The 72,089-nt window shown below is 48.4% G+C and overlaps 1 protein-coding gene across 1 annotated transcript; it reads left to right on the forward strand.

Moving 5' to 3' along the window:
- Positions 1-13,065: 13,065 nt before the first annotated feature.
- Positions 13,066-53,869, forward strand: LOC149344127 (uncharacterized). The gene is made up of 10 exons (XM_089546157.1): positions 13,066-13,186; positions 15,768-15,941; positions 17,770-17,896; positions 27,063-27,202; positions 28,351-28,459; positions 30,546-30,718; positions 34,596-34,755; positions 38,011-38,150; positions 41,036-41,156; positions 53,503-53,869. The coding sequence occupies exons 2-10, from the start codon at positions 15,875-15,877 to the stop codon at positions 53,864-53,866; spliced, it is 1,401 nt and encodes a 466-aa protein (XP_089402283.1). The 5' UTR covers positions 13,066-13,186; positions 15,768-15,874; the 3' UTR covers positions 53,867-53,869.
- The last annotated feature ends 18,220 nt before the right edge of the window (positions 53,870-72,089 follow it).

Below are 72,089 nucleotides of genomic sequence, written 5' to 3' on the forward strand. Positions count from 1 at the left end.
AGCTGGTGAACCGTTTTTTGTTTTTTCGCGACGTCACAGACCCGTTCTTACGCACCGTGTGCCAAGTGAAGCTGCGGCGATTGCTGCCGGAGTTTGTGGTATCCACAGAAGAGCTCTCTGGTTGAACTTTTGGTTACTACAAAGAGATTGTAGCAAGCGTTCGGTTTCTTTCGGCACGTTTTTCCACCGATTATCTGTGGAAAAGTAAAAGGAAAAAGTTGTAGAATGATCTTTGTGATATTGTTTTCCCAGAGCCCATGTACAGGGCCTTGTACAGTGGAGGCCCGGGAGGGGATGTTCTAAAAAGGGTGAAGAAAATGCAGGAGCCACCAGGAGTAAAGACTTTCTTTTTTAAGTTACACACCGGGACGTTACCAGTTAAAAAGTTTCTAGAGGGAAATGATTTCTTTTTACCGTGGGGATCGAACAGCTTAATTTGTAAACAGCCTGAAGCAATAGACCATGTTTTTTTTGCATTGCTGGGAGGGGATTTATTTTTGGGACGTGTTACAAATGACCATAAAGGAAGAGCTACCACTTGACGCGCACGGAATACGCTATTTAAGCACTGATAATGATAATGCGGCACCTTTTGATCTCATAATGCTCTTGGGCCTCCATTGTATATGGCGCTCCAGAATGGCAGGCTACCATTGTGACAAAGACGCACGACCGGCCCGAATTTATTTTCGGGAAAGCATGGACTGGTTTCTTGCAATCCAAAAAGCAGCTGCGGAGCCTCCCGAGTGGCTCTCAAGACTAGAGCCGTTGTGTATGTTGCGGGAATTTTAAGCTGACGAAGCCAGTCTCGTGCTGGCTGACCACGACAGTGTCGTATGTATATAGCGTTACGTGTATTTTTGTTGTGCAATGTCATGAGCCAAAGCCAGGCAATAAAGAAAAAAAACTTGCATGGCGGAGTGGTAGCGTGCTCGTCTCGCACTCCGGAGACCGGGGTTCGATTCTCGAGCTCGGCCAATTTCCTTCTCTGTTTTATTTATTTATCTGGGCTGACTAGAAAGGTTAATTAGGCTAATTGGTTAAGTAAGCAATTAACTGAACTCAGTCCCACTTATTTGAAGCATCACTATACGGTCCCTTTAATTGGTTGCATGATTAGTAGCCAAAGTAGAATTGGCCCCGTTTGAAATTCGCGCACACTGACGTCACGACCATTTTGACCAATTGAAAAGCGTGACATTTCTGTCGACAACTGCTCCTTACAACGATGAGGCATTAAAGGCTTTCGCTTTAATACAGACACACTTTCCTGGTTTTGACATTTATCGCAAAGATCGTAAAGAAACACGAGGTGGGGGGGTTTAATAGCAGCAAGCCAGCAGTTGTCATGTACGCCAATCAACCTTGCCTCAGATGTGGAAATTATTTAGCTTCTCATTCGAGCCTCTCCCTAAACAGTATTGCTGGGCGTCTGCTACCGCCCTCCAAACAGTAATCCTGATTTCTGCACAAAATTAAATAAAATTCTTTGTAACGTTGCTACATCAGACCCTAATGCATATATTCCATTATTCGGTGACTTTAACTTCCCAAATATTGATTGGCGTACCCAAACGGCTGCTAACACTTAATCAAATTATTTTCTTGACGTATGTCTTAATTCTAACCTTACGCAACTCATTACGGCGCCGACACGTGTAGCAGAAAACTCCGCCTCTATTCTATACCTGATACTAACAAAGCATCCGGAAAACCTAATGTCTATTTGTTTCATACCAGAGATCAGTGATCACAAGGTAATCCATGCCACATTTTCCTTTGCTCCAACACCACGTGTCACTCACAAAAATACTATCGCCCTGTACGATAAAGGGAACTATGAGGCCATAAATAATGAACTAACTGCCTTCCTTCCATCCTTTGAAGCATCATTTCATAACAGATCTCCTGAAGACAACTGGATTATAATTAAAACTAAGGTACACGAACTAACAAACAAATTCATTCCGAAAACCACTTTTCATGAAAATCGCCACGAACCATGGTTCACAAGGTCCATAAAACGAATAGAAAATAAGAAAAAAAAAGACTTTTCCCCGCAGCCAAACTTAGACCGAGCACTTCAGCATGGAATAAATACTACGCAGCCGGAAAAGATTATCTAGCGGCTATCCGCGACGCAAAGCACTCTTTTTTCCGAAATGATTTGCCTAACATTTTACGTCACAGCCCAGAAAAATTTTGCAAAAAAATAAACCCCCAACAGCCCCGTGAAGTTATTCTCACTAACGAATGTGATGAAATAATCGCAGATGCTGACAGTGCAGACATGTTTAATCACGCATTTTCATCTGTATTTACCAAGGATACCGGCCTACTTTCCGCGTCTACCCTTCCCAGAAACACAACGAATAACATGCCGGCCACAACGTTCTCTGTTGATGGTGTCGCTTCCCAAATTAAGAATATTAAACTCTCATCATCAGCCGGCGTCGATGAAATCGACTCGAAAGTGTTAAAGAATACCCAACATACCTCTGCAAAATTTTTGTGCCTCATATTTTCGCAGTCATTGTCTAAAGGTAATAAAAATTCCCCTTTGAATTATCGTCCCATCTCACTAACCAGCGTGCCGTGCAAGATCATGGAACATGTCATATACTCGCAAATCATGAACTTCTTAGATACAAGCAACTTCTTTCACTCTTCACAACATGAATTTAGGAAAGGATTTTCATGTGATATACAGTTGGCACTTTTCCTACATGACCTGCATGCAAATCTTGACTGTAACATCCAGACTGACGCTGTATCTTTAGATTACGCTAAAGCATTCGATAAAGTATCCCACCGACGCTTCCTGCTAAAACTTTCCCTCTTAAAGGGAAACTGCATAGGTTTTAGAAATCAACGAGCTTAAGAGGGTCCAATGTGTAAAACCTGCAGGTAAAGCATGCGAAGTCTTTTTGGGCTAGCACTTGAAATAGTGAAGCAATCGCCGATTAAAATCCGGACGCCATTCCAGCTTCTCCGCAGCGCACAACGCCAAGTGGGGGGCGCATGATGACGTCATCGAAGGTATGGGTACATTTCCAACGCACAAACGCGCGCTTTGAAGGAAAAAAACCAACGCCACCGAAGGCGAACCCTGCCGAGAGTTGTTTGGCAGCGTCTAACGCGTCAGGGCAGGGTGTGGCTGACGACAGCGGTAATTTGAAATCATACCTTCCATGACGTCACGCTGAGTTTCCCTGCACTTCTCCGGTGCATTGAGGAGAAGCGCAAAATTCAATCGTCGATTACGTCACTATTTTAAATGCTAGTGAAAAAACACTTGGCATGCTTTACCTACAGCCTATAAAGATCTGCATCCTTGAATGTCGCGAAATTCTCAAAAAAGTGCTGCAGTTGCCCTTTAAGATGGTTAGAACAGTTTCTTACTAATCGTACTCAATCTGTGCTCATAAACAGCCAGTCGTCTAGCCCCCTACACGTAACCTCAGGCGTCCCACAAGGGTCCGTACTTGGTCCTCTTCTTTTCTTAATATACATTAACGATTTACCCTTGCATGTGTCTTCCTCAATCCGCTTATTTGCTGACGACTGCGTTATTTATCGTACAGTAACTAACATCTCAGACAAAAACGCTCTTCAGACTCACCTTAACAGTGTACAAGAATGGTGCGACCAGTGGTTAATGACTCTTCACCCTAACCAATGTAAGCTCATGTCATTCACCCGGAGTCTTAGACCTTTTCGTTCTGCTTAGACAATAGACAACCTAACAATAGAATCTGTGCAAACATTTAGGTACCTAGGCATCACTCTATCAACTATCCTATCCTGGAATGCGCACATTGTGAACATCATTTCCTCGGCCAACAAAAAACTAGGTTTCCTCAAACGCCACATAAGCCATGCACCAAAATGCTTAAAATTACTAGCATATCAGTCACTGCTCAGACCTAAACGTAATACGCATCAGCCATCTGGGATCCCCATCAAAACTATCTGAAGGCTAACTTCGAACAAGTTCAAAATCACGCTGTTAGATTCATTCATTCAGCATACTCATACGACATCAGTGTTTCGTCTTTAAAAGCTGAAATTAACGTGTCACTTCTTTCCCATCACCGGCGCATTGCTAGCCTCTGCCTTTTCCGTAAATTCTTCAACAGTTCATTGCACGAAGCACCCTACATCGTACGCCGCATGCACATATCCCAGCGCACTGGTCATCCACTTCAAGTTGTTCGTCCACGCTCCCGTACCACTGTATTCTCGGCCTCGTTTTTTGCCCGACCAGCATCCGACTGGAACGGCCTTTCCCACCAAGTCGCATCCATTACCTGTCCATCAAGATTACACCAAGAGTTAACGCAGCTGATGTTAGATTAAACCAAACCTCATGTTATATCTGTAGCCCCATCCCTTATGTAGTACCACTGAATAGGGGTCTTTAAGGAAATAAACTGAACTGAACTGAACTGAAAGCCAGCCTTTAATGCCTCATACTGTCGTTAGCAGACGCGTCGGCAGCCGTGTCGACGCTGTTCGACGACCGTTTCTGTTCGACGACCGCCGAGCACGCTAGTTGCTACGTCCGAGCTCGTCCAGACCAAGCGAAGTTTTTTTTTTCTGCGCTGGCTTCGTGAGAAGTTTCGACAAGTGCAGGCGGGCCCCGGATCCACTGCGACCCGGAGGATCCGCAACCAGCCTCCCAGCCCAGGCGCCGTGCCTTTGCCGGTGCTCGGGCAACTTCCTGACCTTCAAGCAGCAGCCCAGTCGGCCGCCCGTGACGTCATGGGAGTCCCGGGACCTGCTGCCCCTCCGGTGTTCCGTGCGCCGCCCCCAAAGACGCACTGTTTTACGTTCACAGTTACTTCCGACGCGACAGCTGACGACATCGTCGACGGCATCGAGTCGGTTGTCGGCCCGAAAGGGTTAGATAGCCTCCAGCACCATGGAGGCATGAAGTTCTGCGTCGCCATGGCCTCGGCTGCGGCGGCAGAGAAGATGCTAGTGGAAGGCGCCTTCAACGTGAACGGCACTTCCGTCCCAGTAGCCTGCGTGGGTCCTGCCGTGGTCCACGTGGCGGCTTTTTGTGTGCCGCTGTTCGTGGGAGACGCGGCGCTGGCGGCAGCACTGAGCTCCTACGGCAAGGTGCTTGACATCACCCATCCCGTCCTCAAGGGCCATCGTCACGTCGGCAACGGTACGCGCGTGGTCCGGATCGAGATGAAGCAGGCGGTGCCGAACTTCCTGACCGTCCAGGGCCACCGCGTCATGTTTGACTACCGAGGCGTCCGGAAGGTGTGTTCCCGCTGTGGGCAGGACGGCCACATCGGCGCGGCGGCGCGCTCGCTGCGAGGTGTTCGGCCACGACACGGCCGGATGCGGAGCGGCTTGCAGGCGCTGCGGTGGAAGCCACGCCACAGCGGACTGCCTGCGGCCACGGTCCTATGCGGCGGCCGCCGCCGCGAGGAATGCCCCGAGTAAGGACAACGCGGCCGCAGAAACACGGAGCACACCAGCCGTCCGGACGTCGGTTGCCGACGAGCACCCAACGACCAGCCGCCCGAGGGAGCCCGAAACCGCCCCCGCGACGGTGGTGCCTGGGAACAAGCAGCACCACGAGGGGTCACCTTCAAACTATGTGGAGCCGTTCGCTGCAGTTTTCGCCGAGCCCTTGGCGCCGCTTCCCGGCACCGACGCCTACGACACCGTGAGCAGCAGCGACGAGTCGAGCCTGGCGTCGGGCGACCTGGAGGAGGTACCGGAAAAAGTCATGCCGCTTCGCCTGACAGGCGACTTGACGTGCGGGCAGGTGTCAGGGCCGACGGCTCCTCGAGGTGCGGACGACGCGCGCTTCCCGTCACCAGCCAGCCACAACCTCCCATCGGCGACCCTGGCGTCGGCATCGGCTTCAGCTGCGAGCGTCGCAAAGATCACTCAGCAACCGGTGAGTGAGGCCACAAGCGCCGACGACCCCGAAAATATGGACTTCTCAAGACCCGACTACAAACGTGCCCACCCCCCATCATCGGAGTCCAAAAAGACTGTTAACGAACGTTCTGGCAAAAAAGTGCCGCGCGCGTCAAGCGCCGCCCATGGCAGCGCTCTTTAGGTTGTATGCTATGCCGTCGGTGCTCTTGGCAGTCATGGCGGTTGTGCATCTCCTCTCCCTGAACGTTCGGGGATTTCAATCCGTAGATAGACAGAGAGAAGTGATGCACTTTGCCAGGGCTAGGGGCGTCGACATCCTGTTTTTACAGGAATGCAACTTCCGTACTTCACTTGATGTACTGAATTTCACCACCCGGTTTTCTGTTTTTGCTTACTTTTCGTTGACTGATTCTCATATGTGCGGTGTTGGTGTCATTTTTGTAAACCCCTCCCTGCGCGCGGGTGCTCATTGCACTTTTGGGCTGGACGGCCGCACTCTTGCGGTCGACTTCAAACTAAACCAGCGGCGGGTACGTGCGTTGGTTGTATACGCGCCAGCACGGCAGACTAGTAGTTCGGATTTTTTTTAGCGCCTCGACTCCTTCCTCCTTGATCCTTACCCCACTTTCATCGTCGGTGACTTCAATTGTGTACTTAACATCGACCGTGACGTCCGCGGACAGGGTCATGGTCGCCGTTATTCCGGTGCCCCCGCACTCCGCGATCTCGTGACTTAGTTCCGCTTGTCTGACGCGTGGGTGCAGCTTCACTTGGATGCCTTTGGAGCGACGTGGGAGAGCGCGCAGTCAGCCAGTCGGATAGACAAATTCTATTTTCCACCAGAGCTCGCTTCTTTTGTCGTCAGCTGCGAGGTTCTCCCGTTCCCTGCAGGCATGCCGGTGATTTCCGGTCACCACCCCTTGTCAGTCAGGCTCGACTTTGGTGAGGACACCCCACGTACTGTTACGTGGCGCATGGACACGAGCCTAATGGCAGACCCGGAAAGCGTGGCGTCGCTGCGTACGGCGTTGGCCGCATCGTGCAAAAGCTTCGTTGCGACTGATTCATGGGAAACACTCAAGACTCGTTGGCAGGCAGCTCTGGTGGCGGCCGCTCAAGACCGCAGACGCCAGGTAACTCATGCACTGAATGACACCCTCAGGCGCATCCGTATAGTGCAAAGGGGAGCACCCCTAACGTTCGCCATGAGCGATTACCTGAGCCTACTTAAAGCACGTTACCACGTGTTGCTCTGCCAGTCATCACGGGCAGCTAGTCGCGCACACCAACTCGGGCGGCCTATATCACACCCGTCTGTGCTACGACACGTACGCGCAGGCACGGCAGAGGAATTCGCTCCCGCTACTGTGCCTTTCGTGACACTCCCAGACGGCACCCAAAGCAAAACCACGTCCCATATCTGCACGATTTTTGCAAGTCACTTCTCGAACCTGTTCGCTACGGACAGTTGGCTAAATCTTCAAGATGGTTATGACGGGCTTCTACAAAGGTTTTTTGGAAACTTGCCACGAGTAGCTGAAGAGCTGCATGAAAACCTTTGCGCACCAGCCACAAGCCAAGAGCTGCACGCCATCCTGCAGAGTATGAATGCAGCCTCTGCCCCCGGTCCAGACGGCATTCCAACAAGTTTTTATTCAAATGTTTTTTACCAGAACCAAGGAGCACTGCTGAAAATGGTCAACGGCTTTCTCGCGGATGGGTTACGTCCGAACTCTTTCCGCGAATGTCGCATCATACTCATTCCGAAAGCGGGCGGTGACCACTCCGACCCGCAAGCATGGCGGCCCATAAGCCTCTTAAACACAGACTACAAAATAGTCGCATCTTTACTAAACAGAAGAATGCGGACGATCCTGCCTCACCTAATCCACCGGGCTCAAACCAGCAGCGTGCCTGACCGCTCTGTGTTTGCTGCATTGGCGCTCACAAGAGACCTGTTCACATTTGCCAGCAGGACGGGCTTCACCGGGTGTTTTGTTTCGCTCGATCAGGCGAAAGCATTCGATCGGGTGGAACACTCGTATTTGTTCGGAGTCCTCGAAGCCTTCGGATTCCCGCCGCAAATTGTCAGCAGGCTGCGCTTATTTTACGCAGACCTGAACGCTCATCTCTCCGTAAACAGCCACCAGAGCGCTCCCTTCTCAGTCACCCGGGGCATAAGGCAAGCATGCCCTCTCTCCCCAACATTCTTCGTGTTATGCCTGGATCCACTCATCCGGCGCATTAACGACAGTCCATCCATACGCGGCTTCCCTCTGCCTGGCCAGGGCCAAATCAAAGTTTCGGCCTACGCCGACGACGTGTCGCTATTCCTCAAGGACGAGGATAGCTACGCCGCTTTTTCGCGGCTGTTTCTCGAGTACAGCGAGATATCGGGGGCCCTATTGAACAGGAGAAAAAGCAAGGCACTAAGGTTTGGCACCTTCAATCCGAACCTTGCCGGCGAGGTGGAGTGGGTGCAGGGAGTGAAAGTCCTGGGAGTAGTATTCCTCGCCAGCAGAGAAGTAGCCCGCGAAACCTGGACTAACCTCCGCACGAACGCTGAGAAACGCCTCTCGGTGGCGTCAACCTTCCGCCTTTCAATGGCAGAGCGCTGCTATATAGTTAAGTCCACAATCGTAGCCGCATGTTTTTTGTCGGCCGCGTCGCAAACCCATCGCGCACGTTTGCTCGCAAGCTAACCTCGGCCTGTGGCTCTTTCGTTTGGGCGGGCAAAACCGAACTTGTGTCACGAATGTTCATCCGCCTTCCATCGTATATGGGTGGGTTTGGTATACCTTGTATCCGCACCATGTGCAAAGTGCTCGCCTTGCGAGGAGTACGAGATCTTGTACGCAACCCAGACTATCCCGGGAGAACACTCCTCACATACTTTTTGGGTACAGCGCGTAACGTGTTTTTTGCACAACCCGTGGTTGGTCCTACAGCCGAGCAGCCGCCGAAATTTTTCGTTAACGTGCGTCGCACACTGGCGTCGTTGTCTGCCAGCTTGCCCGATCTGGATGTTGATGAAACCCCGCCCTCCAGGATGTGTGAAGCACTAACGGTAGCTGAGCTGACACGCGAACAACTCCAGAAAACTAGACGGGCACGCTGGGGCCAACGGACCTCAGCTGCGCTTCCTGCAGATGTCAGGGACTTCGGCTGGTTGCGAGGCTGGCGGATCCTGCCCACAAGAGACCGCCTTGCGGCGTGGGGCGTGGCGCCCTCCGCCCGATGCCCACAATGCGGTCTCTTAGAAACATTGCGGCACACAATGTTCGACTGTGTAGTGGCGCGCACCTTTTGGGTACTAGTGTCACGAATGTTCGTAACCCGCCTCGAAGCGTGCACTAGTTCACGCGAACTGCTTACAAATAAGCTCTTGTGTGTCGGCATGTTCGTTTTGTGGCGGCAGCGTGGAGCGGCTTCCTTAAATGGGCGTCCGCAAAGAGCAATGTTTCCAATGTTGCAGCGCCTCCGCACGCGCCTCTTTGAGCAAGCATGAGTGGACGCACTGAAAATGAGTGAGGCTGAGTTCTTGCGCAAATGGTCGACATACTTCATCGTCCTGCGCGGCGGTCGAGTGTCGGCTTTCTTACTCTCTTACTGACGTGCTCGGTGCTGCGTCACTGCGCATGTGCTTGACTGATCAGAGCATTGAGTTCAGCAGTTTAGCTTTGTATTTTTGTTGACATTAGTTGAAAATAAACTTCTCTTTCTAAGCCGTGTCGGCAGATTTGTCCTCCTTTCGGCGTCACTGCTTAAAAAGAAACCGCTCTGAGGGTGGGAATCGAGCCAGGGCCTTTGGCATTTGAAGCGGAGACGCTACCCCTCCGCCACGAAGGCTCAAAGGTTCGAGCATGAATAAAGGCGGATCTAGTGAATGCATGGGTTTCATAAATAAAATAAAAGGAATAAAGTCAAGAAAAGAAAAAAATAAGGAAATAAACAAAAATAAGAACAAAATAAAAATAAAATATGGAAATAAAAATAAGAAAAGGAGTAAAAAATATATAAAGAAACAAAATATGAAAAATAAAATGTAAATAAAAACTAACAGTGCGCCAGGAAACGCTTCTGCCTTGCAGCACTTTAGAGAGCCAATTGCCCCCTGAATTTTTTTCTCTCTTTTCTGTCACCGATTCCTCTGCCGAACGTCAACTTCCTGTGCTGATGAAGCGCGACCAAAGGACGTGGTGTTGCAGCGTCCTTTCACTGGACAATTTGCAAAACGAATGAGCGGCGCGCCGGTTGCGTCTGCCGCGTGTGTGCTTGAGGTCGCTCTGCCAACAACGTAGACTGTGGGCATCTGTGGGCATGTGCTTATCAACAGAGAAATCACTGCAACCTGCCAGTAACGCCGAGGAAGTCTGCAGTCGTACCACGGGGAGAACGTAAGCCAGCCCCTATATGCGCGATTACAGGTCAGCATACGCACGGCGCACTGCTCTATGACTGCTTAGAAAGGCTGCTCGCTTCATGTACATAACCCTCCACGTCTGTATCGGTAAGAGCTAACAACCACGCATAATCAGCGCTCATCAGCCCGCACATTACCCCCCAACCATACCCTTTTTCCTCTTTTTCGAAACGCAAGAAAAGTAATTACGGAACCATTTAACCGCTGTGCCAACCGAACAGAACTCGCGTTTCACTTTATCTTTATTTTTACGCAAGAAAAAGACGTTTGGAATAGATAGTTGTTTGCGCACGTATGGGCTAAATGGTAATTATACAGCTGATCTGTTGGCAGTCGTAGGCTTCAAATCGGTTTGTGGAGACATTTCCACGTTCAGACGACGAAAAGGATATCATAGACGGAAAATTACGACAGCGTAATACTATATGTCCTGTGGTACACATCCCCTTTGTTGCTGTTTAGACACAGCAACTATCGCCATTTATGCGTACACATGGGCAGTAAAGTGCTTCGTGTGCACTAATAGAAGGTCCTGCAGCACAGAAAACATCATATTCGAAACATTTAGGGACTTGTAACTTTCATTTCATTTGAGACTTAATATGACCAGTGTGAAAGTTACGATAAACATGACATGAAGATCACTGTCTGCAAGTCAGCCGAGCATGCTCGCTGCTCCAGCCGATAGGCGGGCCAACGAACTTTCCAGCAAGTGCGCTGTAGGAGGTCTCTTGTCGGAAGCGCCTGCATTTTCAGCCGTAAGACAACATACTGAGCTGTATGGAACGCATACCAGTGGCCAAAACAAGCAGCGTTATATGCAGCTGCGTAATATCAGAGGTTAGACTATTTATGGCCAGAGCCGTATCTACCGAAAGTTCTCTTCCCAGAGATAGTCACTTTGAAGCTGAAGACAGCAGAAGATGATACCGAGATTGCACGGGTATAAGTTATTAAGTCTTTTAAAAGCAGCGCCCTAGCTTCTACACTGACGCATCGGCACCAAACGGAAACTTTATTTTTTTTATATATTTATATTATTCCCTACCGTCAGCCGCCTTTTGGAAGCCAAAGCAAAAGTGGAACAACCATACATTGTTTTACATCTCTTTACAACAAACCAACAAAACACAGGCGGCAGCACAAAATGAGCAAGAATAAACACACTATGCTTCCAAAGAAAAGAAAACTATGCGACATATGCGCTTGTAAAACTTGTCAATGAGATTGAAAAAAAAAAACAGAAGACAAGAGATAAGAAACAACTTCCGTTTCGTTAAGCGGACTTCGTCCCGCGGAAGCCAGTTTCGTTCGGATACTGTCTTAGGGAAAAAATAAAATTGTCAAGCATTCGTTCGACACTAGTGCACAATGACTGCCGCGTTACGTTTGCTGCGTGTTCGGCGTGATGCAGTATACCGGGTGTTTAATTTGAGAAGTTCTGCGTTTGAAAAAATTATTTTTTTTACTCAGAAGAGCGTTTTTCTTTGGCATAGCATTTTCAGCCGTGTAGGACACCAGAATACAACATGGGCTAACTACTAAGGTGGTTAACTAATAATTTGTAGTTAACTTTTGGACTATTACGATTTGTCTTCTTGTTTATTAAGAGGCGTGTAGCCCGCGCAAAGTACTATCCATGTCAGTTTCTAGAACTAAGAAAAAGCTGCTGCACTCGGCGCTGTGGCGCCACAAATTCTGGTTTGGTTTGGTTTCGTGGGGTTTAACGTCGCAAAGCGACTAAGGCTATGAGAGACGCCGTAGTGAAGGGCTCCGGAAATTTCGACCACCTGGGGTTCTTTAACGTGCACTGACATCGCACAGTACACGGGCCTCTAGAATTTCTCCTCCAAAGAAATTCCAGCCGCCGCGACCGGGATCGAACCCGCGTCTTTTGGGTCAGCAGCCGAGCACCATAGCCACTGAGCCACCGCGGCGGCGCCACAAATTCTGGCTACACCTCGCCAAAATACATTAGCATTACAGAAACTTGCAGCGTAAGAAACTTTTGCAGAGCATGTAACTCGTCGAAATAGGGCTATTCCACACCAAACGTCCAGAGGTTGCGATCGGCTATCTCTGATTTGGTCAAAATAAAAATCATGTAAACTTATCGGAACGTGCGCAATCTAAGCCTAAAATATTTTTCTTAAAGTTATTGATTGATGTGGTGAGCTCAGTTTCAACGTATCGAAAAGGCTTGGAATCCGGCACTGCCCAATAATCAATAAAATATCCAAATTGTTATTAAAAACTCCACAAATTTCTTAATGACATTGGCACAGATTCTGACTTTCGATACGGTTCAGGTTTTTTCGTCTCTTTGCGCCTCTCCACCGCACGGCATAGCGCCGCTGTCACTGTGACCAGAATAAATGTACAGCTCTGGGTCCTAAGTTTCCACTGCAGGCAAGGATCAGAACAATGTGCAGGCGAAGAGATATTCATAAAAAAATATTTTAACGCTGCGGGGCGGCCCAAGCATTACAGAGGTTGTTGTTCAGTGCCTTCATGCCGCACTCAGTCATGGCAGATGTGTAGATGAGGCGAGGGGGATGCTATGCTGCGGGCTGACACGGTTGCGGTATGTTCGGTGGCACGAGAGTGAGGCAATTCATCGCCATAGGACCTCGCTCACCGCCAGCGTGTCTCGCGTTACCCGAAGCCATGGTGAGGACTTCGCTCCCTCGCGTGCGCTCCGAGGCACGCGCTCTGCGCGATGTTATTTGGACATAAATAAAGGACTGGTGTTACGGCTGCTGTGCCGACTGGTCGTGTTCATTCCTGGTCGTCCACGCGAGACAGCACATTGGATTCCCTTGGTTTTCTGCTCTTGGCTGCCTGGCGCCGTAGCGGGTACGTTGGAATTTCGAACTCAGAAAGCGAAAAGGATGTCGATTATCGCCACCCACCCGCCCAATGTCATGCCTCATTTGCCTTAGCTCCAGCACGAAACATGCAAGACTGTTAGCGAGGACAAACTGTAATGGTTATCCGGCCACAAATGTGTCATGCAAGGTGCAGTGGTCTACCTAGAGAGGGGTTAAGAGACGATCCAGCCTGCTGCGCGAAAGCTGAACTAAATTTTTTTTTTGCTCCCTTTAAACAAATGGAAACAACGAAAGGCAATGAACTGTTCGACGAAACCCGCCATACTTTGTGTTTTTACTTGGACCACCTCAGGATAAAAGCAACGAGTGTCTGTGGTTCAAAACGCACTTTTCTGCAAGTTCAGTATTTTATTTAACTGTCACGTATTAGTTTAGTCAGCTGTAACATTTTTTATGCATGTTAAACACATCTAACGAAGCAAGATTGCCATTTTTTTATTTCCGAGAGGAACCTAACGTTTCACTAAAAAAAATGTCAAGACAGTACAACTTTTGCATTTTATTTGACTTGTGAAAACTTATAGCGTCCAAAATTATGTGATCTTAATCATATTGAAAGCCACAATCTGTGCAAATGCCAAAAAATATTTGTGGGGTGTTTGCAAAAAATTTTAAAATTTTTATCGATTTCAGAGCGGTGCCTGGTTTTCCGCTGTTTTTAAAGGTTTAAATCGAGCTCCCCTCACAATAAATTTATTACACAAAAATATTTAAGTTTAGATTATGTGCGTAGCGATAAGTTTCCATTAATATTTCGAACAAAGTAACGATGGTTGAGAGCAGCGAATGGGACGCCTGACGCGGATTGACCAATAGCCTTAATTTATTGTGCCACGGCGCCGATGGCAAGTGCCTTTTGAAAATTATAAACATGATATGGATATCACTTTTGGGTATCTGCACGTCTCTCAATAAATGCAGAGAATAACAGTTATAGTTAAAAAGTTCGCTAGTCAGTATTTGTCAACCAGCCAACAAGTTAGCACGCTTTGTTGTATTGTAACGCCTAACTCAAGCCGCCTATTTCTGAAAACTGAAAATCATGATAGCTAAAACACGTAGTATAGCGTGCAGGCCTCAAAATTTATTGTTTTTTTATTACTGACGGCAATATGCAACATTTTTATGGGAGCCAAACTTGGAACCTGATCCGGAACTAATCTTTAATGTTGTCCCTGTGATTAATCTCATTGTCACAGCGGGAGAACTGCCGCAGGACGAGCAGAACGCACCTTTGTGCTTCCACCTTACGTTCCATATCGGGCATGTAAAAATCAGCAGGACGACAGTTTGTTTGCCAACAGCCCTTCCGCGAGGTATCTGTGGTGGCCAAAGCTTTTAATACCAGAACACACATTTCCATCTGTTGATGGGCTGAACGTTCTTCGTAATCCGTTGCTGCTATAGGGTCTTTGAATGCTGTAAACATGCTTAAAGTTGGGTGTGACTCTTAATCGCATGTCCGGCCCTTTTTTAGAGCAGTTTAGCTTGAATTAAAATTTTAGCACAATGTATTTGTTCATTCATGTCAGTGTTAACGAAGACCGTGAATCCGTTTGAATCAGCGCCCACCTAATTAAATGCTAAGGATATACGAGCATGAACTTTCTAGGCAAAGGCAAGTTTCAGACAAGTTTCTAACTGTTACACGAAGGGCAATTTATTACTCAAAAACCTAACACGGAGGAATGGAACGAAATTTGTGCGACTTTTTTGTTCTCAGTGTATGTCTAACTGTTCATGGAGTATTGTTTGGCGCATATCGTATATTTAAATGAACAATTAAATTGCTGAGCCAGTGAACTTGTCGCGAGTGTGAACCTTACTGCTTGAAAGTAACAGTCCCTGCGGCCACGCAGTTTAAACATCACGTCGTCGGCAGACTTTTGTTAGGGACAGACCACTTGCAGCTACGTTCGATTTGTTTCCAATAAGCTTTAATAAGCTCTTAGATGTTTTAAAGGAAGTGTTGTTGACCTGTCGGCAACCGCGATGTATGAATGAGCGTACGTATGTACGGATTACTCTTGGTTCTCTTTCTTTTTTCTGTACTCCCCGTACAATAATGCCCGTTGGGTGCTTTAGCTAGGTACTGTAAATCAATCAATCAATCAATCAATCAATCAATCAATCAATCAATCAATCAATCAATCAATCAATCAATCAATCAATCAATCAATCAATCAATCAATCAATCAATCCATAAATAAATAAATAAAAGCTAGCATACTCAGGACCTACCAGTTAAAGCACGTGCGCTGAAAGCGTAGCAGTAGAGTTCGTGTTTATTTGATTCAATCGTGCCCTCGCTTGAATACGAATGCCGCGATTAGACTGAGCGATAGCTTATCAAGCTCGTCAAAAACAAGACACGAAAGCACCGATATGCTTGCCTTTACGCACCAGTGCGTTTTTCCCATCATTTGCCACTTCCTGTTCGGAAAGATAATGACGGAATCTGCTGCCCTATCTGGGAGCTCTGTGCGTTATCAGCTAGCTGTTCGTTCTAAACGGCTCCTCTTTGTGTTTCTTTTTTTTTCTCGCAGGCGCTATCTGACACGTTGTGCGTGCGCAGCGTAAAGCGCTGTTTTTTCATCGGTGGCGTCGCCGCCTCGCATACGGCCGCCGTGCACTCGCTGTCAGCGGATAACCGATGAACATGGAAAATGTGCACCTCCTGCTGCTTCCGCTGTTCCTGCTGTTCGCCGCACCGCACGACGGTAAGACAATTTTTGCTCGGCGTGGTACTGTGGAGTATTTCTCGTACGTAGCTTTGGGCGTTTTCAAACGCAGCGAACGACGCGTCATTGGAACACGTGCTACGTGCGTGTGTCTTCCTTGCACGAACATAGATGGCGTCTGAGATACTTCCCTGAGTTTACTCCTCATACCACGTGTGAAAATGTTGCTTGTTTTTATGTTCCTGGCGGCGTGCCATTAATGACAAGTTACTCTGGATTATCACTCAATAAATTCTATCCTGTATTTGCCAAATTACGATTATAGGGTAATAAATAAAGCCAGCCGAAATTAATCACCTCTGAGCCCGAGTACAAATTCATGTAGAGTAAAAACAACTCGCCGACAAGGATGCTTACGTACAAATTAAGACAGAACTTGTCAGTTACTCAAGCAAGTCATGTGCTGAGAAAAAAGATATCCAGAAACTAATACGCACTCCATATTGTTCGCGCGAAATTCCACAGAAACAAAATTACTTTCGATTATCATTTTTAGCCACATAATTGTTTTTTGTGGAACAAATATGATAGGTCCAGTGTTTCGCTGTGTTTCTGTGAAGCTCAGCGCTCATTGGACGGATGATCAACTCTCGTACCTAGCCTCATATTAGCTCGAATCTATAACCGTTTAATTACTGCGCTAAACGACACTACCGCAATGTACGCTGTGAGTGTGGATCAGTGGATGAGACGCCTGGGCCGCTTACTCGAGGGAAAGCATCCTGTGTAATATTTCTTGTTTGACAGCTTTCGCTCTTTGAATTTTTTAATGTTAATTCCGCGTATTCTCGTTTGAGCAGCTCCTTTTCTGTTCAAGATAATGAACTGCGTACCCCTTTTTTTTCTATTACGCCAAGAAGGCACAACTTCCATAAATGCAAAACTCAATGTCCCGCTCACGTCGCATCATATAAACGCGATGGTGCTGTGGTTACCTCGTTAACTAGAAACAGCAGCTGCAGCAATGAAGGCGAAAATGTTGTTCTTTATCACTTTTGCGTCCTCTCCTCGCAAGTTCTCGCAAAAATGATATTTTAAAGCAGATTTTTGTGGTGGAAACAGACATCGAATTGATGCTTTAGCAGTGTCATGCCATTCATGCTGCTGTTCACGTGGTGGTCACAGCTGAATGCGCTGCAGCAAAATAAGCTACCTTTGGTAAGAATTGTGCAGTGGAATACACGAGTTTTTATAGCCTCCAAGTGATCGCAGTGAGCAAGTGTCATTTTTACGTGTCAATGTATAGTGCATGAGGGCTCACGCTTCCACTATTAATGGTTCTCAGCAATTCGCAAGTGTAGTATTGGAAGAAAAAACAGTATGTTCGCAATAAACGTGACTTTCGACTAAGCGGCATCGTGTACTGGCAACAGACGCTGCGCCTTGTGGAGACAACTTCCGTCAGTCACTCTCCTGCCATCAACACTCTCGTACAAAGCAGTATCACAACGAATATTTTTCATCTGTATCATGATGCTGCATGTCGATTTGCGGTATGCACTGTTGTTAAAGAAGAGCTGAACATGCCAACAACTTTCGTTTTACCTTTATTGCGCAAGTGGCAGGTTTAACGTTGCTGGCGGATTGCAATCTGCTGAACACAAATGCAAATGACTGCAAAAAGTAATATTCCAAAACTTCACTTCATAAGTGGTTCTCATCACGGAGAAGAAATTCTCTGGATTAGGGACGGTGCTTTCGCTTTCTGAGTAAACCCGTACGTGTGAATGAAGCATTCAAGCACTTGTACTCATAAGCTGAAGGAAATGAGTTAATGTTAATGCATGAATTGATATTTTAACCGCAGCGATGGCCGGTGACAAAACATGCAACTTGACGCAAGTACGGGAGTGCTATAGCAGAATCCTCAACAGCGTCATCGGGGAGTTGAGCCAGCAACAACCTGACCCAAGCCTCCACAAGAACCTCTGCAAGTAAGTGCCCACTACACATATGCTCATCGTCATCATCATCAGCCTGACTACGCCCAGTAAAGGGCAGATGCCTTTCCCATATATCTCCGGTTACCTCTGTCATGCGGCTGCTGCGGCTGCCCGCCCTGCCCCCGCAAACTTCTTAATATCATCCGCCCAGTTAACTTTCTTTCCCCCCTGCAACGCTTTTCGTCTTTTGGGAATCCACTACCTTACCCTTAAGGACCAGCGGTTTTCTTGCCTTCGCATTACATGCCCTGCCCAAGCCCATTTCTCTCTTTTGATTTCGACTAAGATGTCAGTAACCCGAGTTTTGTTCCTTCACTCACTCTGCCTTCTTGCCTTTTAACGTTTGAACTATCATCTTCCTTTTGCGTTGCTCGCTCCGTTGTCCTTAACTTAAATTGAGGGCTTTTCGTTATCATGCACGTTTCTGCCCCATAGGAGAGCACCAGTAAGATGCAGTTGTTATATGCTTTTCTTTAGGGTTACTGGTAAACTGCTATTCATGATCTGAGAGAACGGATGACAATCTCTCCACCCCACTCCTATTCTTCTATTCATTTCCCTCTGATGATCCGGATCTGCGGACACTACTGGTCTTAGGTAGACGTATTCGCTTAAGACTACCAGCACCTCGATACCAATTGTAAACTGCTGTATAACTCGTTATAGCGTTCTTCAGTTGACTCCCAGAGTGAATTAGCAAGGCAATGTTATCAGCGAAATGTACATTACTAAGGTTTTCTTCGTAACTCTTATCCCTAACTGTTCCCAATCCAGGCCTCGCAACACTTTCTGTAAACAGGCGGTGAATAGCATTGGCCAGGTCGTGTCTCCGTGCCTGGCACCTTTCATTAAGGAAATTTTATTGCTTACTTTATGGAGGACTCTGCTATAGCCGTGCAGCCGTATAGCAGTATTTTTACAGAAAGTTTGTTTACACCCTGATTCCGCAATGCCTGCCTAGCTGCTGATGGTTTGACAGAGTGAAATGCTTTTTCGTAAACTTTGAAGGCTATATCCAGGCGTCGGCTAAGTTCTGTACATTTTGATATCACCAGATTAATAGTGCGAATATGGTCTATTGTCGAGTAACCTTTACGAAAGCCTGCTTGATCATTCGGTAGATTGAAGTCTATGGTTGTCACGATTACCTTAATAAATACCTCACAGGAAATTGGCAGTAACCTGATCGGTGTGTAATTTTTGAAGTCATTGACGTCTTCTTTCTTATGGATTAAGATGATGTAAGCGTTCTTCCAAACTTCTGGTATGCTCGAAGTCATAAATAACGGCGTATACAGGGCGGCTAACTGTTCTTGCACAATCTCTCCTCCGTCCTTCAACAGATCTGCTGTTACCTGGTCATCACCAGCTGGTCTCCCCCTTTGCATTTCTACTAATGCTTTCTCTACTTCCTCTGTCATTATTTCCTTGATGTCCCATTGCTGTGTTAGACTCTCATTTACGTTCTCATTACATTAGTACTGTATAGATTTTTGTAGAACTCTAGCGTCTAAATGCATACATTTGTTTTTTGCCTGTGCCTAGTTTCCTCTTCACCGCTTTTAGGCTACCGCCGTTCGTTAGAGCATGCTCGATTCTATCCTTATTAAGCTTCTTTACGTCAGTTACCCAGCGCTTATTGATTCGCTTTGATAGCTGTGCCAGTTCTATTCTGTCTTTGGGATTTAATGCTTCATGCTTTGGCGTTTCCTCATCAGATCTTTCGTCTCCTGAGAGAGCCTGCCGGTATCGTGTCGAACAATCCTACCGCCTGCCTCTGCTGCGCACAGCAAAGAATAATGCAAATCATTATGCTGTCCTTTATCGAGGCACAAAATTTCAAACGCAAGGAAACCATATGATTTGTTTCAAGGGCGCGAGCCCTTGAAATTTCAGTCACAAGAGTTCAGGGGCAGATAATTTTATATGTTTTTGAATGTTTTCGAGCAACCGATCGGCATTTAGTGACATGAAGATGCACTTGCCCAATTGTTCTGACGTCACCGACCCCAGCGGTAGTTCAAAGGAAAACACAGTGCTTGCCGGTGACGCCGACGTCACTAGAATGTGTTAGCCGAGTTTGGCATGTGAAAACTGACGTCATGGTGCAGTCCAGATCTTCCACCAACCTTGACCGAAACCTTGACCGCGCTGATTTTCTTGATTACTAAACCGTAGGACTCTTTCCAGGAAAAGAAATAAAAAAAAAACGGACACCCTAATAGTTTGCATCTAGACATCTAGACCCCTTTAAAAGATGCTGTTTATTGTCTATTACTGCTACATCGTCGGGCCTCGCGCGTGTCCGCCCGGCGGTGTTTTGTGAAGAATGCGAGATGGTTGGAGAGTGTGAAGCACGGGGAAAGGTACCACGTGGCCAAAGCAAATATCAGGAGCGACGTAGCAGGGGGCAGCGGAAGCTCAGAACCTAGATCAGGGAGATGTAGAAAATAGTTGATAATGAGATTAAAGACAAGGCTTAATAGCTTTCTGCCTCTCGGTGGACAATTCAACCTTGCCACGAGGAAAGGGAGAACGAGAGAAAGCGGTGCTTTAAAGGGTGGGCTACGTATAAATGATGACCACATGATGAGGACCACACATGATTTTGAACGCGCTGTAACATCACACAATACAGTGACATCTCTTGCGTATCTACTGTAGCGAAACATTAACTCCCACCTAAATAAAGGAGGGTGTGCAATTAGGTAGAGGAAGATGTGGCATAGTGGAGTGCTGAGAAATAATTTTGACCACCTTAGGTTTTTTTTAAGCGTCACTGACATCGAACATCACCGTGTGATGTGTTGCGTGTCGGCATTATCAAATAGCGACCGACGCTGTCAGGATTTGATCTCGCGACCTCTGGATCAGTAGCGAATGTTGCAACCGCTGAGCGACCGCAGCGCGAGGGCGTAAGCTGGTAACTAGCAGCTGGAGCGCGCCGCCAGATGGCAGGGTGAGAGAGACAGAGTCGTGTAGAGATAAAGGGTAGAGCAGCCGGGGATGAGCAATTAAACCACGCCTAAACAATGCGTCGGCTTGGCGTGAAAACGCTCAACGCCACAAAAAAACGAAGGTGTCGTGCCGAAGGGTAAGAGTCTAGTGTTACGACATGGCTGCGCAAGCCAATGCAACAGCAAAAGTGTAGTGTGATGGGAACCAAGAATTAGCTTGACTTGCATGTGTAACACAGTGCTCCCTCAAAATAACTGAAAACGTTTTGGCAGTGCTTCTTAATGCAGGATGCTTAGTAATTGGTATTAAACTAAGGTACAGTCGCGGGTAAAAAAGATTAGCACACGAGACGGAACACCAGAGCGCCGGAATGACAACGCGTGGCGCTGCCGGTGGCGAAGAGGCTGATAACGAGAGTGCCGGGCTGTTCCCATTCTACAGTATTAGGGGGGTTAAGTGGACTGCCACGGACCAGCAAAATTACTGGCTAAAAGCAGCGCTATCAGCTATTGTTCCCGCGAGTGCCTTTTGAGAAACCATCGCGGACATAAAAAAACAGTAATAGAAAGAAGCCATCTTTGCTTGATAACCGAGCCAAAATAAATGCAGCATGCACAGTCACGTAGGGTCGGCACTTCAACGCTTGGGCGGTGCACGCTTGATAAAGCTTAATTCCTGCCGCCCCCCCCCCCTAGGCTGCAAAACATGGAAACGACCCGATAAGCAGGTCTGCGTACTGTAGCGCCGCGTGGTGAGATATACGAATTCTGATCGCCAGTGATCTGTGCTAATATTTTTTGCTCGCGACTGTACGCGATTGTGATTTGCTTTGCTTTCTTGACATGGCATGCATATAGAGTAGTGAGCAGGCTTGTCTAGTGCGGGGCGCAATGAAGGAGAGGAAGGGAAAATTAAATCAGGTACTGATATTTACGGAAAATATTTGCGCCTGAGTGAAGCCGCATACACGCAAAACAAGAATACTAAGAAATGATACGAGCAAAAAAGGCACGGGTGCGCTGGCCTTATGATTTCACTCTCGTTCTACAGCAAATCGCTCACAGGCAGCCTGAAATACGAAACTAAATCGAAAGCGAATCTAAACTAAACGTTGCTTGCTACCAAATGGGGTTTAGGTCAGTTTCGTGATGTTTTACCTTAAAGAACTGCAACGATACGAAACTGCTTTCCTGGCGTGGTGCTTCGGAAATGGCCGAATTCCATTTTTTCTAGGGTGTACCGGTGAGGTGGTAATGCACTCATTTTTAACTTGTTTCATCGCTGTCGCTTGTGCAGTAGGTGGTAATGCACTCATTTTTAACTTGTTTCATCGTTGTCGCTTGTGCAGTTTCCCGTGGCCGCCGATATCGTTGCGTTAACAAGACACGCTTCCAAAATTGGCATTGCACTTGCACTGCTTCCACGTGCAATTCTGAAGGCAGCCGGGCTGCTGTTGCCGCCTTGTTTGTTACATAGGCTGGTTCGGTGGTTGAAACACCGGCGAGTTTGGTGGTGAAGACGAATAGAGTGTGATTAATCGCACATCTCGTCAACATATACCGTTGCTTCGCGGTGTTCGCATTCCGATGGAAGTGAAATAGTAGAGGGCCGTGTACTGTGCAGCGTCAGTGCACATTAAAAACCCCAGGTGGTCGAAATTTGCGGAGCCCTTTACTACGGCTTCCCTCAGAGTCTGAATCGCTTTGGGGCGTTAAACCCCAATAACCAACCATGCCATTGACTGATGCAGGGAGCGAGGTGGACGCCCACGCAGACACGCTGTTGATATTGACTTTATCTTTATCGGCTTCAGACTTTGTTTTCTATCCAATGTCAAAACAAATGATAGCGCCCGTGCCATATGCGTTGTCTAGGTGAGCTTTTTGGCTTGGCGTAAGGTGGGCATGTTGTACAGATATCTGCGGCGGCTTCTCAAAGCGACCCTTACACGCAGCCCCTGCAACGCCTAGAGACGTCGAAGAGAAAAAAAGGACGCGAAAAGGTAAAGCCGAGCCAATCGCTGTTCCCGGAAGACACGATGCAGTTGAGTAGACCACTGACCGGCAATCATGAAACGGACTCGGACAGCTTTCTGCACTCTTGAAGCTTTAACACCGGGGTTAATGTTAATTTTCTTCTTGATTCTGGGATTATCAATGAAAGCCCAGGTAAACGCTGTCGTCCGACAGGCGACGATAATGCTTTAATCTCTTGGAAAAAGATGAAAAGCTTTAGATGGTGAAATTGTGAGGCAAAACTGGTGCGAAAATGTGTGCACACGGACACCAATTTTCAGTATGGTCACTTCAGTCCTCATTAGTGACCGTGGACGCCAATTCACAGCGGACGTTGTCGAAGAACTTCTCCGCCTCAGCAGCTGCAGTTTTCTCCACTCCACGCCATAGCCTCCCCAAACGAACGGTTTGGTAGAACGCACTAATTGGACGCTCACCACCATGCTTGCTATGTACCGTCTTTGTCAAAAGTAACCAGGCTGCATGGTTTGCTTCTAGCTTTATACTGGAGCCCTTATGACTTCCCTAAAGACCAAAACTTGATGGAAGGTAAGAAGACCCCCAGTCCTTACCTTTAACGACCATTTCAGCTTCAGAGAAGCTGTAAGGGCTCCACTGTACGAGCTAGAAGGAAACCACGCAGCCTGGTTACTTTTGACAAAGACTGTACGTCGCTGTACAGTCTTGTCTTCTACAGTCTTGTACAGGACTGTCTAGCCGTCACGGCTAGACAGTCGGGACGGCCAGGACACGTTTTACTGTGCAGCGCCAGGCAGCAGCGGACTCCCGAGGGAACCACACAGAAGAGACGACGAAGAAGAAGCCCTGCCCGCCACCATGGCTAAGGCTAGCCAGAATAGCGGGGAAGGCAGTTCGGCCGGGAGACGGCGCCACGAGAGTGCCCAGGAATGTGGCATTGCTCCCCCCCTCTGGAAAGCGCCGCCCTCGGCGCGGCAGGTCGTGTGGACCGACGGCGGCTCCCCCGGGCACGGGATTTTGGGACACGAACACCTCCTGTTCATGGGGTGCCCGTGCAGAGGGGCAGTAGTCCTGGTGCATGGAGCGGTTATCGTCGACGGGCGCGGAATCCACTGTCTCGGCCGTCTTGATCTCGTATGCGAGGGGGGAGAGACAGCTCTCAGTAGTCTGGAAATTTGCTACTTCCAGTGCGAGCAGCACGCGGTCGTTGAGCGTTCCCGAAACCGAGGCGTGGGTACTCTGTCCGACGGATTAGTAAAGGGGCAGCGTGTTGTGGTTGGACAGCAGGGCGAGTGTGGGATTCCATAAGGCGGTTCTGGGCGACCACCATCTCGACGGGCGCGCACGCTGAACACCTTAGTCTTCGGCGCCCGCAGGTAGAGACGAGTGATCTGCTAGCGGGCGTGGTACGGCTTCATTTGTGCGACATGCACAACTTCGGACGTTGGTCGTCGAGAGGAACGAACAGTTCCTTGAGGGAGAACTTCATAGTTTACCTCGCCGAGTTGGAGTATTACTTTATAGGGGCCAAAGTACCGCCGAAGCAGCTTTTCAGAGCGCCCTCGTTGGCGGAATGGGCTCCACACCCAAACGTTTTCTCCGAGCTGGTAAGTGACATCCCTGTGGCGATGGTTGTAACGGTGAGCGTCTTTTGCTTGTTGATGCCGGATATGTTGCCGAGCAAGTTGAAGGGCGGCCTCAGCTTCTTGAACAAAGCGGTTGGCCCCCACGACAGCGGAGTTTAAACTACCAGGAAGAAGCATTGCGTCGAGCATAGTCGTGGCTTCGCGACCATGGGCTAAGCGAAACGGTGTGAAGTGAGTCGTCTCTTGCAGGGCAGTGTTATATGCGAAAGTAACGTAAGGGAGTAACTGCGTCCCAGTTGCGGTGGTCGTCGTCGACATACATGGAAATCATGTCGGCGATCGTCTTATTTAGGCGCTCAGTGAGTTCATTAGTTTGCGGATGATAAGCTGTTGTTCGTCGGTGGCTGGTGCCGCTGAGTCGCATAACTTCCTCTGTCATCGCCGAGGTAAAGGCCGTCCCTCTGTCAGTTATAACGACCGTGGGTGCGCCATGACGAAGCACGATGTTCTGCATGAATAAGGCGGCAATTTCCGCAGCTGTTCCACGGGAAAGAGCTTTCGTCTCACAGTATCGACTGAGGTAGTCGGTGGCGACCACAATGTACCGGTTACCCAGCGAAGACTCCGGAAAGGGGCCAAGTAAATCCATGCCGACTTGGTAGAAAGGAACGCGTGGTGGATCAATAGGCTGCAGTAGTCCGGCTGGCTTAGTCGATGGTATCTTGCGACGTTGGCACTCGCGGCAAGTTCTGACGTAACGCTGTACAACTGCAGCAACCCTGGGCCAGTAGTACTTTTGGCGTATCCGCGCCAAAGTGTGGTTAAAACCGAGGTGACCAGAAGATGGGTCATCATAACACGCCTGCAGGACTTCGTCGCGCAAGGCCGCAGGTACGACGAGCAGATAGACAGCTTGCGTCGGGTGGTAGTTTTTCTTATACAGAACGCCATCGCCCAAACAGAACGACGACAGTCCACGAGAGAAGATTCGCGGTGGAGACTCAGCGCTTCCTTCAAGATACTCAATGAGAGGCCGTAGTTCACTGTCGTCTCTTTGGTGTTGAGTGAGGACGGACGTAGAGATGGCGCCGAGAAAAACAAAATTGGTGTCGGGATCAGCTCGGTTGTCCTCAACAGGAGCACGAGACAGACAGTCGGCATCACTGTGCTTCCTGCCGGACTTACAAACGATGGTGACGTCGAACTCTTGAAGGCAGTTCGGCCGGGAGACGGCGCCACGAGAGTGCCCAGGAATGGAGCGTTATATATATATATATATATATATATATATATATATATATATATATATATATATATTGGTACGCCGCGCCGCGGTGCGGCCGCACTGCAGTGCAGTGGGAAGAAGAAGATGAACACGGTGTGCGCGAGACTGTGGTGGAGCCCGCTTGACGCTGACCGTCCAGTGACGTCCCCGATCCCGACTTGTAAATAAACCCGTTCTCGTCCTCACAACTTCGTAACACAATATATATATATATTTAGGTTGCGAAAGCGTGAAGTACTTGACTGCTAATAAAAATATATAGCGAAGTATACGCTTCGTTAAAGGAAACATATTTATTCAACACGACGTTTCGATCGGAAGACCGATTTTCTTCAGGAGTGATTTTACATTGTTGATGCGTATTGTTGTATATAGCGTATACTTCGCTATATATATATATATATATATATATATATATATATATATCAGCTAAACACATTACATATGCTTTTGCTGTTTGTCAAAATATATGTATTAATTCCTGCTATGGATTCTCTGCTACATCAGTGCTCTCTTTAGTGTACTCACTGTATAATTTTCATAACTAGCGAATAGTATGTAATTAGCAACCCTTTATCTGTTGCATTTGTGTGATATTCTCGTGTTCTACGGTCTGACGTGGAAACTGTAGAATGTTATGCACTTCGTCAATCGCGTATCATTGCTGCTCGTTCCCACTGTTGATACCAGATAAACCATTTCTAACCACAGTGAGGTGCACTCCCTGCCCGAGGTACAATATGGGCTTATTGTGGGCAGCCAACATAGCCCATGTAGTCTCCGTTCTTAAAGGAAAATTTCGGTGGCCTCCTTAGGCCACACTGACAATGAAGCAAATTAGTACATTATAAATGCCTTGAGGGTATATGGGGGCACTTGGGCTTTGTCTGCTCCTAAAACATGCACATTGGCCTCTTGCGGGGATCATGCGGGCAGGGCCCTAATAGGCTTGCCCCTTTAAAAAGTGCAGCGCTCCCATGCAGAGTTTTCCAGCGGCTAAATGAGATGAAAACGTAACGCTTGTACTCAGAGGCTACAGACATGCCGCCAAATAGAACCGATGGAGAGCTGGCTGTGCTACGTACATCATGAAATGCAGGCCGAATGTGGAATAAATGGCTCCTATTTGGTTGTTTGTGGATACCCCATTTGGGAGCCAACTGGGGCACGCGTTGTGAATCCCACCATGGCCCCACCGGAGCTAAAATGGGCTACCCACTTTGAACCTACAGGGGTCATATGCTACTTTGTGCTACGTTGTCGGCATGTACAGAAAGCCGAGCGTGCTTCCGAGCGACCTGCCTGTAGGAACGCCATTTCCGCCTGTTACGCAGGAAGTACAGTCCAACGTCGGAGTGCGAAGCGGATGTCGCGCCCTGCCTTTCCTCCTTCCCAGCAGTCAAAGACTTGGAGAGGCTGTACACCAGCATCCGCCAAGAAGCCTGCGGAGATATCACCTTCAGCCTACTGAGATGTGAGTCAGTCGCAAGCTCCAGTTCTAAAAGAACCAGTTCTAAATGTTGTGACGTCAGGCTGGAACTTGTTGGATGGGATGGCAAGCTCAGACTGGTGTAGTTAAGCACCAACAATTGATTTAAAAGAAAAAGAAATAATCAAAATATCCGCTCACACTATGGTGCACCTAGAGCCCAATCGGGAAAGTTCACTTGTGATGAGCCGGCGCGTTATGGTAAATGTCCTCTGACGGCCGCTGCTCATGAGATCAATATCTGTCTTTGTGTATGCTGATCGTCAACTGGTGAAATACAGGCTGACCGAGAAAAATTCCCGGCCGCGGTCATAAGCAAGCCCCACTCGAGAACCTCCAAAGCGCTGTCCAGCAGGGATTCAGCCATACAAGTCCTTAACGGCTAAAGACTGAAGTTTATTTCCAACGCTGACACAGGTAATAGCAGCAGATGCGCGCAGAGAGGACACTGGGCTTCAAACAGCGCGTGCAAGAGCTATTTTTGTTTCATTACAGCAGCACAGCACTGCTTGTTATAAGTAAAGTTAACAGTATAGAATACTAAAGAAGTGTGCATCCAGTCGTGACAGATAATCCTCTGGCAGCTGTGCTGCGCATTTTTTACCACATTACCGATAAGGCTAACACGGATGGCGATGCCCTGCTACAAGAATCCGAAAATAATTTCGAGTGAAGCCGCACAGGACAGACGCTAGCGTCTGTCCTGTGCGCATGTGTTATGACAAACAATGAACGCTACAGCGTTCTTAGTACACCTCTCTTCAATCTTTCTGTCCTGCGGTCAGTTAAAGGCTGGAAATTCAGTACTATCGGCAAAAAAGTTTTGTGCGACGCGAGTGGGCTGACAAAAAAATGATTTAAATGCAGTCACGTAATTAAGTGACCCTGCAATATGCTGGAATATCCATGACGTCCATCCATCGTAAGTGAACTGACCAGTAGGGTGTGATAGCCCACTTTACACTGGGTATAAAAATGCATAACGTGCTCCTAACGACGAGAACCCTTCTTAAGCTTTTTGTCTGTTTTTGTCTGTACGATTCTATTAAGCTTTTGAGAGGAACCCGCGGGCGAAAGCCCGGGCACGCTTCTCTATTTTTTTCTTTCCGCATGGTTCCTGAATACTTCAAAAGCACTGGCACCAACAGCGAAGTGCACTCCACTGCCTCTCATCGTGAGCTGTGTACAAAGACGGCAGCTGCAGTTCGACAACTCCACTGACGACGCCAAGGCAAGCTGCACGTGAGTTGACACAGTTGAACACTGCAAACGCTTCCTAGCTCACTTTCACATTTCAGACCTCGAGTTAACATGCATCGATTTGTGTTTGTGCAATAAATTTAGGCTGTTGCCGTTAAAGATAAGCGATTCAAAGTAATAACGGCTACAACAGCTACAGGCATGGTTCAGTTTCGCAGCCGTGCAGTACATTTTTGTAGCAAAATTTATTCAGCGCCAAGAAGCGGGAACAATGGCCGGAAACTCTGATTGGGGCAGCAACAATAATAATTAGCGCAAACAAAAGTAGCATTTGGTTGTGCTTCCGATAGTGGCACCGTAAGCAAATAAGCATGCAACAAGTACATGCAGGGCTCGCAATTAGCCTTTGTTTCTGCCAACACTCATTAATGTCACCCATTAATATCTCGCTGGTGATGAAAACGCTCTTCAGGCATCCCATTTGCTAATACTCAGCTTCCGCGCTTCACGGAGCTTATTAATACGGCTTGGCCACGAAGAAAATATGGATGCAGGAAGTGGCTTGTGAAATATCAGCGGGAAAGCAGTGGGTCTCTCTGGCTTACACAGCGGTGAACACTTTTCAAACACTAGGTATCTAATTGCGAAAACAAAGGAAGCACTTGAAACACTTTTAACCAACTTAAAAGCGAATCCTGCGACGCTACTGCACGCTTTTGCATATTCTTTGCAATGGTTTAGCGGCATAATATGAACAAACCAGCCTTGGAACGTACTGCCGTGAGCCAGGGAGACTCCACCCATGCCCCAGGCTCACATGATCTCCGTTGTGCTCATGAGGTGGTTGTATCTCGAGCGCTCATCTTGAACATTACTTCGCAACCTGCACGCAAAACAGCGGCAACATCCTTTTCAGTTCTCAATACGAATATACATGCAGACACCTCAGAGAACAATCCAGTTGACAAGTGCGCGTACACTATGCTATGCTAATCAGGTCATGGCTTAGTGGAGAGCTAGGACAGGTTGTTATGAAACAGTTAACATATAATAAAGAGAACTGGTTGACTTCAAGAACAAGGAAGTAAACTTTCTTGTATAATTGTTAAGGTAATGCAGTGAGCATTAAAATCAATGACAAAAAACGCGCTACTGCGCCCATTCGCGTGCAGACTGTACAAAGAAAGGGTTATTCAAAAAGTGATCTTGCCGATGTCATATTTGTTCACTGAAATGTTATTAAGCAAACTGCTCCGTGGTGCGATGGGTTGACATGCTGTATAGACGGTCTTTGAAACTGTTTGTAGCAGACAAGAGTTTTTACAATGCAGAATGTGCACCTTGAACGCTGATGGCAAATTGGTAAATTGGTTTTGGAGGTTGGTTGGTTGGTTTATGGTTTATGGGGTTTAACGTCCCAAAGCGACTAAGGCTATGAGAGACGCCGTAGTGGAGGGCTCCGGAAATTTCGACCACCTGGGGTTCTTTAACGGTTTTTGAGGAAAGGAAACGGCGCAGTATCTGTCTCACATACCTCGGCGGACACCTGAACCGCGCTGTGAGGGAAGAGAGGAAGTTGGGAGTTGAAGTTGAAAGTTTATTGAGGAATAGAATCAAAGTTGAAATTGTGTACAGCAATTGACTGAATGTATACAACAATTGTATATAATTGTTGTAAAGAAGAAAGAGAGAAAGAGGTGCCGTAGTGGAGGTCTCCGGATTAATTTCGACCATCTGGGGATCTTTAACGTACACTGACATCGCACAGCACACGGGCGCCTCTTGCGTTTCGCCTCTATCGAAACGCGGCTGCCGTGGTCGGGTTCGAACCCGGGTACTCCAGCTCGGTAGACGAGCGGCTTAACCACTGAGCCACCGCGGCGGGTAACGCAGATGCGTACAGTAGCTGAAACAGTTGGAGGGTGCTTCACTTTAACCTCTCTCTGTCTTTGTTAGCGTAGTGGAAATTCTGTCTTCACACATTGTCGTCTGCTACAGGACTTTGTTCATAGCGTGACTGACAGGATGCTTCTCTAGATTTTTCTCACCCCCCCAAAAAAAATAATTGTTGAACGACCGTTTCGTTTAAACTATGTTCGACTGAGCATGCCTTTATCCGCAATCGCAGCGATCTGGGAGCTGGTCTCGTCAGTTGCCTTACTGCTCCAGATGTTAAGTGCCCCAAGAACCGGAAGAGGGCCGCCTACGCAAGGAAGACTTTGGCCACCTTGATGGAGATCCGGGGCTGTGATGCCGATGATGGAAGCCCGTCCACGCAATACGGCGGCCAGCCTCAAGGTGGTGAGTGCACCAGTGTGAACAACGCATGAAAGGCGATTACTTAGCACAGGCGTTTTGAAAAGATAATGAATAATTTAATTTATTTTTCATTGTTAATCTGCCGCCTTCTGAACGGTCTTTCTTGATACACGATTCAATGGTGCTGTTCAAATATTCCGCCCGTTCGGCAGCGATTGCTGAGCGGTGCCAGCTGTCTCAGCGAGCTGCCCCGCACGGGACGCTGGTTTGGGAGTAGGAATTCAAAAAATTGGAGGCACACTTAAGTTCCGTCTAAGGATATGGCATTGCTTAATGGGTTAATGTTCATATGTAGAGAACTGGTCATTATCTAACTCCTGGCTCAGTGGTGCGCTCGGTTTAGCGACGCGCCACTGCCCTGATGCCACCAATGGGGCTTGTGCAACCCATGTTCCTCAGCTTGAGCAACTTTTCGGGGCCAGTTATTAATTAACCGGCCAAGGTGCGCAATTTCCTTACAATCCGGCGAGCAGGTTGCGATGATGCCAAAAGGTCACGTGACCAAGGTGGCCCACTTGCTTCCTAAGTTGCTTCTCTGAGGGCTGTTATTGGATTTTTTTGCTCACGGCTTACGACGTCGACGACGTCAACGGATTTTCTGCGACACGAGCTCCTAGTGGCATTTTATTGCGAGAAGACGGTAAAACGACCTGCATGGAACGGTCTGCATAGGACGTTCCACCATCTGGCTGCGCAGGATTAGAACGGTCTTTGCTGAACAGCAAAATAGGGTAGTTTTGATCTGTACTATGCAGTCGGGGAAGGAGATATCGAAGAAAGGCAAAGTGATGTTCATTACGGGACGCTATCTACAGGCTTTGCGTGTTATTAAACCAAGGGAGGCTCAGGGCTTTCGTACACAGTTTGGTAGGCGGTGCACTGGGAGGTCACTGTTGGTAGATGACTATATAATAACGTGCTAGGTGCAATGGATCATAAATGAATGAATGAAAAATATTTACTAAGACCTTTGGGTGAAGCCCCTAGTACAGGAAGCCTGCGGTGACTGCAGCAGTTCTCGCCTGGTCAACCAGGCATCGCTGCTCTTCCAGGTTTGAGCTACAGAAACCCTCCTCCCTCTACTTTTGTGAAGTCGACGAGCTGTGTCAGTGAGATCAAAGCGGGTTAACTGTTTCCAGAAAAGCGCGGACGATTGGTGTGTAGAGTAAATAAAAAGGCGAACACCCCGTACCTTCATCTTCCGGAGTTTTATAGGCGTAGGTCACAAATAGAACACGTTGTCTAAGTTCGTGTGATCAGATGCAACTTTCATCCACATCACTTTACTGAGGCTGCGGTTTGTGTGCACAGTGAGTCCACTGGTAGTGGTTGGTCTAAGCCTCACAGGCGATCTAATTCTTCCAAGACGTCAGCCGTGAACTGGGGACTGAGGGAAGTGATTATAACCCATGGAGCGGCGCATCGAAGAATGATGCCACTGAGCATAAAGCACGAGACTTCAGCAGCCGTAGCAGAAAAGAGAACGGCAGGTTCCATTTATCTTCTCGATAGCCAACGCACATGGTGATCCAGCGGTCCATTCTCAAGAACTCGAAATTGGGCCGAGGAGGTTGACTACGACTATTCGAAAGACGCCGATACAGGTCTGTCCGATTAACAAAGGTCCGCATATGGAGCGGTGCATGCTTTAAGGCGATGACATTAGTGGCTGCTTCGGATGTATTGTTTCGTCTGTAGAGGCGCTGAAGGACACTGTACAGCGTATGAATGAAGCCAAGGTGACCCGGCAAAACGTCATCAGGCATGGCGCGCAGGACATTAATGTGGATACTTTCCAGAATGACCATAAGCAGGCGAGCATCATAGGTGGTAATTTTAAAAACAGGCTGTTTTGAACTGAGAAAGGCGTGTAACATATAGCCGTGTGAGCAGTTTCAATATAGGGTCTCAATAGATAAGCCTTGAATTCCTCCTCTTCGTCAGTTGAGGCTTAAAGAGAAAACGCTAGAAACGATCTGCATCAATGTGGCCAATCGCCAGTTGAGGCTGACAAAGCAAAACTCGAGAAACACTCTGCATCACTGCAGCCAACAAGACTGTTCTATACTCTTCGGCAACTTTTTCTTGCAATGCAGCGGAAGTTACGGAGCCGAATCGCGAGCTGTCTTCCTTCGTAGCGAAACATAGTCCTGGAATACACCTATTAGTTTTCTTCAGAACATCGCATTGGCTCAATGTTCATTATTTAATTAGGGAATATCTGTAACACAACTGCCAAAATACAAAGTGGAAAGCTAGGGAAAGTGTTTTTTTTATCACAATGAGTTTGTTGACATTACTAGTTACAAGAGCGCTCCATAGATGGCGCCCGCTGCTGCAGTGATGGTGTGAAGTTACCACGGAGACAGCAATGTGCCAGGCAGCCGCACCGCCGTGCGGCCGAGCGATACTGTTACAACCCTGTAGTCTTAAAGTCATATTCTCTCGAGCGCAAGGCCCAAAGCGCAAGGCGACCAGACGGCCAGAATGTTAAGTGGAGAAAGACTAATTCTGGACACATGGGCACTAACCAATTAGCTATCGCGTCATAGCGTCAAGTATGGGCGCGGGCAGCGGTAGGGCGGCGTCTGCCTTCACGAAGTTAGCACGCACAACAAAAGGAGCGCGGCGCGGATATATAGAGCCACGAAGACGTAGAAGATCCATCTGCATGGCATCTGGTTATTTGGTCGTCCTCTACTCAAAATTCAAGAGGCCCGTGTCCTGTGCGATGTCAGTGCACGTTAAAGAACCCAAGGTGGTCGAAATTTCCATAGACCTTCATTACAGCGTCCCTTATAATCTCAGTCGCTTTTGGACGTTCAACCCCCATAAATCATAACAAAAAAACAGTTATTAGTACATTCTTAGACCTAAAGAAATCATTGGATACGGTTGGCCATCAATTAATGCTAACTAAGCTGGCCTACTATGTTATTGTGAGGGTGACACTCTCCAGGGCTACGCTGCTTTCCAGATTTCAAGGCGTGCACAATTTTTGCCAGCTTTGATTTAGTAGCGGCCTCACCAGTTGCATAAGAAGCAACTGGAGGATGCAGAGGGGAGAGTTGCGACGTAGCTTTGAGATAGCTTGGTAGGTCACTTTGGCATGGCTTGCAGACGTGCGCTTGTTTGACAAGACGATAGCGGTGGTCAGTTCTATTGGTCATTTCTATCGTGAAGGGTGGGTAGAACGCATGCGTCGCCGCCTGTGGGGACCTCACCAGACCATCTGCACAGAATGTTGATGGCCTCAGCCCCGCTGACAGAAGTCTGCATTATTCATGGGAACATATTTTTAAAGTTTTCTTTCTTGCAGACAGAGTGCGGCGGAAGGGTGGAGCTGTTGGGCGGTATGCGCATGCCTCTAACGGTTTGCCATATTTTGGGTACTGCTTGATACACATTCAACTTTGAATAAGTCTCGCCAGTTTTGTCGACTCAGCTTAGTGATGTATCGCAGAATTCGTCTCGTCGCTGTGTCCGCTGGCAGCCGCGACAGTCTTCAAGGCTTTTTGTGCAGGGAGCTTTCCTGTCTGCTCGCCGGCGAATAGCACTGATCGCAAATGTCTCGTCATTTGGCGGTGAGCTGCCATTTGTACCGGAAATTCGCGTACTTGTTTCCAAGTAGAGCGTGACCGTATGCGTAACGGATATAAGTAGTTTAAGGGGATGCGCGATCGCAGACGTAGGGTGTGGATACATGCGCCGTAGCGTGGTGGAAGCGATCAAGAAATCCGCGAAAAGGGCAAGGAATAAAAATAAACTAGCAATCGCCGCGCTACTTCTCGCCGAATTCAAGATTTGCGCAACAAGCGTAAAAGGTCTGAATTTTTTTGGGTTATTTTCTTCTCGGCAGGCATAGCAGGTGGTCAGGAAGACGCTGATGGCGACAAGTGCTGGTACAAGCAGCTCAAGCGATGCAACGAGAGGCAGATCAACGACATTCAGACGAAGATGACAAGATTACTTGACAGGAAGATGCTGCCAGACGAAAACTTCTTCGCCGGAATATGCAGGTATATGCGCGCCACACAACCGCCCCTGCGTAAACTCTACAGATGGAACTGCGTAGCCAAACAAGTCTGCGATGATGAAAGTGCGGTGTTCTGCCGTGGGTTGCTACGTTTAACGAAGGAGAACGTTTACACTAGGCGCTTACGATGGAGTTCCTGAGGGAAAACTACGTCCTGAAAAGGCTGCATGGTAGTGAGAAGGTATAGTTGGCGGGTTCTTAATTCTTCAACAGAGACGAGAACTGAATCCACATCTAGCGTTTTCTGCTCGGAATATACTATTCCGCTGCAGTACAGGCTCGTGTCAAATTTGAGAATGAAAAAAAGCAAGAATATCTTGAAAAAAAGCATTGTGATACAGGTACAGGTGTGCATCTTGCTCCAAGAGCCCCTATCTCACACTTAATAAATGCCGCTGAAGCCATCAACAGAGTTTAAAGTCTCCTGGAGGAGAAAGCAGCTCGTATTGAAATTTCCGCTGACGCTTTTGAGAGCCGCACTAGACGGCTTAGAATCAAGTCCCCGGGCTGTTTACTTTTGACAAACGCTGTACTTAACGAAACCGTAACATCACTCATGAAGACCACACATCGTCGCACGAAGGCTGCCTCTTCAATGGATAATGTGATCTCTAAAATCTAGGTTAAAACCCACATCATAATTCACTAGTCCCTGCAATATGGATATGGTGGTGGCGCCAGCATTCAGAAAGAAGATTAAAGGGACAGAACACTGAATTTTATGGACACAAATTTTCCCGAACTAACGGCTAAGGTGCTATATTTGTAAAGGTTTCATTGTAAACGCTGTAGCAAACTTTTCTGGGAATTTTTAAATCAGTGCATGCGGCATTTTTTATGTAATCATAATGCTGGAAACCATGATCAGCGAGCGTGATGGAGATTGCGCGTTGGTAAAATTGCTGCAGAAAAAACTAACGTAAACCTCACCCGCCAGACAGTAATTAGGTATTTTTTGTTATATTGAGCAGCCTTCACTTCAGTTTCCATGCCCAAAGCTGTTATGACATGCTTTGTCGACAAAAGTTTTATTAGACCGTGGTCGCCTCTCCATCCAAAAAATTAAAAAGTGTGGTGCCATCTAGTTACAACCGCGAAAAGCGCATGACCGATGGTGCACAGGGAGCGGTGCTTTTCACCGATTGGCGAACTGGAGACAGTGTATATACGTGGTGGACTAGTGTGACAACGGCGGGTTTTGGCACAAGATTCCCTTTATGCGATTTTGAATGCCGCATTAAAATTATAAATCCTCATTTCTTTGATGCAGCAGTGCTGAGGAAGGATCTTTTCATTTCCGTCATAATCTCATGCACGTATTGGTCAGTACTGGTTCTGTAGCTTTAATGCTGAGCCTGCATACTTGTAAAACCGCAATTACAAACAGAATGCCAAATTTAAAAGAGTAGTTTCTGTACAAGGATTTGAATAAAAGGAATTGTGTTCGGCATAAGCAGGTTATTTTATATGAAATGACTTCTCGAAGTAAAAAAAAAGCACCGAAACTTCACTTCATTGCGCAATGTGAAGGAATAGAAGGTGCCCCATTTTTACAGCTGAGCACTTCCCAGCGCCCAGTCTAGTCATATAACAATTTTCCACTAATGACGCAGTAGGGACTTATTACCCAGGACTTCTTGAGCAGGAGAGCACGAAAACCTGAAATTCCGGTTAGGGAATACCGATATAATATTGCCGCGAATCTTTGTAGCGTTTGTTTGTAGTGTTTGTTTGTTCATGCTTCAAGGCTGCCGACACGCCGCTTTATCGCTTCGTTTGTGACGCAAGACGCGCCTAGATTTATCTGGATTGATCGCACCTAGGCGGAGCCGCTTCTACTTTGCGCCAGAATGTTTTAGTAACTTTCCAAGCTTTATCTCGAATCTTCGCTATCAACTTTATAAAGAGCACGGCCGACAGCGGCGGGCATTCTGTTTGACGACCGCCGAGCACGCTTATTGCTACGCCGCCGCCGAGTGATTCAGTTCTTTGCGGGCGCAAGTCAGCCCGAATAAAGAGTTCCGTTTCCAAGACATCCTCGCTGTGTTCCTGTTCGCCCAACTGCACTCACCACTACGTGACAATATTTAAGCAAACGTAATGACGGCTTTGAGCATTTTGTTGCCGAAGAGCTCATCCCTTTACAGTGGAGTTCTCGACAGATACGCAGCGCCTGATTTACATGTGCTCCGATCGATTCATGACGCTTTATAAAAGTGAATAGCCTTTTCCCAACACGAATGGTGCTCGGGAATATTGACTGCTTCGCCACACGCAAAATTCATGGGCTTAAAAGGTCACTCATGAAAGCCGTACCTAATTTTTCATTCTAATAGAAATCATTTCTTGAGAGTGCCGCCGCGGTGGCTCAGCGGTTATGGTGCTCGGCTGATGACCCGGCCGCGGCGGTTGAATTTCTTTGGAGGAGAAATTTGAGGCCCGTGTACTGTGCGATGTCAGTGCACGTTAAAGAACCCCAGGTGGTCGAAATTTCCGGAGCCCTCCACTACGGCGTCTCTCATAGCCTTAGTCGCTTTGGGACGTTAAACCCCATTAACCAAACCAAACCATTTCTTGAGACTTCATGGCTATATCGATGTTTCGTCGCAGCAAGGGTAGCATCTATTGCTAAGAAATTTGGAGAAGAATAAGAATAGTTTCTTCACTCACTACTTAATCGCTTCAAGTACTATATGTCCGTACGAAGACGAATCCGTGATCACCTGCTTAAAGTGCATGGCGGTGAATCCTAGCTGCAGAGTTTCTAAAAAAAAGCATCTTGACGGCATCGTGGTTTATTTTTGAAAACGGCTGGTGATGATGATAAGTGTATTTCAATTTTCCCATAAATTGTAGCATATAAAATGTTCTTTCCCAACGCAGGCAGAGTCTTTATCACTAAAATGCAGCCACCACGGTAAGGGATAAATAGAATTTTTCCTAAGCGTCCTTTTAAAATAATCTTTGAAAAAGAATTTCCATGGTGGCACGTGCTGGCTCTAAGGATTCCAAGGTCGAATAATCGCTGTAATTATCGTACCCCGGCATGCAGATATCAGTGCATATGCGGCTGAAAAGTAACGCTACTGGCGAGGGGAATTTACATATGAAAGTCACGGGGGAGCGCGAGTCATGGGACTTGTGACATTTCCTGCAATTCCAGCAGCTGAAACCTTAAGCGTGCGCGTCTGGCCGCTCTTGTTCACACTTAAATTTCTTTCCCCTGTCGTGTGGTCAGGAAGACTCGGACAGCGTGCCACCAGCACAGCACGGTGGAGTCGTGTGTGGCGCACGAGCAGGATGCCATCCGGCGGCTGGAGGAAGCCATGAACGAGGCGCAAGCTCTGCTCTGCAAGGACGACAAGGGGCTGCTCAGGAGTGAGTCCGCATGCTTTCTACTGTCGTATCTGTATGGGAATATTTATGCAGCCAGTGAATGTACAGGAAGTAATTTCAAGAATGAAAAATTTAAAGAACAGCAGCAGTAGGGATATCGACGAAATTCAAATAAAACCAGTAAAGTATATCGCAGATGTCATAGCACCAGTTCTAACGCAAATTTTTAATCAATTTCTGATGACATTGACATTTCTGGTGAAAACTCAAAACGCGAAAGTACTAGTGCTTTTTAAAAAGGGAAGCCGACATAGCTGCTCGTTTTCTGTTTGCACTTTGGTATTATTGCTCAATTTGTGTTCTGTTCTGTATCCACTCCTGCTTGGGCCGCACGGCCTGCAGTATGCCATAAATAAATAAAATAAATAAAATAAAATGGGTAATTACTGCCCGGTGTCTATCGTACCTATATTTTCTAAGCCTCATGAAAAAATAATACACTGTAGGCTTGAAAATTTTGCTCATCACTGCGAAATAGTAACGAAACACCAGTTTGGGTTTAGGAAGAATATGTCTGCAGAATCAGCTCTGCTTCACCAGAAAGAGTATATTTTAAGACAGTTTTAAAGAAAGGCAATAGAAGTCGCCGTATTGATCGATTTTTTCAAAGCATATGACCTGGTGGATCATGAGGTGCTACTGCAGAAGATGAACTCGCGATCACGAGTGCTGCCACTGCCTTGTGGTGTTCCACAAGGCAGCATATTGGGCCCCTTGCTACTTAACCTCTATATTAATGACATTGTTAACATTAACCAGAACGACAAATTTATTATATGCGCAGATGATACCAGGATATTTTTTTCTGGTAATAACATCGATAAACTCATTACTGATTGTAATAAAACCATAGTCTAACTGCAGCAATGGTCCTTATCGAAATGCATGAGGAGGAAAGAAAATAAAACAAAAGCAGGTGTCTTCCGGCGGAAAAATTAACCTGTTCCTCCTCATGCCAATATTTTTTTAAAATTCTCGTTCTGCTGACATTGTTGACCATTTCAAATATCTCGGTGTGGTATTCAGTGTCAATCTGTCTTGAGAATCTCATGTGAGTTTTGTATTAGCCAAACTTGCTCGAATCATATGTGTAGTTGGTCATCTACGATACGTGCTTTAAACTAAAACAAAAATATTGGTCTATAATTCTCTTTTCTATCCACACGTCAACTACTGCCAACCTGTCTGGGCCATAACTACTTTCTCAAACGCACAAAAAGTATTCCATATCCAAAAACGGTATCTGCGCCACCTGTACAATGCTGGTTGTAATGCAACCACTGCAGAATGTTTTCACAGTGCTCATGTTATTATAGCTCACAAGCTATGCCGCTACCGTTTGAGTGCTCGGTTTAAATATGAAGTGAAAAAAAAAATATTCATAGCCTAGATGTAGATGACTTGAACAGTTAGAAAGAAATGAGAAATGTTATAATACTAGATGTGGAGAAAACTGGAAGGTTGCACTACCACGCTTGAATTCTGGTATGGAGTCACTGAATTTTGAATTATTTGCTTGTTCCACTGTTAAACTTAGACACCTGTTAGCTCATTGACTAACCTCATTTTATCTATTCTGGTGTTTTCTAGCTGAACACTTTTTCTTTTCTTCTGCATTGATCAAGTGTCTTGATATGTTTATCGCTTGTTCGGTCTTTGATGCTGACGGTGCTTGTTTTATCTGGCTCAGGACTTTTTCTTTTATCCTGCATTAATCAAGTGTCTTGATTTGTTTACCGCTTGTTCATTTGTGGGGCTTTCTAGACGCTGCCTTATGTATGGGACTGCGGACTTGTCAAGCCGTCAAGTGGCAGCTTTTTTCCGTAGCCCCTCCACCTGCAGCACCTGATGGAAAGCAAATATTTGATTGGATTTGATTTGATCTAGCGCTGAAGAGCTCGACCAACACCTTCAGGGTAACTTGATCGCTTTCTCTCGAATGGGACCGTAGCCTTATAAGAATTCAGCGGCTTGTACTGCGGAAGCAACGAAAGAGGTGGGAAATATTACTATTTTTATGGTTCTTATGTAGAAACGAAAATGAATTAAGCAACTACGTTGCACCCTAACTGCCACGTTAGGGTGCAACGTTTTAGGAAATGGTATCGAAATGATCGTTTAGTACCCGTGCTGTACTCAACAAAACACATGACAAGCTGCACTCATGATCCTGAAATGATGGGTGGCGCATGACGAGTCTCTCGTCCAAGTCCAGCAGGATGTTAAACGAAAGATGAGTTCACATAACAAAATAAAGGACAGTATACCACCAATTGGAGCCGAAACCACGCCCTCCTCATTTCGCTTGAACAGCTGCACCATCAAAACTACCACTGAGGCGTCCTCCCTAAGGTATTGTGGTGTGTGGGTATTCACAGTGTGACATACACGCACGACTTGAGCTGTTTCTTATGTAACATTTTCGGTTGCTGCTACGACTTTGGTGAGCCTAAACAGGTTGCTAACTATTACAGTCCGAAGCGGACGCTGTCGTTTACCGTCTGAGATCACTCGCGCACTTCCTGGAGCGTAGAGTTGGAAGTAAACGTTTAAGGGATGTGACTCAGAGGGAAAATGATTTCCATTCAGTCAGGCACGCCAATTGCTTCGAGTGGGTGTTAGAATAATTAGACTCGCACACTCCACCCGATGGTATATGTGCTTGGCCGCAGGGGTGCGAGCCAGCGCTACACTAAACGTGTCACTAAGCTTAACTGACCAGTGAACTCTTGCTTCCGTGTACGTCCCATTCCACACAAACCTCATAGCTTTGCGAGGAATGGGCTCAGTGGTATTTTCTTGTTCAAGAAAATTTTGTGTGCACTGTGTTGACAGTTTCTGTTCCGTTATATATTTGTATTGTGCAGACCTTCTGCTCAGCTACAAATGGTGGGATATCAAACTCTTCACAAAGTGCTCAGTGGACATTCAAGTGAACTCTCTTACGGATTTCCTGTATAACAGACAAAGGATTCGCAGTGACTGCAGGTGAGAGCGCCTTTATTAAATCTTGAGGTATATTGAGTGGAGAGTACATTAGAAAGGAAGAATTTCCAGAAGCAAATTTTCAGCCGTCACTGGTTTGGTTTAGTTTACGGGGTTTAACGTCCCAAAAAGACTATGGCTATGAGAGACGCCTTAGTGAAGGAATCCGGAAATTTCTACCACCTGGAGTTCTTTAACGTGCACTGACATCGCACAGTACGCGGGCCTCTAGAATTTCTCCTCCAAAGAAATTCAACCGCCGTGGCCGGGATCGAACCCGCGTCTTTCGGGTCAGCAGCGAGAAGCATAACCACTGAGCCACCGAGGCGGCTCCGCCGTCATTCATTAGATACAAAAGATAAAGAAGTAGAGCAGATAAGTGCTGCTTTTTTTGCTTACTTCCCTCGAAATTTACGGGGTCATGGTTATTGCCTGAAATGGAGCGAACAGTTGATTCAATTCATATATAAATAGACGGTTTGAGTTAGATAAAGCTCGCACAGGTAGCAATAACGAACATTTTCAAATTCAGCATGAAGACCGTACTAGCGCGGTACTCTAGTAAGATGAGAGTTTGGGCTTGTGGTAAAGCATGTCAAACAAAAATAGCGCAGGGGCAGAATAGGGACAATGTAAAAGAAAAGAGGGGTGGTTTTTTTTTATGCACCGTCGCGCTCAATATGACGTGCAACACACGAGCGTTTGCCACAGTGCTCTCCGGACGCAGGGTAGTGCCAACAAGCGGCACGCTTGAAAACAAAGTGGAAAGGATTCTGCTGTTCCACCAGTCAGCCACATCCCCCGCGTCATATGACCTACACAATCTGAGATGAACTGCGACAGGCGCCTGCATTGCGACACAAATGTCGCTGCGCTATCGTTGGCGATGCGATAACGCTATGCTCCTCTCAAGACTAGACGACAGAGGAGAGAAGGGTCACTGCTAGAAGAGCAAAATCCTTTTCATTTGATTTGCAAGCGCACCGCTTGCCGGCCCCACCGTGATTGCGGTAAGCGCTCCGGCCAAGCTTCCCGGCGATCCAAGTCCTATTAAACAGTTTTATCTGAGCGTTTTTACGGCCAGCGGGGCGGAGCGGACGAACGGATACACCAGCGGAGAGGCGAGCAAAAAAAGTTTGAGCTGGGCGGATCGCCAATCTTCTCCAGCGGAGTAGAGTCGCTTGCTCTGCTGCTCCACCTATCGGTCACAATTCGAGTTAGAGTGAAAAGAATATCAATTAAGGGTCCTAATAATGTACTGAAACTGTTTACTAAAGGTAGATTCTGTGTTTTTAGTTAATTATTTGGTAAGTGTTGCGTTTTAGATGTACGAAAGGGGCTGCCATCTTGAATACCCATACACGCCTGTGCGCTCTTACGAATGCTCGCGGGCTGCCTATCGCTCCGCTGGAAAGGGCTTCACAGCGGGCGTAAGCTTCACGCCTTAAAAACGCCGGCCGCCAAGCGACGTGCGCATGCGAAGTGCCACCCGCGCTCGTCCGCTCCTCTCCGCTGGCCGTAAAAAAGCTCAGCTAAAACTGTCTATTGAGAGCGATAGTACAGTGCAGAAACTGTGAAGATTGTGTACCTATCTATGAATCATGCAATGTCTTCACTAACAGCCCTAGCAAAGCTACCCGTCAAATCACTAAAGCAGAAGCCATAGGCAGCTTAGGTGACTTGTGCATCGCGAAACAGTCTGTTTGACTATCTCGAAAGGGACTAGATTATATGAGAAATTATTGAAATTGTTTGTCCTCCTGCGCCGACGCAATGCACCGCCACATCGTGTATATACGAGGGGGGACCCAAAAGAAACCGGACTGAGAGCGCGCCGCCATTCGTAGACGCAGTAGAGAGTTCTACCGCTAGATGGGGTTAGTAGAGACTTCACGAAACAACTCTGCAGACGGCATAAATTTTCAGGCAAAAATATGAGCGTAGCGTTGTGTTTCGCTTGCAGTTATTTTGTTCCGCCTGCGAAATCTTTATGGCAAATTTAAAAGAACAGAGAGTGTGTTTGAAGTTTTGTTTCCTGGTTGAAAAATCGGCAACGGAAGCTTACCAAATGTTGCAACACGCTTTTAAAGAGGATGCTATGAGCCGCACACAAGTTTTCCAGTGGTTTAGGCGCTTGAAATGTGGTGAGATGAGTGTCTAAGACCATGCTCGTTCTGGGCGTCCTTCAACGTCTCGAAACGATGAAAACGTTGAAAATTCTGTAAAAAAAATGAACAAAGATAGTCGTTTCACGATCGACCAGATTTCAAAAGAGACTGGGGTGAGTTGGAGCTGCTGACAGCGAATTTTGACGGAGCAGTTGTAAATGAGACGTGTTCCCGCTAAATTTCTTCCTCGCATTCTCAGACAGGATCAAAAGAACATTCGACTAAATTTGAGTAGGGATTTAAAAAAAGAGATTGAAAGTGATCCAAACTTCTTGACTAAAGTCATTACAGGTGATGAGAGTTGGTGTTAGGGGTATGACCCAGAAACTAAGCAAGCGTCAAGCCAGTGGAAGTCTCCCAACTCTCCGAGACCAAAAAAAAAAGCAAGGCAGTTGAAGTCGAATGTGAAGGCAATGATCATTGTCTTTTGTGATGTTCGTGGAATTGTGCACCAAGAATTTGTTCCCCCTGGCCAGACAGTTAACCAGCACTTTTATTTCGAAGCTTTAAGACGTCTGCAAGAGGATGTGCGGAGGAAACGCAAGGAACGTTGGCGATCAGGTGACTGGTTCCTTCATGACGACAACGCCCCCGCACACACGGCCTTACGAGTGACCCACTATTTGGCCTCTCGTGGATCGACTGTCGTTCCGCACCCTCCCTATTCACCAGACCTAGCCCCGTGCGACTTTTTCTCTTTCCGAGAATGAAGAAAAGTCTAAAAGGGAAGCGTTTTGGTGATGTGGAGGCCGTACAAACAGCTTCGCAAAGGGCACTGGACGATATCAGAGTTGAAGAGTTCCAGAGATGCTTCAAACATTGGGAAAAAAGACTTCGCAAGTACATCGCATTTCATGGAGAGTACTTTGAGGGTGACTGAAGGAATTTTGTGCAAGAGTTAATAAATAACGTTTTTATACAAAAAATCCGGTTTTTTTTGGGGTCCCCCCTCGTATAGCGCCCTGTGGTTCACAATAAACTGTTGGAAGTTCGGCCATATGTGTCGTTGGTTGACCCTGTTCTGCCCCAGCGCAATGTTTGTTTAGCACGGTAGGCATATTACGGAGCTCCACTCCCCGATTTAACTCCCATCTCGCGTCCTGGAATACGGGAGGTTTCTTGCTGCTGTCATCGTGGTTTTCGGGTGTAGCGACTCAGATAAGCAAGTTTCACTCAGTTACAGTAGGCTAACCAACAAAGTTAAAAAAATGATGGTCGATTTCCATAGTTCAGCTAGATGCAAATTAGTTGCGCCAGCACTTCAGTTCTGGTGTTAGATCCCATTGTTGACGGATGTAGGTTGTTCAGACAGCAATATTGGGTTGCTGATATAGTCGAATGGTTCAGAGAGAGAGAGAGAAAACTTTATTTACAGAGGAATTCGGGGCACGCCCCAGGGTCCCCGCACGACCCACTGCACTCAAGTGTTTATGTTCCGAAGGTCCATAACACTGGCAGCACGGCCGGTGGCGATGGTCTGCACGGCCGGGTCCTCCGAGCGCAGCAGGGTCTCCCAGTCCTCCCAGGTCTTGAGGTTCTCTAGGTCCCGCGGGGGAGGTTCCGCCGGGCAGAGGGAAATGATGTGGAGGGAAGAGGCGACGGGTTCTGGGCATAGAGTGCATGCCGGAGTGGGGAAGGAGGGATGATAATGGGCTAGGGTAAGGGGTGAAGGAAGTGTGTGTGTCTGTAGTCTGCGCCAGAGTGTTGCGTGTTTGTTATCTAGGGAGGGGTGGGGCGGGGGGTAGAGCTGGCGTAAGGCTCTGTGCGCCTGGGTCAGTTCACTGAATGAGTGCATGCGCTCCTTCGTGAATCCCCGATCAGAGGCCACCTGAGCCCAGTTTAAAGAACCTCGGGCTAAAAGGTTGGCGGCCTCGTTTCCGGGATTCCCGGAGTGCGCGGGCACCCATATCAGCTCCACTTGGCGGGGCGGGGGGGCATCGGGCGAGTCCAGTATGCCAAAAGCAGGGACATGGACTCGGCCTCGAGCAAAATTTAGAATCGCAGTTTTAGAATCGCTTAAAATGTACCGGGCTTCCGTGCGGGTTATAGCAAGGGCAATGGCGGCTTCCTCTGCAGCCTCTGTACTCCATTTTCATAGCTCACTGGGAGCCTTCATACCCCACCTGGTGCAGCGGTTAATCGATGCTCCACTGCCCAGCGATGGAAGGTGCTGCCATCAGCGAGGCTTATGAGACACAGGCTGCACTTCCTGATCAGCTTTTCACGACCAGTCATTAATTGAATTGTCAACGGGGGGGAAATCCGATTGTGCGGCCTGCCCGTGCACCCCCCCCCCCCCCCCCAAATACGGACCGGTGCGGTTTCGGCTGTTAGCTTTTGTTTTGGTGCAACGCACAGCGGTGAGTGGAGCCGCCGGAACCCACTCTTGGGTTTGGGAATCCCCAGGAAAGGTTCGGCAGACTTTCCGCGACATTGTGAGCTTGACGCGCCCACGATGCCCGTTGCCCAAAGTGGGAGGGCAGGTCCGAGATGGGAGACGGACTGGGCACGTGGAATCCGACTCAAAAGCAGAACTGGTGACCAGTACGACTTGTTTGCTTTTGGCGTGGTTGCCCAGGTAGACGCGGTCGGGACTTAATCGTTTTGCCGTTGGTGTTCGCGCCTCGGAAGACGCGGTTCTGACTTGGTCGTTCTGCCGAGCGACGATATCGCCCAGGTAGACGTGGTCGTTCCAAATTCGCAAAAACGAAAGTCACACGGTTGCCTCTCGGTACGAGGGCGTACCACCCAGCCGCGGACGCGTTGGTTTCCGATTCCGAAGAGCTCGGTGCCTCGCGGGGGCATGCGGCTGGGCGAACCAAGCTTTGGTTTTGGGGAAGCCGCCTTTAGGCCCGAAAACACGAAAAGTGATGGAGTAAGTAACACACTCGGGAGGCCAGTAACCTCCGAAGCGCGGGAAAGCCCGGCGACTATCTGAGTAACGGTTAGTAGACCTGGCGAAATCGCAGAGAACCAACGTGCTACCTTGTGGTAGCATGTGATGATAACTGCGGACATCAACCGAGACTTCACCCATGAAGACGTGGGAGAATGGAGTGGAGTTTCACATACTATGCCAGGGGCGATCGTTGGTGGGCACGAACGCCGCGAAAACCGTGAAAGGATAACTGTTGTGTGTGCGAGTACTGCTGGAGTAAGAGCCGAAGCACCGAACGAGTGGTGTGAAAAATCCATCATCTTAGTACTGTGGGACAGTCGGGGTGGCGAACCTGGCTAGGGGGAGGGGATCCTAGTCGAGCCCCTGTAGGTGTTCCTTGTCTCAGACGGTCGGAGAGGCCCGCAAAACGTTCTCTGTGGTGTGGGAGTTCGCTCGACGCCGAGGGCCCACTATTGGTGGACTGAGTGTTCGCCCTTCAAGGAGGCCCGAAAAGGAACTCATGATCAAATGAAATCTGGTCAGAATCCCTGCTGTCCCCAATCCCACCTAATTGCCACAACCCAAACCAATTTCCAATTTCCCATTCCTACAGCCCATCCCAGCCCTCTACTTCCCAGGGGAGACTTGAGGAGTCTCCCCGGGCCCGCTCCCCCGGCTGTGCGTCGCTACAGTAGAGCTCCCCTATTGATTTCTTTCCACCTGCGGGTGGCAAAATCTCAATTGCCCTCGGGCCAAATCAATTGTATCTTACTGTATCAGGCACGTATATGACGGTGCGTCTCTGTCGCTGACATGTGCGGTGCGAGCTGCCTGTTATCACTTGCGGGCTATATAATCGGCACGCTTCAATAAACGCACGTTCTTCTTGTTCTGGACATCATGCTGTCGCCACGTTCTTTCCGACACGGATACATGGTGTCAGAAGTGGCTAAGACGATCTAGCTACACCGTCGGCGGACGAAGCATGGAACGGCTGGTCGCACCGGAACCGCTGCGTATGGCAGGGAGTGTCTCGGCATTATGGAAGCGTTTCAAGCAGAAATTTGAGATTTTCCTTCAAGCGTCGGCAGTCAAGGGACAACCGAGAAGTGAGGCTTCGAAAGCTGCGCTCCTGCTGAGCATCGCCGGTGACGAGGCACTCGATGTGTTCAACAATTTTAAGTTCGGGCGAGAACAAGGATGACTACAGCACCTTGATACGAAAGTTCGACGCCTACTGCACAGAGGTGAGCAATGAGGTGCATGAGCGGTATCTTTTTCGCAAGAGGAACCAAGCGGAAGGAGAGCCATTCGAAAAATTTGTACGTGACCTGAAGAAGCAAGCTTCACAATGTAACTTTGGGACGTTACACGACTCAATGGTAAGAGACCAAATCGTATTTGGTACCAACAGTCCTAGATTACGGGAGAAGGTGCTTCAAGAAAAAGGATTGACGTTAGCAAAAGCGGAGGAGATGTGCAAAATTGCAGAATCAGTAGCACAACAAAAAGAGGAGTGGCGTAAAGAAGAGAGTTGTGTGGATTTTGTTTCAAGGCGGCGCACAGAGTTGCAGCATGCACAGAGTAAAGAACCCAAGTGCGACGGGGAGCAATGGCCGTGTAGAAAGTGTAATCGCAAGCACAAACCGAAGCAATGCCCAGCATTTGGTAAAAGGTGCTACGTGTGTGGTAGGTTTCAACATTTTGCTATCTGCTGTAGGAAGTCAAAAGAAGTGAGCGAAGTAGACACACTTCCGGAGAACGACTTTGACGTACTAGACGTAGGAATTAAAAGTGGCACGAATGAGTGGACAGTAAATGCGGTCAGGAAATTGCCTTCAAAATAGACACAGGGGCGCAAGCGAGCCTCTTACTGTTTTCAGTCTATCGAAAACTGCCATCAGCTGGAGCACTAACTCCGACGAGCACAGTACTACGGGCATATAACGGCGGCGTTATTACGTGCTTTGGGACAGTGTCGGAAACTGTACGCGTTGGAAATTCCAACTCGGTAGTGAAACTTTTCATTGTGAAAAACGGTCGTCAGCCTATACTCGGAATGGACGCCAGTGAAGCTTTGGGACTGGTTCAGCGTGCCGTGAATGTTATAAGTTTTGACTACCGCTCCCGTGCTCGCAATCTTTGACGCTCGAAGGGACACAAAGATTACATGCGACGCTTCGCGGAACGAGGTAGGGGCGGCCCTTCTGCAACGTCATTCTGATGAATGGCGACCCGTGGCATACGCGTATCGTGTTTTAACACAAGCAGAGCAGAGGAATGCTCAAATTGAAAAGGAGGCTCTTGGCATTTGCTTTGGTTGCGAAAAGTTCCATCAGTTTGTCTACGGGCGACAACTGCTAATAGAAACTGACCATAAGCCACTCTTATCAATTGCGGAAAAAGGCAATCGATGACATGCCACCTCGACTGCAAAGATTTTATTTGCGCTTGTTTATGTACGACTTCTTTTTGCAATACATTCCCGGCAAGAACTTGGTTCTAGCTGATATGTTATCACGATCCACGGCTGATGGCAACAGCAGCAGCCGCCAAGACACTGGCATGGATGAAGTGGAAATTCACGCAGTCGAATCCCTGGGTTATATGGTGACGCCAACGACGCAGCGCGAACTGCAGAGAGGAACGGCGTGCGACGACTGTCTGCAAGCCGTGGTGCAAAGTCTTTCAAGGGGCCAACTAGTGGAGGGTGAACTCAAGCCTTTTACACAAGACCTTTCTGTGGTTAATGGAATGCTTTTTAAAGGCTCCAAAGTGGTCGTACCAAAGAGCATGCGAAAGAAAAGTCTGTCTAGAATTCATGCGGGACACCTTGGCATGCAAAAATGTAAAGAGAGGGCACGTCGTCTTGTTTTCTGGCCGGGCCTTAACAGTGAGATTGTTTCTCTGGCAGCTAGCTGTCCAACCTGCAGGAAATTCGCTTACGCGCACGCAAAAGAACCGCGCCTCATGCGGCCAACTCCCCGATGTGCATGGTATCGGGTGGGAGTGGACATCTTTTTCTTTGCTGCAGACTCGTACCTGGTTGCTTACGATGCATTTTCTAACTTCCAAGAGGTGCAGCAACTTCAGGACACTAGTGCAAGGGCTACAACTGCTGCACTCAGCGCTATCTTCGCAAGATATGGCGTGCCACTAGAAGTGTGCACGGACAATGGTCCTCAATTTTCGAGCCACGAGTCTGCCGTGTTTGCACAAAACTATGTCTTTAGACATGTGACTTCGAGTCCCCATTACCCTCAGTCAAATGGTCTGGCTGAAAAAGGTGTGCAGGTGGTCTTGAAGAAAACCCAGGATTCCGGGGACGATTTCTGGCAAGGCCTGCTGGCCTATCGGTCAACACCACTCGAAGACGGCCGATCCCCGGGGGAACTTTTGCAAGGGAGACGCCTGCGAGCCAACCTTCCCGAATTTGAAGAAGTGCCGCGCAGCAAGGTAGAGAAGCATCGCCAGAAAACGCAGGGCAAACCGTTGCCGAAGCTTTCTCGAGGCGACGTGGCAAGGCTGCGAGGAACTACAACGTGGGCCCGGAAAGCGAGGGTAGTAAGCGCTCCGGCTCCAAGGTCGTACCAGCTTCTAACGGAAGATGGACGAGTTCTGCGACGTAACCGGCGACATCTCGTAGTGACGCGAGAGCGGTATGCCGAGACGAGCAGTGACGACGGTGGCGACACAAGTAGGCCAATCGACAACCCCCGGGTACCTGCTTCGCCTTCGTCACCTGGTACCTGCCTCGCAGGCCTCGGGAGGGCCACAAAGGACTGCTGGGGAACCACCGTGCGCGGCCAATACAGCGGGAAGCTCGCTTCAGGGTGCCGTGCAGCCACCTGCAATAAGGAGATCTTACCGGAACAGGAGGGCCCCGCAACGCCTTTGCAATAACGAGGAATTTAATCAGTGTTTGTTCCCGCGAAAAGATGTATCAGGCACGTATATGACGGTGCGTCTCTGTCGCTGACATGCGCGGTGCGAACTGCCTGTTATCACTTGCGGGCTATATAATCGGCACGCTTCAATAAACGCACGTTCTTCTTGTTCTGGACATCATGCTGTCGCCACGTTCTTTCCAACACGGATACAATTACTATTGGGCTTATACCCGCGATACATCAGTGGTTCGGGAGAGGAAAATTTTTTTATTCATTTATTATGCCGCGAATTACACTTTGTCAACTGCCACGGTGACCAGTGGCAAGTGGGCAGCATTCGAGGTTCATATGCGCTAATCGGTTCGGCCGGGAGTTGAAAGAAAGCGCGGCTTCCGTTTTTCAGCGTAATTCACACGACGTTATGAAGCTTGTCATATGCGTCTTTTCTTGTTGGGATCTTGCTCCCGAATTCGGACTCATGAGATTGTCATCATTCCTCGGCATGCATTCTGCTAACGTCAGAGAGCAATTATCGCCGCAGAAACGGGAGCCGCGCTTTCCTTCGACTGCCGCCCGTACCAACTGGTGCTTATCTTGGAACCAAGCACAACGCAAAGCTCTGTCCTGGGCCGCACGAAAGGCGCGAAGCGAGTGATGTTTTTTACAAAGCGGGGATGACAGTGCTGTAATCGCCGTGCATTCGGGCGCATGGAGCGCGCTTTCACGTGGTATTTTTTAAACTACGCGGGCTTTCCTTTTCTCCGAATGAAAACAGCCACGCTGTCTACCTCGTTGGAAGCGCATGGGTTGGACAATATTTGTAGAGCTCCAAAACTTTCCTGTTGACGCCTTAACGTTTCAAGCTATATTTAAGAAAGTTGATTTATTTTATCTGGATAATTATTTAAGTAGTATGAGCGCCCCGCCGCGTTGGCTACGTGGTTACGGCACTCGGCTGCTGACCCAAAAAAGAGGCCCTTGCGTGTACCGTGCGATGTTAGCGCCGTTAAAGAACCCCACGTGGTCGAAATTTCCGGAGCCCTTCACTATGGAGGCTCTCATAGCCTGAGTTGCTTTGGGACGTTAAACCCCAATAAACCAAACCAAACCAATCAAGTAGTATAAGCGAAAAAATGGTACTGTAAGTTTAGGTAAACTCTAACAGAATCCACGCGATTTCAGTTCTGAAGAACGCTTAGGTTTTTGTTTTTTTAATCTTGGTCCAAGTTAGCTGCGACGCTCTGCATGTATATACGCACACCTGGGCAGGTTGTCCACAACCCAGCGGCCAGCTTGCGACAAAACAGGCATCAGTCAAAAAAGATAGGGCTAAAAAGTACAGGGCACGGCCACACTAAGTGCTAACGCCATAAAAAATGTAAAACTTGAAAAGCCTGGGTCGCACAAGTATTGATGGCGCCAGAGTGCAGTTACAGTATTTGGAGTCTAGCAAAATGATGAGGCAGGCGCTTCTAGTCGAATAAGGGTTGAGGCACAAGCAGTAGTGTGCAAGCACATGAAAGAGTTGATGCTGTCGCAAGGCTTAGCTTATGGCTAAAATTTTTTGCAATGCAACGCTGTATGGTGCTAATAACAACAAACACAAAACTTAGTGACACACCGGTCCTTCTTCAACCAAGTCCATCCCTCTTACCTTGACGGCCTAGGGGCAGCGTGCCTCACTCGAGACTTAATGGACTGGGTTCAATTCTCAATTTACTCCGATTTTTTTTTTAAGCGCAATAATTTTCTACATTTTATTACAAAGTCGTAACGACGTTTGAGACATGTTTACCTTACGGATATCAATTATTGACCAGTGGGAATTTTGTTGTCACACGACAGGGATTTGCGCGGAACGCAGTTTCGTTCTTACCAACCTGAGGTTGCCGCCGAACGTGTACTCTAACCCTATCACATTAAACGTGGTGATCGCTGTGTGGCAGGTGCACCACCATTCGTTATAACGAACTAGCTAGCCTCAGTCAGCGTCCTAGATTACTCATACGCAAAAAAAAACCTTTGGGAAATTGTTATAGCAACCTCAAAATATGTCGCGTAAAGGAAGAAATACCTAATGGAGCATTCTTCAGCTAAATCAGCGAGCAAGAGGTAGATACACGTGGGGTTGTAATTTAATTTGAATGCTGGTTTTTGAGAAAAGGAAACGGCGCAGTATCTGTCTCATATCTCTGTAGACACCTGAACCGCGCCGTAATGGAAGGGGTGAACGAGGGAGTGAGTGAAGCAAGAAAGAAAGAGGTGCGATAGTGGAGGGCTCCGGAATAATTTCGACCACCTGGAGATCTTTAACGTGAACAGACACCGCACAGCGCACGGGCGCCTTTTGCGCTTCGCCTTCATCGAAACGCGGCCGCCGCGGTCGGTCGATCGAGGTTGTAATTTCAGGCGAAAATTCCATGCAAGCGCACTCGTGGTTACACAATCATATTGTGATGATGGTAGTGTTTTTAGAGCAGGGCGACATTCGTATAATAACGCCGGTTTAGTAGATAGAATGCAATCTTGCAACCTTGTACATGGACGCATAAAGACCTTTGAGTATCGGGTCCCTATGTTTAAGAAATTTGGAGACGAAAGCGCTTGTTTGAGACCTATGAAGCCCAAAAGAAATGCCCTTCGTGAACATGTGATCGCAGCGCCATACAGTATAGACGGATGTTTCTGAGGATCCGCCTCGACATTTGTTTAAGTGATATGTTATTTTTCCACTAGGGCTCTCATGTCTCTGCAGGATAAAAGACAACGATTTCATCCCGATTTAGTACGATAAACGGGTAAACACAAGGGAAGGTGGAGGCGTATGTCAAAAGGCGTTGTGTATCGAGATACGTAGTTGAAATAAATGATTTCGTTGTTAGCCATAATGGGGGTATTGTACATGTATAATAGTCTAGTGAAGTAAATGTTAGGATAACAAGCCCAAAGAGCATTGTTTGTGTGAGTATTCCAGTATAAATTCGCTATTACCCTAATAGCCCGTACTTTTTAGTTTGTTTACGTTGTGCTTGGTAGTTTTCCCCTGAGGTACTGGGTCAGTAATGACAGAAAGAGTGCCTTGGAGTGAGTTACGAACGCAGCCCAAATGCAAATAGAAAACGACACCCAGGTATTTTATACTATGCACAATTTAAATCGTATAGTTCCCTACATTTAGGGTTTAGTTTGCTTCGCTTGTTTTCTTTTCCTCGAAATAGTATTGCCATCCTCTTTTTATAATTCACCTTATGATAGTTACTACGAGCACTTGATTTCCAAAAAGAAAAACAAAATGTCACAGATATGTGAGACGCACCTTTGGCACCAAGAAGTGCGGTATTTTAATCAAAATTTCAGAAGTAAAGAAATGCTAACTGACTACTATACCGGAATTATGGTTCCTTGCTTTGCAGGCTCCTTAAGTCCAGACTGTTTCGCTGCCTGGATGAGAGCTACGCAGCGGCCGTTGAGGCTGATCCAAAGCCAGACGTGGATGGCGTCCGAAAAGTGCTGGCGATCTTCCTGGACAGGATGACGTGCGTCAACGCCGGAGACTTGGTCGTCGACGATGCGACCAGCGGACCCGATGACACAGGCGACACTGATTATCCCGCTGAAGAGGCCGGAGGGAACACAACGGACGATAATGCCTCCGCCATGCCCGTGATGTCAGGAGATGCGGAAAATGGCGCCACTGATCCTGCAATCCGGACGTCGGCTCTCGTGGGCTTCGCTTCATTGATGATGTCGATGACACGGTACCTAACGCGAAGCTGAATAAAATAATTGCTGAAGAATCTGCGTTTTTGTAGCACATTTTTTAGGTTATTTCTCGTTCCCACTCTGGTAAGATCGGTGATGGCACTGCAAATATTTGCAGGGAAGGATTTGGGTTTATATTTCACAAAAAACTTCTTAATGTAAACGTCAGCGGCGGAGTACGAAAGCTCCTGAGTTGCTACATTTTATTCGTAAAATTACAGCTGTATTGAAATGGTCGCGCTACCTTGACCATCGCAAGCCTTAAGCAGTAGACATTGATAGCATTTAAAAAGAATTTGGGTTGTAACATTTTCGAGGCTAAATGTGCGCAGTTGGCCCGCAATGAGCAGTCAAACGGGTGCGACTGGTTCTTAGTATGCGCATGCATATTATTAAGACTTTTATTCATGCCTATATTATTCCACCGTTACCATATCGTATCGCAGGGGGCCTCTTTTGCCGGCGCAGAACAAGAAAAACTGCATGACAGTAACTCCAGCAGCCGCCATCAAGAGTGTCGGCTTGCTAGTACAGAAACGACGAAGTAAGAGCGCGGAAGGACAAGTTAGGTTTCACGCTTATCTTTTTACTCACCAAATCGGAGAAAGTTGCGCGTTACTATTTAATAAGGTTATATTTTTTTTTCGGGGGGGTTTAACGTCCCCAAGCGGCTCAGGCTATGAGAGACGCCGTAGTGAAGTGCTCCGGAAAATTCGACCACCTGGGGTTCTTTAACGTTCACTGACATCGCACAGTACACGGGCCTCTAGAATTTCGCCTCTACAGAAATCTGACCGTCGCGGCCGGGATCGAACCAGCGAACGTGCGCGTTTTGTCTTTTCCCCTTGACAGTGTTTCCAACGTGTCGCATCAGTTTTTGAAAAATGGAAAGTGGGCGGACTTCACGAGGTTACCCAACGAGGGTTCTCCTTTTGCCGTTTGAGTTTGCCTGTGAGTTTGAACTTCGCAGCTACAGATATATCTGCCACTACCAAGCTTGCAAAGGGCGGTAATAAGATTACCAAAGGACCAATACGCAAATAAATGTTTCTTCTAGAACGTAAAGGAAGTTGTCTTTAGAGGTAGAAATATGGGAAACAATTGGAGCTGGGGGGGCACAGATGCCAGGGAGTCGCGAGCCGCTCTTGAACCCGAGAAGAGCCGCACGCGGTTCGTGAGGCACAGTGGGCCGCCCTTGAAATATAAAAAAATAACATCGAGGAAACAGCACAGGTTGTAAGTTTGTAAATGCATGAACGTGTAAATGCATGAAAAAATTGAACTGGTATAGGCAAGCTGGTCACACTCAAGATTTATAGTGCAACCTTGCAACGGCCCGAGGCCACAGGAAGAGAAAGGACGAGACACAGCTCTAACACCAGATAGATTATTCAGGAAACCAAAGCTTATAGAGGGGCGGCAACACTGAAAAAACAGAAAAGCTTCAAGAATATCAAAACAAATCTCTCTCAGCATGCACATTCCCTCATTCCATGAGGAAAATACACCGTTTTAGAAAATCTACATCCTTCTTAGAGATAGCAACAGATTAAGTGGTTACGCAACTCGGAACTAACTTCATAATCTCAGATGCCTCAATAATTTTTCTTGTTAGATGATTTTTGTTTTTATCTACAAATTCGCTATTTTCATACGATAGCAACAATCTCGGCAGTGAATTCCAGTGTTCTGATGGCGGGATTCTTGGCATTGTTTTTTTGCTCCGTAAGCCTATCATTCACACAATGACCAGTTTGGACAACATAGGATACACCACAAGTCAAAGCAACTGAGTAAAACAGGTTTTCTGAGAACTTCACAAATTTTTCTTTGTTTTTTTTTGCTTCACTCATGCCCACCGCTGAATTCAGCGACGGTCAACACCGCTCTGGCCTGGATTTCGTCTTTAAAGCTCGGATAACGCCGTCGTCGGACGCATCGGCAAGTCCCTTTTTGCATGTTTCTGCGCACTTTTCTGCGTTTCGGCTCTCGCCATTACGCACGGCCCGCTAGGCCTACGCCAGGCCTAGCGACCCCGCTCTGAGGGGGCTGTGCCGCATTTTCTGAGTGGGATCTTCGCCCAACATTGGACATGCAAGTCACCGTGGAGGGGACTGATGTAGCCCCCGAAGAAGTCTCGCACCAATATGGTTGGTTCACCGTCGGTGAATCGAAACGATTCGGTCACGAACGCCAATGGAATGGCCCCGTGGCACACAATGGAACCGATCGCGCCCAGGGACAGGGCAACATGCGGCGCTCTACCGACTCCTCTGCGAAAACACTTGGCCGACGACTTGCTGGACAATCTGTGGCGTCGAGCCTACCTCGCCTACCCAAGGGCCTAACCAAGGTGATACTGCGGCCATCGGGCGTTCTCCGTATACTCGAGAGCTGTGGCCAAGTCGGCATCTTTCAACTCATTCGTGACGCCGCGGCTTCACCTTGGCGAAATCTTCTGAAGACTGCATGCTACTCAACTTCAAGCAACACACCATACTGGTGGCCACCCATTCCGCGGCACGAGTGGAGCGCTACTTAAGGATCCAAGAGCTCAGCTACGGTGAGAACAAGATCGCCATCACCTCGCATGTCGCCACGCCGGACGGCAGTGGTAGAGGAGTGATCCAAGGCGTTTCCAAACATCTATCGGATGCTGTGATCCTAGCGAGCCTTCATCATCCCAGAAATCCTCCAATATGTGGAGTCCGGCGCATGGGTGCGCGGGATGATCAGCGTTCGGAGGCCGTGTGAGCGGACGCGCTTCAAATGCGCTCCGCAAACTTTATCCTTTATGACCGGCTTAACTCCTTCCAGCCGTCTGAAACTAGTATCATCAGCCTCCGCTTCTCGTCAGGAACCTGCCGGTACCAAATTTTCTCGGTTTGGACTACCACATCAAGAGGCAAGTCCATATCTTTTCCTCACAGCGCTGCGCTAAGAGGCTAAGCCTCGCGACGCAGCAGCCACCGATACCGAACGCCGCTAGAGACGCAGGTTCGCGCTCGGACCACCGGCGCGTCGGTGCCTCGAAGGCGGCATGGAACATATTGTAGTAGAGGGAGAAGACATATCACCCTCCCAACTGATCTCTACCAACGGCTGGCAATCAGCGCACGACAAGCGATGCTCAAGTCGCAACTCTCCTCCCACCATTACTCCGAATCTGCCTCAAGCCTCGGCCGGACGCCTGCCCCGGCCGCCCCAACTGTCTTCGGTACGCCACCCCAAGCTACCCATCGACGATCATAAGATCATCCTTCGTCCCCGTGGTGGCCTCAACCTTCAGACCATGAATGGCAGCAGCGCCGACTCCGCTACGTCGCCATCAAGTCCATGCTCATCAAAGGAACATCCTACGACATATACTCCTACCAAGCAGCCCCGGAGGACTGCGCCCGCGGCGTGGTTCATGGGGTCCCTCTCGATCATTCATACGAAGATATCAAGAACCGTCTCAGTCACGAGTGGAACCCTCCAATCCTCGACTTTAGACGAATGGGCTCGACAGAGTCCATAATTATTCTCTTCGAAAAAGACTGGGTGCCCAAGCACATCTATTACTCTTCCGTCCTCTACAGATGCTACCTGTTTAAAAAGAAGATTGAGCACTGCCTTAACTGCGGCGCACTCGGCCACCGCACGGATGTATGCCCGGCTCCTAAACAACGCCGCTGCCCCGGCTGCGACCAAGTAGAACCCCCCGAAGTCCACTCCTGCACTCCGCAATGCGAGATCTGCGGCAAAGAACACCTGACGGCGGACAGAACGTGCAAGGCGCGCTTCCGCACTCCATACCTCGTCAAAAGAGGTACTGGGATGCCAAGCGAGCCGCCGAGGCAGACGCCAGCCAGGTTTGCACCAGTCAGGCTCCATCCCAACACCGCAGCCGTTCCACGACCCGCAAGCCCCAGGCCCCGCGGCTCACCCCGGAGTCCTTCCCGGTGCAGCAGTCTGCCGCATCGAAAGAGCCGCCTAGCACTACCAAGCACCAAGGCCCGGTCCCGCTCCTGGACCGGAACCAGGCCACCACAACCTCCAATCCCCCCGAGGCCAACTGCCCAAGCACCCGGCCGCTACACCACCAATCAGGTGAGCTGGGCAGGCGTAGTCTCCCAGAACTCCACCAACCCCCTCTATGAAGAGCTGTTGCGTGTCCGCGCGCAGCTCGCCTCGCTCAAAACCACCAACCTCCACCTTCAGGCCCAGCTACGTGCTCATCAGCAGGCCCAAACTCCTACCCCGGGCACAGCGGCCCCCGGTCGCTCCTACCCCAACTCTTCCAACGCCACCTCTCCCTACTCTTCCACCGCCACCGCTCCCTACCCGCAAACCACCAGCCAAGCGGGCTGCAACTTCCCCTACCTCCTTGACCACAGCAACCCCGGCCGAGATAACCCCAGTCCTACCTCCAAAATTCGAAGAACTCATGGAAGCCAGAATTCAGGCTGCGGTGCAGACGGCCATCCAGGCCTTCGCCTATGAATTCTCCAGGCTCAATACCCGTCTAGACAAATTCGCTCGCCAAATGGACGAAAGATTTAAGGAGCAAGAGGCTCGCTACGCGACAGCTTGTGCCGTCGCGCAGCCTAAAAAGCAGGCCCATCTCCACACCCTCTCTAACTCCTGCACGGCGAACGACACCATCAGTGATGGCGAGGCCACGCACTAGCCTCACCATCTGGCAGTGGAACTGTCGCGGCTTTGGTTCCAAGCGGGGACTGGTTCACCTCTTCTTAGCTCGGGCAGACGACCCCGACGTGCTCGCGCTGCAAGAGCCCTCCAATCCCCTTACCCTAGCCAGCTATCTTCCCATCGTCCCCATTTCTCCTACACCCCCTCGGTTTGCATTCCTTGTACGCCGTGCGCTCACTACCATCTCCCTCACCTTAGACGCCCCTGAAATAGATCATCTCCTCATCTAACTGGTGCCGCCGCACACTCGGGATAGCAGTCTCTTCATCCTCAACGTATACAGCCACCCGAAGTGCCTGCAGCACGACTGACTTCGACCGACTATTCACGCTTACCAAGCGCGCCGCACACAAATGCCCCCTCCTAATTGTAGGGGACTTCAACGCCCCACATACGGCCTGGGGCTACACAACCGACACCCCAAAGGGACGCAGGGTATGGCTCGCAGCTTAACAGGCCGGCTTCTCCCTTATCACAGACCCCACCACCCCTACTCGCATCGGGAACAGCGTCTGCGCAGACACTACTCCCGACCTCACCTTCACCCACCGCCTCCCCCACGCTGCGTGGTGTAACACCCAGGAGAATCTGGGTAGTGATCACTACATCATCGAGATTCTCCTACAATCAGGCCAAACACGCAGACCCCCTCGTGGTGCTACCATCACGAAATGGGACTCATTCCGCACCTCCCGAGCAGCTCGTACTCTAAACACCACATCAGACATAGCTACTTGGACCGACCAACTCCAGCGTGACATCCGCGCCGTGATTCCCCCCTCCCAGAGGAATGCCCTGCAGACGCAATGGATTCTCATTTCATGCACCTATGGGAGGCCAAGGCGGGTCTTGAGCGGAGGTGGCGGCGTAAGCGCTGGAATCGAACACTCAAACGCCGGCTGGCCCGGCTCGACAAGGAGATTGAGACACATGCCTCGACCCTATCTCGCCAAAATTGGGATTCCCTCTTTAACAGGTTGGATGGCAACATGAGCCTGCCTCAGACCTGGAACCTATTCCGCCATCTCATTGATTCAACTCAGTCCACACACCAGCAACACAACCTCATAAAGCTCATACACACATCCGAGGCCTCTCCGCAGGAACTCCTCGAGGAGCTTCGTAATCTATACTTCCCCGCATATCCCTCTGCAGACCACCCTGACTACAAAGACTCACCAAACGACCTCCTCGACCTACCGATCACTGAGGCGGAGGTCAGGGCAGAACTTCAGCGCCTCAACACGTCCTCAGCTCCTGGCCCCGACGGAGTGCACAACAAGGCCCAAAGCAACCTTGATTCCCCCTCCGTCAAAGCCCTAACCGACTACTTCAATGAATGCTGGATGCGCGGCGCCCTCCCACCTCAGTGGAAAGACGCCAAGGTAGCTTTATTCCCAAATCCGGCAAACCCTTTCTCCCCATTAACCTCCGTTCCATCTCCCGTACTTCGTGTGTGGGCAAGCTCATGGAGCATGTTCTCCACACCCGGCTCAGCCGATATCTGGAGAATAACAACCAAATGCATTCTTGCATGTTTGGTTTCCGCCCAGGCTTATCCACCCAGGACGTCTTTCTACAACTCAAACACCACATCCTTGACTCCCCCGCGGGCGACACCAAGGCAATCCTCGGTGTCGACCTGACAAAAGCTTTCGACAACGTTACCCACGCAGCCGTCCAAGAAGGCCTTCACGCCCTAGGCATAGGTCCACGGATGTACAATTACGTTCGCGACTTCCTCTCCAAACGCACAGCCACACTCACCTTGGGCGATCACCAGCTCCCCGGTGCCTCGCTGGGAGCACGGGGAACGCCTCAGGGTGCTGTGCTGTCTCCTATTCTCTTGACCATAGCCCTTCTCCAGCTCCCTCACCAACTCGCCCAAGTTCCCGACATACATTTCAGCTTTTATGCTGACGACATCACTGTCTGGGCCAATCGAGGCAGTGATGGCGACATGGAACACAACCTACAATTGGATTTCAACATCATCGACTCGTACGTTCGCGCGCGCGGCCTCGCCTGCTCCCCTTCCAAATCGGATCTCTTCCTTCACCGCCCCAGGCCGCACGACCCCACCAACCCTCCCATATCACTTAAACTAGGAAATCATCCCATTCCCCTCGTCTCAATGATTCGCATCCTGGGCCTTGTCCTTCACTCCCACGGCGCGCACGGCGACACCATCCAAGCTATCCAGACCCAAACTCAGCTCTCCAGACCCAAACTCAGCAAGTCACTCGTCTAATCCGACGCGTGGCGAACCGGCGCGCAGGTCTGCGAGAGCGGAACACTCTACGCCTCACCCAAGCCTACATCACGAGCCTCACGGCGTACTCATTTCCCTACCTCCCCCTAAAGCAGAAGGAGCGAGACCGCATCAACGCGCTCCTCAGGAGCTGCACGAAGGTCGCCCTCCGCCTACCCCCCAGAACCTCTACTGCCCGGCTCCTCAACCTCGGTACCGACAACACATTTGAGGAGCTGGCAGAAGCCACTCTAACAGCACAGCTGACTCGCCTGTCGGTTACCGCGGCAGGCCGCACTCTGCTCTGTCAGCTAGGCATCGCCCCGATCATCCATCCTACCGGGTGACCCCCCTACCTCCAGACCTACGCTCCCATCTCATCATCCATCCCATCCCTAAGAACATGCACCCTGAGCACGACGGAGAACGCAGGGCAGCCCGCGCCAGAGCCCTGCACAAGCTTTACGGCGACAGTTCCGATGTAGCCTATGTGGACGTGGCAGCGTACTCGTCCGGCTCTCGCATGGTCCTCGCCGTCGCTAACAATCAGGCCCGATTACTCGCATCAGGCTCCACCACCACAGACTCATCAGAAATTGCAGAGGAAGCAGCCATTGCGCTCGCTCTCATCTCCACCTCTGCCACCAAAATTCTCTCCGACTCAAAATCCGCCCTGTCCAATTTCGCTAAAGGCTTGATATCCCGCACCGCGGCTCGGTTTCTACGCTTCTGGCACCCCACCCGCCCTGTAACTCTTATCTGGACCCCCGCACACGCAGGCCTCCCGGATAACGAGGAGGTCCACTCCCTCGCCCGATGTCTCACTTTCCGGGCTGGAGATGGACCCCCTCCGTCATCCCAGGAGCGTCTGCTTACCTTGAGAGATATCCTTACCCATTACCGTGATACCCGGCGCGTTTACGCACCACCGGCTCCCTCTCTAACCCTAACCCAGGCCTCCCACTGGCGCCGACTCCCGACCCGTACTGCTCCTTACCCTATTCTCCTTCATGCCCGCTACCCCGATCAGTTCCTTTCCTCCTGTAAGCTCTGCGGGAAACCGGGAGACTTTATTCATATCTTTCTCACATGCCCCACCTTCCCGCACCCTCCATCCCCAACCACGACGGAGTCATACTGGGAGACTCTCCTGGCCAGCTCCGCTGCTGCTGACCAGCGCCGGATAATTACCGACGCCTTGAAGCGGATAGTCCTCCAAGGACTGTCCTTTGCCCTTTAAGGGCAACCCCCTAAGGGTTGCCTCGTGCCACGTAAGGGGAGGCAGGGTTTGCCCCCTCCGCATTGCTTGGCAATAAATGTTTCAACCACCACCACCATGTGTGCGCAGTCAGAGACGGTCCTCATTCTTATCAATGGTGAGCGAGTTCCCCGTTGGATCAGCTTCGGCGGTGGCATGATTCGCTGCTGCCTCTACAAAAAACAAATACGAAGTGTGTTCTTTGCTTTGTGCGGACAACTCGGACACCACCGAGATGTTTGCCCGGACCCGAAAAACGCTCGCTGCCACGGATTCGGCATGGCCAACCCTCCCGCGGAACATACCTGCGAGCATGAGTGTGCCTTATGTGGTGAGGGCCATGAACTGGGCAGCAACAAATGCCGCGAGATCTACCGCACTCCATACATTGTCAGCAAACGCCTCTGGGAACAGGAATGCCAACTTCTGACCCAGCATAGCCAAGAGACGCCGCAGTCTAATGAGCAACGCAGTCGGTCGAAAAGTAGGGGGCGGGCGAACTATATACATCGATCCAGCTCCTTTCCACGACTGGAAAAGAGGGGCCGGTCCGCCTCCAAATCTACGACTCCTTCACACCAGCCACGGAACCCCGGTTTGAACCAGGACGCCGTCGCCACGCAAAAGGTAGGCTGGGCAGATAAAGCCTCCCGGAAATCTAACTCCAACTCCTCTGAGCTAGCACACCCTGAAAGTGCTGGTAGGGAAATTACTTCGTGAGGTCGAGGACCTAACGAAAGAAAATGCCGCTCTAAAACCGCAACATATGCAGACTGGGTCACCGCCTACGACCAGTGGCGCCAATAACCCCACCCCCTCTACCTCCGCCGGAGAAGACATGCATGTTGAATCAATGCGGGCACCCTGCCTAAGCGAAAAGCGGGTGGTTCCCTCTCCGAAGACCAAAACCTAGCCGACAGCATTCACAAAATTGAAGAAGCGCAAACGCAGACTAACAACACCCTCATTCCAATGCAGCTTACAATGACTTCCATCATGGAGGAATTATGCAGACACCGGCAGGAATTACTTAAGCAGCTGGCAGCAGGAAGCAGAGAGAAGGCTTTTCCCCCTCAAAATTCGCAAATCCACTTCTTCTGAACACGGCGTGGCCTGAAGAACGAGTTCGGAGTAGGAAAACGAAGTGTGAAATGGGTGAGGAGCAGTTGGACGCGACCAGCACCGACATTTGGCGAAAAAGTGCGATTGAAAAGTACGAGGAACGACTTACTGACATGGAAGATGTTACGTTTGCAGAATTCATGACGGAATATCATCATCATCATCAGCCTGACTACACCCACTGCAGGGCAAAGGCCTCTCCCATGTCTCTCCAATTAACCCTGTCCTTTGCTAATTACCGCCACTGTATCCCCGCAAACTTCTTAATCTCATCCGCCCACCTAACTTTCTGCCGTCCCCTGCTACGTTTGCTTTCTCTTGGAATCCACTCCGTTACCCTTAAGGACCAGCGGTTATCTTGCCTTCGCATTACATGCCCTGCCCAAGCCCACTTCTTCCTCTTGATTTCAACTAGGATGTCATTAACCCGCGTTTGTTCCCTCACCCACTCCGCCCTCTTCCGATCTCTTAACGTTACACCTATCATTTTCCTTTCCATAGCTCGCTGCGTTGTTCTTAACTTAAGCTGAACCCTCTTTGTTAGCCTCCACGTTTCTGCCCTATAGGTGAGTACCGGTAGGATACAGCTGTTATATACTTTTCTCTTCATGGATATTGGTAAGCTACCATTCATGACCTGAGAGAACCTGCCATACGCGCTCCACCCCATTCTTATTCTTCTAGTTATTTCCCTCTCATGATCCGGATCTGCGGTCACTACCTGCCCTAAGTAGACATATTCTCTTACTACTTCTAGCACCTCGCTACAAATTGCGAACTGCTGTTCCCTTGCGAGGCTATTGAACATTACTTTGGTTTTCTGCATGTTAATTCTTAGCCCCACGTTCTACTCTGCCTGTCTAGCTGATTGATCATGCTTTGCAGTTCTTGTCCTGAGTGGCTTAGCAAGGCAATGTCATCAGCGAGTCGCAAATTACTCAGGTATTCTCCATTAACTCTTATCCCCAACTCTTCCCATTCCAGTCCCCGGAATACCTCCTGTAAGCAGGCAGTGAAGAGCATTGGCGAGATCGTGTCTCTCTGCCTGACACCTTTCCGTATTGGAATTTTATTGCTGACTTTATGGAGAACTATAGTAGCTGTGCAATCGTTATAAATATCATCCAATATTTTCACATAGCACTCTTCCACACCCTTATTCCGCAATGCCTGCATGACAGCTGAGGTTTCCACTGAGTCGAATGCTTTCTCGTAATCAATGAAGGCTATATATAGGGATTGGTTATATTCTGCGCATTTCGCTATCACCTGATTGATAGTGTGAATGTGGTCTATTGTCGAGTATCCTTTACGAAAGCCTGCCTGATCATTTGGTTTACTAAAGTCCAAGGTTGTCCTGATTCTATTAGCGATTACTTTAGTAAATACCTTGTAGGCAACGGACAGTAAGCTGATCGGTCTGTAATTCTTCAAGTCCTTGACGTCTCCTTTCTTATGAATTAAGATAATGTTAGCGTTCTTCCAAGCTTCTGGTACTCCCGAGGTCACAAGGCATTGCGTATACAGGGTGGCTAGTTTTTGTAGCACAATCTCTCCTCTGTCCTTCAGCAAATCTGTTGTTACCTGATCCCCACCAGCTGCTTTCCCTCTTTGCATTGCTCCTAAGGCTTTCTTTACTTCCTCCTTCGTTACTGGCGGGATGTCCCATTGCTGTGCTTGACTGCCTCCCTGAGTAACTTGATCATTACATTCGCTACTGTATAGATTTGTGTAGAACTCATCGGCTAATTCAACTATCTTATCCATATTGCTGATGACATTGCCCTGTTTCTCTTTTAGCGCATGCATCTCGTTTTTACCTATGCCCAGTTTTCTCCTCACTGATTTTAGGCTATACCTCCGTTCCTTAGAGCATGCTCGATTTTCTCCATGTTAAACTTTCTTATGTCGGCTGCCTTGCGCTTATTTATTAGCTTAGATAGCTCTGCTAGTTCTATCCTGTCTGTGGAGTTAGACGTCCTCATGCTTTGACGTTTCTTTATCAGATCTTTAGTCTCCTGAGATAGCTTGTTGGTATCCTGTTGAACCATCCTACCACCTACATCTGCGGCGCACTCTGTAACGATAGCTGTGAGATTATCATTCATTGTTTTAACACTACGGTCGTCTTCTTCAGTTAAAGCGGAAAATCTGTTCTGCAGCGACAATCTGAATTCCTCTACCTTCCCTCTTAATGCTAACTCGTTAATAGCCTTTCGCTTCACCAGTTTCTTCCGTTCCCTCTTCAAATCTAAGGTAACACGAGACCTTACCATTCTGTGGTCGCTGCAACGGACCTTACCGAGGACATCCACATCCTCTACGATGCCAGGGTGTGCACACAGTATGAAGTCTATTTCATTTTTAGTCTCACCATTGCGGCTCTTCCATGTCCACTTCCTGTTTCCTCGTTTGCGGAAGAAGGTATTCATAATCCGTAGATTATTTCTATCTGCGAACTCTACTAATAACTCTCCCCTACTGTTCCTAGAACCTATGCCTTAGTCACCTACCGCCTTGTCTCCAGCCTGCTTTTTACCTACCTTTGAATTAAAGTCGCCCATCACTACAGTGTACCGTGATTTTACTTTGGCAATTTGCCGATTCCACATCCTCATAGAAGCTTTCAACTATCTGGTCATCATGGCTTGATGTAGGCGCGTAGGCCTGCTCCACCTTCAGCTTGTACCTCTTATTAAGCCTAATTACGATAGCTGCCACTCTCTCGTTAATACTGTAAAACTCCTCGATGTTGCCAGCTATATCCTGATTTATGAGAAATCCCACACCTAGTTCTCGCCTATCTGCTAATCCACGATAGCACAGTACATGCCCGCCCTTTAGTACTGTATACGCCTCATCTGTCTTCCTAACTTCACTAAGCCCTATGACATCCCATTTAATACTGGCTAATTCCTCCAGCAGCACTGCTAAACTAGCCTCACTTGATGAGGTTCTTGCGTTAAACGTTGCCAGGTTCAGTTTCCAATGGCGGCCTGTCCGGAGCCAGAGATTCTTAGCACCCTCCGCGGCGTCACAGATCTTATTAAGGCGGAAACTTGGGCTAGTTGGAAAACGTTTGAAATCATATTTGCTAGCGCTTAGTAAACACACGAGACAAGAATGTCCCGTGTGTTTACTAAGCGCTAGCAAACATGGTCACAGATCTCACAGCCGCCTTGGTCAGTTGCTCCGCAGCCGCTGGGGACTGAGGGCCGAGGGTTAATTGGTTTGCTCATAGAAGGTTGTGGCCAAGTACTACACCAGGGTGGCCAAATCCTGTTCTGATGAGGAAGTGCGTTGTCGGCTCTGGTCACCGAAATCAGGCCGCACTCCAAGCCTGGTTATGCAATTTCATCGACACGCGGAGCTTTTTTTTTATATCCGGTGGAGAATTGCGTGGCACCGGGATTCGAACCCCGGTCCTCTTGCACTCGAGGCGGATGCTCTACCTCTACGCCATCGCTGCTGCTGACGGAATATAACGTGAACAAGTTGGTCAAGAGGAAGAAAACGGCGATACTGCGGTGTGGAGACTATGGTATTAACGATGTCGTCAACTATAAACGAGAACACGTGATGCAGTACTTGCCATTTAGAAAGGAGAACGACTTTCTAGATCGCAATTAATTCGAGACCATCTTTGACTTAAACAAGGAGAGAATCATGACAGTCAAGGAGAAGTATAACACTGGAGTTACAAAGGATGATCTCTTGGAACACATCCGAAACATCAACGAGAGTATCGGAATAGAGGCCAGCCACGAAGTAGTGAGAGAAGAAGAGGAAGGTGTAAGTTGAGCTACACTGGTGGTGGAAAATGATGATACCGACATTGTGCCAGAAAGCACAGCCACAAGCTTCATGGTCGTTGCGAATTGTCCCGGCGTTAAGAAGAGAGAAGATTGTATGCCTTTGGATGAATTCTACGCTAGAATGAAGATGACTAACCACCGTCAGCGGATGATAATCGAAGAAGTGATTCATCGCGTCACGAGTGAGGACGCCAAGCCTCTTCGTATATTCTTCACTGGTCCGGCTGGGTGTGGCAAGACCTTCACACTCCGTCTGATCATGGATGTTTACAACAGGTACTGTAAGAGTAAGAAGATTGCTTATGGAGACGGTGAAATTTCTGGGGTTAACGCTTACATAGCGTGTGCCACGACCGGCAAAGCTGCAGTTGCCCTTAACGGTGTTACTGTCCACTCGGCCTTTAAGATTGTCAAGTCTGCCGGACGCGAAGATAGGAGTCTCTCTGAAGCCGACCTAAACTCGTTTCGAATCTTGTTTAGGGAGGTGAGATGTATCATAATTGACGAAGTCAGCATGTTGTCATCTGACTTGCTACGACAGGTCAACAGAAGGCTCCGGCAAATTAGGGCAGACAGAATGAGGGAGCCGTTCGGTGGCTTTGGCGTCATTCTATGCGGTGACATGAGGCAACTACCACCAGTTAGAGCATCTGAGGTGTACAAGCGACCCAGAGCGAGTGGAGCCGTGTTCAGTACCGAAGTTATACCATGGCATCACCTAGAATATTTCCCCTTAACTCAAGTTGTCCGCCAGAGCGACGCAGTGTTCTCCAATCTTCTGACCAAGATTGGAGACGGTGCTGCCTTGGAAGACTTTGAAGTTGACCTCATAGAGTCAAGATTTGTAGACGCCGAAGGGGCTGCACGCCATTACGACGCCGTTCGGCTGTTCTATAGCAAAGGCGAGGTTGATGCCTACAATGCAAAAATTGCAAACCAATGTGAAGAAAAGGTAGAGCATCCGTCTAGGGATTTGGTGATTGGTCACAGGTCAGAAGATGAGATGATATTCGCTGAGAAAGCAATAGAGACATTCAGTCGAATTGAGACGGGAAACTTGCCATCGACTGTTGTCCTGTGTTTGGATGAGCCATGTATGTTATTGAGAAACATAGACATAACGGATGGATTGGTCAATGGAATGGTTGGGAAGCTAAAGTGGATCGAGTACGATGCACAGGAGAACAATGTAGAGTTTGGCTGCGATGTCCCCCTGGTGTTGGAATCTTGACCAAAGCAAAGCTTGCTCAACGTGGATACAGACGTAATATGAATGGCTGGATACCTATAGATTTGGTGTCCTTGCAATTTCAACTCAGAGGCAAGCTGCTTAAAAACATCTCGGTGAAGCGGACGCAGTTTCCTCTGGTACCCGCCAGTGCCATGACAATTCACAAATCACAAGGTGGAACCTTTGATGTAGTCCTGTATGAGTATGCGGCTAACCATCCACAGAAGTTGGTGTACGTAGCCCTCAGTAGGGCTACGAGCTTGCAGGGATTGTACTTGACTAACAAAGAGGGGTGTTACAAGTTTATAGATAAGGGGCCAAATCCCGACAAGTATCTCAAAGCAGAGTTTGAACGGCTAGACAAGCATCCTTTGGACACGGCATTTAGCAGATGTGAACAACTAGTGGACAACAGTGTGATCACTGTAGTCACGCTGAACGTCAGAACACTGACTGCTCATAACCATGAAATTGCTACTGACTTCATCCTTATGTCTGCTCATGTGTTGGTGTTTACAGAGACTGGAGTAAACATGGAAGATTGTCCAAGGACAATAAATGGATACAGCTTGGTTGGTGCAACGAGACGTCCCGGCCTGACAAGAAATGCGGGAGTTGCGATCTATGTCAGACAGCTTCTACAAGCTAAAGTTGTGACGTCACCAGTGCCGATGGAAGGAGGAGAATCTATGAGTGTGGAGATTTCAGCTTTGGACTTAGTTGTGCCTGGTGTATATATCGCGCCTCAGACCAACAATGAAGACGCAATCAACATCTTGGCAGACGGACTGCCACAACGAACTGATAAAAGGATGTTGATCTGCACGGGAGACTTTAATAAGGACCTATTGAGGGATACAACATTTGTGGAGGCAGTGAGAGGAAGATATAACTTCAACCTGTGTGAACTACAGCCAAAGTCTACAACCCAATGGAGTAACAGTTTGGACTTGATTCGGTGTACCAATGTCGGAAAAAATATCGAATAAGTGATGTACAAACGAAGAGTCATAGCTTTACGGATCACACGAGTGTGTTCATTGGTTTGCAAAAAATAAAAGATGATGTACAGTGATGTTCTCAATGTTTGCCATGGTGTAATCCCATGTATAGTTGCTACAGCACTCCTTGCTGCACTTCTAGTGGTTGCATGCAAATGACCAAGCATTGCCAAGTTTAACCAAGGAAAAAATTGTGCATTGCCAAGCCTAGCCATCAAATATGCTTCGCATCTGACCAGGCTTGACCTAAGCTAAGCCTCAGCCGTTTTTTTATTCCAGAATCCACACCATTCAAAACAAACCATGTAATTGTCAAATTGCCACCTTGGCCGGCACAGAAACGCATCCATTTCATTTTCCATTTAGTGTAGGTCGCGTTACGCTCTACTTCGAAAAGCGCCGTAGTGGGCTATTTGGAGTGCATGCGTAAGCAGACCTCAGACACCGATACTTGTCATGGATTCAAACAGCAGAATCCACCATCACGCTATTAATTTTATTCCAGAAACCCCACCTTTCCAAACAAACCATGTTATTGTCAAATTGCCACCTTGGCCGGCACAGAAACGCATCCATTTCATTTTCCATTTAGTGTCGGTCGCGTTTAGTGGGCCATTTGGAGTGAATGCGTAAGCAGACGTCAGACGCCGATACTTCGTTGTCATGGAGCCAAACAGCAGAATCAACCATCAAGCTATTAATTTTTATTCCAGAAACCACACCTTTCAAAACAAACCATGTAATTGTCAAATTCCCACCTTGGCCGCCATAGAAACGCATCCATTTCATTTTCCATTTAGTGTAAGCCGCGTTAGCGTCTACTTCGAAAAGCGCCGTAGAGGGCCCTTTCCACTGCATGCGCCAGCAGACCTGAGACGCCGCTACTTCGTTGTCATGGAGCCAAACAGCAGAATCAAACATGAAGCTATTAATTGTTATTCCAGAAACCACACCTTTCAAAACAAACCATGTAATTGTCAAATTATCACCTTGGCCGGCACAGAAGCGCATCCATTTCATTCTCCTTTAAGTGCAGGGCGCGCTACGCACTACTTCAAAAGGCGCCGTAATGGGCAATTTGGACTGCATGATGCGTCAGCCGACCTCAGACGCCCGATACTTCGTTGTCATGGAGCCAAACACTAGAATCAAACATCAAGTTAGCACGTTTTGTTCTCGAAACCACACCTTTGAAAAACCATCCATTTTATATTCAAATTGGCAACTTTGCCGGAAGAAACATGCATCCACTTGATTTTCGTTTTAGTTCAGGGCTCGTTACGCGCTACTTCAAAAAGCGCCGTAATGGGCCATTTGGATTGCATGTTCCAGCAGACCTCAGACGCCGCTACAACGTTGTCATGGAGACAAACACCAGAATCAACCATCAAGCTATTATTTTCCAATTCGCACCTTTGGCGGCAGAAAAACGCATCCATTTGATTTTCCTTTTACTGCAGGGCTCGTTACGCACTACTTAAAAAAGCGCCGTAGTGGGCCATTTGAACTGCATGCCTCAGCAGAGTTCAGACGCCAATGCTTCGTTGTCATGGAGCCAAACAGCAGAATTAACCATCAAGCTATTAATTATTATTCCAGAATTCACAGCATTCAAAACAAACCATGTAATTGTCAAATTGCCACCTTGGCCGGCACAGAAACGCATCCATTTCATTTTCCATTTAGTGTAGGCCGCGTTATGCACTACTTCAAAAAGCGCCGTAATGGCCCCTGTGGACTAAATGCGCCAGCAGACGTCACACGCCGATACTTCCTTGTCTTGGAGCGAAAGAGCAGAATCAACCATCAAGCTATTACGTTTTATTCCCGAAACCACACCTTTCAAAACGCATCCATTTTATTTTCAAACTGGCACATTTGCAGGCACACCAAAGCAACCATTTCATTTTCCATTTTGTGTAGGCCGCATTACGCACTACTTCATAAAGCGCTGTAATGGGCCATTAGGACTGCATGCGTCTGTAGACCTCAGACGCGGCTACTTCGTTGGCATGGAGACAAACACCAGAATCAACCATCAAGCTTTTACGTTTTATTCCCGAAACCACACCTTTGAAAACGCATCCATTTTATTTTCAAATTTGCACCTTTGCCGGGAAAACGCATATATTTGATTTTCCTTTTAGTGCAGGGCGCGTTACTCACTACTTCAAAAAGCGCCGTACTGGGCCTTTTGGACTGCATGCGTCAGCAGACCTCAGACGCTGATACTTCGTTGTCATGGAGCCAAACACCAGAATCAACCATCAAGCTATTAATTTTTATTCAAAAACCACACCTTTAAAACAAACCATGTAATCTTCAAATTGGCATCTTAGCCGGCACAGAAACGCAGCCATTTCATTTTCCATTTAGTGTAGGCCCGCGTTACGTTCTACTTCGAAAAGCGCCGTAGTAGGTAGGCCCTTTCCACTGCATGCGTAAGCAGACCTGAGGCGCCGCTACTTCGTTGTGATGGAGCCAAACAGCAGAATCAACCATCAAGCTATTAATTTTTATTCCAGAAACTACAAACAAACCATGTAATTGTCAAACTGCCACCTTGGCCGGCACAGAAACGCATCCATTTCATTTTCCTTTTAGTGTAGGCCGCGTTACGCTCTACTTCGAAGAGCGCCGTAGTGGGCCATTTGGACTGCATGCGTCAGCGGACCTCAGACGCCGATACTTCGTTGTCATGGAGCCAAACAGCAGAATTAACCATCAGGCGATTAATTTTTATGCCACCTTGGCCGGCAGAGAAACGCATCCATTTCATTTTCCATTTAGTGTAGTTCGCGTTTAGTGGGCGATTTGGAGTGCATGCGTAAGCAGACCTCAGACGCCGATACTTCGTTGTCATGG

This window comes from Amblyomma mixtum, chromosome 5, assembly GCF_055824585.1.
Source record: "Amblyomma mixtum isolate Tamu chromosome 5, ASM5582458v1, whole genome shotgun sequence".
NCBI lineage: Eukaryota > Metazoa > Arthropoda > Arachnida > Ixodida > Ixodidae > Amblyomma > Amblyomma mixtum.

Bases quoted from the DNA above. Each gene is read 5' to 3' on its own strand.
- LOC149344127 (XM_089546157.1), top strand. From the start codon at position 15,875: ATGAACATGGAAAATGTGCACCTCCTGCTGCTTCCGCTGTTCCTGCTG. The intron at 17,897-27,062 runs GTAAGTGCCCAC...CCTGTTACGCAG, and splicing joins CTCCACAAGAACCTCTGCAA to GAAGTACAGTCCAACGTCGG. The intron at 34,756-38,010 runs GTATATGCGCGC...TCGTGTGGTCAG, and splicing joins TTCTTCGCCGGAATATGCAG to GAAGACTCGGACAGCGTGCC.